This window comes from Cornus florida, unplaced genomic scaffold, assembly GCF_030987335.1.
Source record: "Cornus florida cultivar Cherokee Brave unplaced genomic scaffold, ASM3098733v1 CherokeeBrave_3.0.0_Hap2_Chr06, whole genome shotgun sequence".
NCBI lineage: Eukaryota > Viridiplantae > Streptophyta > Magnoliopsida > Cornales > Cornaceae > Cornus > Cornus florida.
In genome coordinates, this window is record NW_026775576.1 from 85,834,792 (window position 1) to 85,895,739 (window position 60,948).

At 34.3% G+C, this 60,948-nt stretch overlaps 6 protein-coding genes across 6 annotated transcripts; 2 read left to right on the forward strand and 4 right to left on the reverse strand.

Annotated features, from left to right (window-relative positions):
* Positions 1–5,110: 5,110 nt before the first annotated feature.
* LOC132314985 (oleosin Cor a 13-like) lies at positions 5,111–5,730 on the reverse strand. The gene has a single exon (XM_059813745.1). It carries the CDS (start codon positions 5,728–5,730, stop codon positions 5,335–5,337), a length of 396 nt encoding a protein of 131 aa, XP_059669728.1. The 3' UTR covers positions 5,111–5,334.
* Positions 5,731–14,780: 9,050 nt separating this feature from the next.
* Positions 14,781–15,773, reverse strand: LOC132312530 (ethylene-responsive transcription factor 2-like). Its single transcript, XM_059810921.1, has one exon. It carries the CDS (start codon positions 15,662–15,664, stop codon positions 14,921–14,923), a length of 744 nt encoding a protein of 247 aa, XP_059666904.1. The 5' UTR covers positions 15,665–15,773; the 3' UTR covers positions 14,781–14,920.
* A 13,305-nt stretch (positions 15,774–29,078) lies between these two features.
* LOC132312531 (ethylene-responsive transcription factor 5-like) lies at positions 29,079–30,574 on the forward strand. The gene has a single exon (XM_059810922.1). It carries the CDS (start codon positions 29,311–29,313, stop codon positions 30,223–30,225), a length of 915 nt encoding a protein of 304 aa, XP_059666905.1. The 5' UTR covers positions 29,079–29,310; the 3' UTR covers positions 30,226–30,574.
* Positions 30,575–35,152: 4,578 nt separating this feature from the next.
* LOC132312536 (ethylene-responsive transcription factor 5-like) lies at positions 35,153–36,604 on the forward strand. Its single transcript, XM_059810925.1, has one exon. The coding sequence runs from the start codon at positions 35,507–35,509 to the stop codon at positions 36,401–36,403; it is 897 nt and encodes a 298-aa protein (XP_059666908.1). The 5' UTR covers positions 35,153–35,506; the 3' UTR covers positions 36,404–36,604.
* Positions 36,605–38,539: 1,935 nt separating this feature from the next.
* On the reverse strand, positions 38,540–48,690 carry LOC132312532 (ATP-dependent 6-phosphofructokinase 4, chloroplastic). Its single transcript, XM_059810923.1, has 14 exons — positions 48,247–48,690; positions 47,285–47,331; positions 47,105–47,144; positions 46,955–47,017; positions 46,746–46,883; positions 45,973–46,131; positions 45,837–45,890; positions 45,672–45,740; positions 44,295–44,424; positions 44,152–44,192; positions 40,773–40,997; positions 40,119–40,167; positions 39,277–39,431; positions 38,540–38,966 (listed from the first exon to the last, which is right to left on the reverse strand). Exons 1-14 carry the CDS (start codon positions 48,496–48,498, stop codon positions 38,799–38,801), a joined length of 1,590 nt encoding a protein of 529 aa, XP_059666906.1. The 5' UTR covers positions 48,499–48,690; the 3' UTR covers positions 38,540–38,798.
* Positions 48,691–49,297: 607 nt separating this feature from the next.
* On the reverse strand, positions 49,298–60,013 carry LOC132312533 (lipid droplet phospholipase 1-like). The gene is made up of 10 exons (XM_059810924.1): positions 59,662–60,013; positions 58,739–58,806; positions 57,291–57,361; positions 56,928–57,170; positions 52,841–53,004; positions 52,673–52,728; positions 52,400–52,452; positions 52,191–52,311; positions 50,685–50,782; positions 49,298–49,658 (listed from the first exon to the last, which is right to left on the reverse strand). Exons 1-10 carry the CDS (start codon positions 59,820–59,822, stop codon positions 49,587–49,589), a joined length of 1,107 nt encoding a protein of 368 aa, XP_059666907.1. The 5' UTR covers positions 59,823–60,013; the 3' UTR covers positions 49,298–49,586.
* Between the last annotated feature and the right edge of the window lie 935 nt (positions 60,014–60,948).

Below are 60,948 nucleotides of genomic sequence, written 5' to 3' on the forward strand. Positions count from 1 at the left end.
AGTGATATGATTAATTGTAATTGTTTATTTATTTTATTATTTACTTTTAATTGTAATTATTTTAAAATTAATTGTTTAATTGTAATGGTTTTAATTTAATTATTGGTTAATTTATATATTTGATTATTGTTGATTTAATTGACGTGTATTTTTTTTGGTAGCTTATAATTTGTATATGTCGTAGGGTTTTATGTTTATATAATTTATGGTCGTCGACTTATAGGAAGTTGGAATTAAGGTTAGGGTTTATAGAAGCCTATATATATATAAGCTTTGGGTCTGCAAAGGTTTTAGAACCTTTTTTCCGTAACTGGAAGTAGAGAGAAATAGAGAGGGTTTGAGGGAAACTGAGAGAACCAATTAGGCTTTCAGCTATGGACTAAAGGTGTACCAAGGATGAAGGAATGGATGGCTTGTGGGATTAAGACTGAGCAGTAGGAGGTTTACCGATAATTGGCTGTCGTCGGAGAATTTGGAGACGACGTTGAAAGGTTTCAAACTGAAACCTAAAAGCAAGTTTCATTTTATCTTCTTCCTATAAAATTGTGTTCTCTACATTCTATATGGTCTCCAGGAAGTTAATTAAACTTTAAAACAGATGTTTATGCATAATGAATCAAGCTGCAAACTGTTTTTACGTTTTATGTAACTGTAATTGTTTTCTTGCATAAACTGTTGCTATTCTGTTTTAATTTTTGTCAATCAATTTATAATGGAATTTTAGAAGTTTCTACGACTGTTAAGACTTGAATTGAACCTTAGAATCTTTTTAAAAAAATTAGAACAGACAACTGGAACTTCGCCGGAAACGAAGAAGAAGACCAGAGGCGGAGAAGCTGAGTTCTTAGGGAGAGAGCCGGCTCCCTAAGTGAGGGAGCCGGCTCCCTAGATGAGAGATCCGGCTCTCCATGAGGAAGAGCCGGCTCTGGGAGCTTAAGAGTCGGCTCCCATGGTAGGGGAGCCGGCTCCCTTGTTGAAACACCCCTACGGGGTGTTTTCTGCTATTTTTGTGATTTCAGGGGTTGAAATGAACTTCTGAAATTAAACTGGGGGGGTTTTAAAAGATGTTTTGAACCTATTTAAGACCCAGGGATGTTGGTTTAGGCAGTGGTAAAAGACATCATGAATATAAAATATTAATGTGCATGTTGTCCAGAAGAAAGGAAGACTGAATTACTAGTTGTTTTAGCAAATTAAATGAACTAATATAAAAGGTATTTTTAGGACTTTATATCAATGATATATATCACATATTTAAGTCCCAGGAGTGTTGGTTGGGTTGCGGTTATGGACGTCATGTAATTTTAGATGTTTATTTACATGCTGTTAGAAGTTGAGGAGGTTTTACTTACTGGTTTTGTTTTAACCAGTTTAAATGGATTAGTATAAAATATCGTTAGTGTTTTATATAATGTGCAGTTTAGACTTCTGAGTATCATTATATTATGCACTGGTTTTAAGATTTGGGAATTAAATGGACGTCATGGGATTTAAATATTAATTTACATGCCGTCGAGGATTGAGGAGAATTTAATTACTAATCTTTGTTTTACTAATTTAAATGAACTGGTATAAAATACTATGTGGGAATTCTAGTATAATGTGCTAAGTTTATAATTCTGATAATCATTATATCATGCTATGGATGTAAATTGATGAACTGTTATAATTTCTGTTTTGTCAATTTGATGAAAATGGATGGTTTAAATTGTTTATAACTACTTTAGCAATTTAAACGGAAGTTCTATGATTTTAATCATATACTAGATGCATGATAGAATCTTATCTATATCTGATTTCTATTATATTGGTTTCTGGATGTACTTGATGTTCATTTCAGCGTGCATCATGGATCATATGCATTATATGCACCGGTATGGGACGGTGGCATATCAGGGATGGATTAGATCAAAACGCTAAATCCTACCTGTTCATACATACGGAATTGATTAACTAAAATAGTTAAATCTTAAATCCTACATGGATGCATGTCCTGTCAATTAAAACAGTTGAACGACATAGTGGATATTTGCTTTACTTTTCTATATTAGGAAATATTTATATATATCATTATGGTACCGTGATATGAGCTTGAGTCTCCTGATCACGGTTAGGGTGCGTATATTGTCTTGGATGGATAACTGGACCTAATGACATTCCTTGGTAGGTCTAGGTGTGTATGACTATGCTACATGCATTTTGCGTGTTACATTCTACTCAGGTGTGATGACTATAGGTTAGTGAGCATCCTATAGTGTGTATCTATATCTATATGGACTATTTTAGATATTGCTGAGTTATCTAGGATGTATCTGCGTATTGGGTTTATGTATGGAATGTAGTAGGATGGAACTTGCATGTGGGCCTGACCCACTCTTATTTTTCAGTTGTTCGTTAGTACCAGGCTTAGTGCTTGATCATGATGATGCAGATACAGACACTCACTCTTCCGACTACGTAGGACTTCCTTTCGTATTTAGTTTTGGATTTTGGTTATGTAATTTATTTTCATTTGGGATTATTAGGGGTTCACTGGATGGATTCCCAAGTTGTACGGATTGATAAGATTAAATTATATTAATTTATTTTCTATTTGGAGACTTTTTTATATTTAGAATTCATTTCAGCGTATTATTTTATATTTATTCTTTTGTACTCTTGCCTGTTTATATATTAATTGTCTGGTATCCCTCGTATCTGTACTCGGACTTAATCACCCGTGGCTCTAGAATTGAGGGGTATCACACCCCTGCTAAAAAAAATATTGTAAATAAATAATTAAAAAATGAGGGGTGGGGCATTTTAACACTGACAAAATAATTTTTTTTTTTCAAACAGGCTGAAAGTATAATAGTGTAACAACAATGCATTAGAATAAGTGAATAAAAAATGAATAAGAAGAGAAAAAAGAAAAGAAAAAGAAGGTTATTGCACATAAATTATGCATGAGTGCAAGAAAAAAGTAATTTTTTAAGAAGAAAATAAAATAAAAAGAAAAAAAAAATATGAGAGAATTTTGAAGGAAAAAATAGGTTTTAATTGTAGAAAGAGAATGCAAAAGTTTTTGAAGATGACAAAAAGAAATTTGAAGAATAAGAAGGAAAATGAATAAAGAATTAAAGAAGTTTTTAGAAATAGATAATTTTATGAGTGATAAATCATAATTTTTATGGGGGTGTTTTATAAATATTTATAAATTATACGCATAAAATAAAATAAAATTTAGTGAATTTAGGGGCAGATGTGCTATTTTATTAAAAAAAAAATTGGGGGGGGGGGGGGGGGGGGGGAAAGGAGGGATTTTATCAATATTTACAAATTTATGTATTAAAAAAAAATCTAGTCGGGCAGCATGGGCAGGGGGCAGCCCCATGCTGTCTCCGCCCCTGAGTGTAAGAGTAACTTGGTCATTTTTTTTACAAGTTTTGATGGAAAGAAGGAGTTGTTGAACATACATCCAAACCTCAAGGGAAGTCAAAGTAATAAATTCGAAATATGAGATTTGCCAAAACCTCAAGGGAGGTCAGTGTAATTTACCTTTATATATTTTTACCAATATACAAGGATATTAATTTTTATGTTTGGTTGGCTAACAGGAGAGAAAAGAAAAGATAAAGAGAGATTTCTTATCTGTCCAAATCTCTCATTTCCTATCCTTTCAAAAGAGAAAATATTTGGAGAGAAAATATTATGCTTAATGGTTTGTTTGGTAGAATGGAAGAAAAATGAATACAAGGGAGAAAGAAGGGATGAATGACACCCCTAGACAAAGGTTAATATCATTCCTTCTTTTTGTTTAATTGGATGAAAGAAAAGGGAATGGTGTAACTCCCTAATTTGTATGTTAAGAGAGAAAAGGGAAGATATAGATTACTAATATTGGGTTTATCTAATAATTACAAAGAATAACATTATAATTTAAAATATTTATAATAGTCTCGTTTCTTTTTCTTTCTCAAATTGTGAAGCGAGAAGGATAATTCATCCTCTTTTCTATCCCTCATTATCTCTTCTCTACCAAATAAATACCAAATAAATGAAGTTTAATTCTTCCTTCCTTATGTTCCCTCTACCACAGACCACTTTTCCTTCCTCCCTACCAAGGAAACCATTAGTGTCACTGTCATAATGCTTAAAAAAACATTTATATTTTAAAGAATAAAATAAAGAATAAAAATTTTAAAACATTTAGATCACACCTTAGAATTAAGGTACCATGATAAAAGAGTAGTGGGCAAGAATTTCATGTAACAAGTATATTGGTTGGATTATATCCAAATGCCATATTACAGTTTACAAATCCACTTTTCTTGTTTTTTTAATCCAAGAAAATCACTATTTTTACCTATTTAAAGTTTCCTTAACCACTTTCTCCTTATTTAAAATTTCCTACACCAACATTAGAAAGAAATATATATATATATACATTCAAAAACCCCATCATCATCGATCTTTTTGCTTGGGGCTTTCACGACATGCATCTTAAATTAAAAACATTCCACAAGCTTGAATCAAACAAGCATATGGTAAGGTCTTAACGGAAGTGAGAGTTTAGAAGCCAACATGAAATTAAACGACACTTTAGACTGATAAACTGAAAGTAAAAAAAAGTGTAGATTACGAGACCTTACCATCTGTTGAAAGTTATGGACAAGTGGAAGACCTACAGAAATATTAAATTGTTTTTTTTAAAAAAAAAAGTACAGAAAATTCACACTAAAATATTAGATGATTCTCATAACTTCTCTCTAACCTATCCATATTGTGGAAAATGAGATAGGGTTCCTTTGTTCGAAATGGGATCTAACAATTTTCAGGCCAAGCGCGCCTAGCTTTTCGAGTAGGTGTGCCAGTCCTTTCCAAAAAAAAAATAATAATAGTGATAATAATCCAAGTTGAATTATGTCCGGCCATTATAATGAAAAATATATATCTATTAATCACCCTCATTTCTGTAATAATAAATTGGCTAAAATAATTTTCTTTTTTGCCCTTTATGATTTATCCTACTATATTTTTTTCCCATTCCATTTGTTTATCAAAGGAAGCCTAAATTCAGAAGATAAAGAAAACTGAAAATTTAAATTATAAAGATTACAACTGAAAAAAAAAAAAAAAAAAAAAAAAAAAAAAAAAAAGAAGAAAAAAAAGCCAAGAAGTCCCAACAACTAAAATAAGAACACGCGTACAGAAAACTACAAGAAACCGAAATTAACAAACGCACACACACCGCCGATGATGAACCCTCAAGCACACTTCATAATCATAAGAGAACCGTCTGATCTCCACCCCATCATGAACCAACATGCATGAGGCAGAGAAGAACAGCACAAATCAGGTCTGTTGACCGAACTGCTCAGCCTTGTCCTTCATTTCACGAGCCTTGCTAGCCAGCTTCATGCGAGCCTGGTCCAGCTGGTCCGCACCAGGCGGTTGCCTACCGGTCAGGTACTTGTACATCCATGACAGCACGGTCACCGCCGCTACACCGAATCCACCCGAAGCCAGAAACCCAGCAACCAAAAGACACACCGTAATCATAGCGGGAACAAGAACCGGACTGAATATCACCAGCAGTGGCGTCGCTACGGTGATTCCGATCACCGTTCCGGCTAGTGTCAGCCCGGAGAGGAGCAGGAGGGACCCACCAGCGGTGGCTGCGGTGGCTGCCTTGACCACCTTGTGGGATGTGGGCGTTGGCTGAGGCTGGTGGCGTTGAAGCTCGGCCATTGATGGAGGATCAGACGGTGGAGAGTGAGAGTGCTATGGCGATAATATGGTGGGAGTGGTGGGTATTGAGTGGAGTAGAGCTTCGTTTATATAGATGGGTGTGAGGTGTCACGTGTTGAGTAGGGGTTGTCACGTGTTGATTTGCTCTTCATGCAGCGGTTGCATGTAACACAGTTCGTTTGTTCTCGGACACGTTATTTCTGTCCGGTTCTAAAGCTGTTGATGAGAGAAATGTTAAAAGTCTGACAATGATTCGCGCTCGTGGCAGTGATCAAGTGTGGCAGCGCACATATCCTTCTCAAACAACTCTTCCTACTGGGTGTTGCTTTTTGGCTATACAACTCTTCCCAAAGGTGTCACTTTCGACCTCTTAGTCTGACTGATTTAGATTTTATCACTTTCTCGCTCTTGCTCTTTAAAAAAAACAATTACTGCAATTAGAGTTAAGGAGTTAACAACTAAAGACCAGGTAATTCGTTCAGTAAACAAGCTTATTCATGCAATACTATTAAAAATCAACATGGGCCTTGAAATAATCGAGACGACGCATTTGTTTATTTGTTTCGTTTCGAGGCCCAGCCTCACTGGTAATGCTTGGCCCAACTTAGAAGGTTACTAGCCAGTTAACCTTTCGGCCCACCAAAGTTCTCGGATGATTTATGTTTGGCCCAATTAGAGGGACTCAAACACTAGAGAAGATTGCTTCTTCCAGACAATTTATTTATTATTATTTTTAATTTTTAGAAAATGCTTTATGGTGAGATATATGACTGAAAATGTTACATTCATGAGTAACAATTTTTAATTAATTAATTTTTTTTTTGTCTGTTCTTTAATTTTTTTGGCAACGATAGCCTGTTTCAATAAGATTTTAATTATTTAAACTCGTACCTACAATATAAAATTGAGATATCCACAATCACTTCAAAATTACAGACATCATTTAAACTAAGATTACAACTTGAGAGTTCAAGATAATAACCTTGAAACTCTGTCATTTGAACAACATAGACCGATTAATTTTCTTCAACTTTGGTCACTACAGAGTAAATTTTTGCACTAACAGATACCATATTAATAATTTGATTTAAATTTGGTCAACAACATAATGACAAATTGATCAAGTTTTCAGAATTTGTAACAATCTTCACCCTATTCAGAAACAATATTGTTCATTTTTTTTTTCTCGGATCAGAGACTTTCAGACACAATATTGTTCGTTTTGTTCTCTCGGATCAGAGACTTTCGAAGGAGTCACCCATCATGATACTACTCCAGATTAAACACGCTTAACTCCGGAGTTTTGACAGGTTCACAACCATCACGGCTATAAAACATGTTGGGTCATAGAAGAGTGTTGAAATCTCACTTGTCTCATTCACACCCAGGCAATGTGGAATTGTGCACTTGTAACTCGCCCAGTGTAATAGCATACTGGTGCCACCTGCACACGCTCGCACACATTCGCCCACAAGGTCGCAACAATCACCCCTTTGGGACCCAATATCCTTGTTGGTCACATTTTTAACTGGGTCAAGCTCTAATATCATTTATAACGACCCTCACCCTAATCAGACACGATATTATCCGCTTTTAACTGCCCAAATCAAAGACTGAATGAAAAATAAAATCCTTACGTGTCGCAATTTTATCATTATTTTTTAACGACTATAACGTCCTACCAACCAAACTGATTAATTAGTTGAACAAAAAGGGGAAAATTGGATTGAAAAGTAAGGGGTGAAGTGCGCACATTTTTCACGTTTTCATTTTTCTTCCATGAAATAGGTTAGATGTCATCTTCTGCAAATAGTTAAAAAGTTGACTATTATTAGAATTTAAAAGAGACACACTAGTGAAAATTTCTTCAATATTCAGGTGTGAACTGTGATTTTGAAGTTTATTATTCCTTTCCTACAACAACAAAAAGTGTAAGATATAAGACTTAGACCAAAACATACCAACTCTCATTGTTTACTCATGCATTTATGTGGAAAACCTTTTAATTATTAAATTTAAAATAAATAAATAAATCAATTCAAATTATATGATGTCAAAATTTCAGGTCATTAATTAAAAAAGTCAGTTGTTAAATTTGGGAGCACACATACAAGTTGAAAATTTTAAAGCCGTGCAGATATGTAAAAAATAAATTCATTAAAACATACTAAGTCGCATTGTTTACTAATTCGTTTATGAGGAAAACCTTATAAGTTATTGAGTTTAAAATGGAAATATATATATATATATATATATATAAAATAATCCAAATGACATGCTTGTCAACGATTTTATGTCATTAAGCCAAAAAGTTATTCTTAAATTCGGGAGCATACAACATGTAAAAAAATAAATTCATGACTAAGGCTCTGTGTTGCGGCATAAAATATTTTTTTTGATTTTTTTTTATTTTTTTTTTGAGGTAAATATTTTTATTTTTTTGTTATTTGGTAAAGGTCTAGGTCGAGCCCATCGGGTAGGCGTGTAAAATAGGATGAATAAGTTATTTTATTGTGTTTTAATATTTTTTTTGTTCGTATATATTTTACGACAAGCAAACACCAGAATACATAGAAAATATTTTTCGAAAAACATTTTACACTCAAATAGATGGAACCTAAAAGAGTCGTTCTCAAATGTCAAAAAGTAAATAGGTTAATTTCACTGGCAACCCTCAGGTTTGGCCAAATATTACACTAAAACAACTTTCAAAAATTACTATCACCCATATTACAAATGTTTGTTCCGTTTTTCACTTACACCCCAACCATCACATGCAAAGCTCTAACACCATGTAAATTAACGAAAATATCATTTGACTTTGTCAAAAGAATTCGTTAACCTACATGTAATGTTCCTGAATTTTGTCATTTTCTAATTTCTGGAATTTTCTGATTTTTAGGGGTATTTTCTCTTTTTCTCATTTTGCGTGCCGAACATGTGATACTCCTCTGATCCGGACACGGGTTGATCAGGCCCAGACCCAGGCCCAAACCCGAGGGAATATCAAACAATTAAAGTATTTTAAAGTGAACACAGATGATAAAATGAAATAATAAAGATGAAATAAAACTGAAAGAAACATTAATTATAACCCTCCATGCATAACTGAAATAATAAAACTCCAATCCTCCCAAAACTTCAAGGTTACAACTTGGGAATCCACTGGTGGACCCCTAACCAAAAATTCAACTGAAACTGAAAATTTAAAATAGAAAATACTAGAAACATCGAGAAAATCCTACGTAATCAGATGAATGTGAGACTGTCATTGACAAGCACGATCAAGCTCTAAGACTGGAACCGTCCTGTACCTGAGAAGAATAATAAAGGAGTGGGTCAGACCTACGAGCAAGTTCTAATCTAACTGCAATCCATACAATGACCCGATACGCAGATACACCGTAAACACCTCACCATATCTGTCTAGTCCATACGTATAATTATATCCACACTAAGGGACATTCACTAGTCTATAATAGGGGTCTCAACCTGAATAGAAGGCAACATACGAATACGCACCCAAAGGTGGGCATGAGTACCTAGACCTAACAGGGTACACCTCAACCTATTATTACCAGCTACGCATCCACCTCATATCTGAGACTCAAGCTCAGCTCGTGGTATCAAAAATATATATATAAAATCCATCCAAATCCAGGGTATGTAGTTCAAATGTTTAATAAACTGACATACAACAAACCAACTGGTTAGTCATTCAACTTATTCAGTTGATGTGACTTAACCTCCGTCCATTAATCCAGAAAGCCACTCAACTTAGTTGCAGTTGACATGTCTTAACCAAAATTAGGATTCAATGTTTATAAATCCATTCCTTAAATCCATTAGGTTAGGTTTAGGTTTTTGGAGCTAAACTGTCACTAATATATCACCGTCCCATACCGGTGCATACAATCCTCCATATCCAGGTAAATTACAATGTATACATAATGAACAAGTAATTTACAGTTCAACCATCATCCAAACAATTGCAGAAAAATATTTAAGATTTCAGCAATTTAAAACCCAGAATTAAACCATGTAATTGCAGGAAACAGTTTAATAGTTTACACAACCGGCATCCAAAGCATGCATAGACCCATTCCAATATATCAATGACTCTATCATGCATTTAGAACAAATTCTATAATCCTATTATAGTCCAACAAATTGCTAAATTAACCTAAACAATTTATTTCGTTCCATCCGATAACAGTGAACTAAGTCATACGCTTTTATACTGTTTTATCTTTTATCTTAGAGACTTAAACCATGCATCAACTAGTTTGATCACACTTAGAATCAAGTAATTAGATCCTCTGGAAAGTCCCCACAATCCATTAAAAACATCCCAAGGCTCAAACAGTGTCCAAATTACCAAACAGTGCCTTAAAACTAAAAAAAAAAACAAAATTAATCGTATATTGCAAAAGGGAGCCTGCTCCAAATTTTGGGAGCAGGCTCTTTCAGCCTAGAGCCGGCTCTAGGAGTCCTTAGAGCCGGCTCTACTTGTTGTGGGAGCCGGCTCCCACATCCATGGAGCCGGCTCTCACCTCATTTGAGAGCCTCTGTCCCCGTTGCTTCGTTTCAGTCCATCTGCTCCCTCTCTGATCAACTCCTACCACTCTGTTGGTTTCTAAAGTAGATCTTAAGCATCTTATTAACACCCAGGGGCATCCCAAAGGTTTCATAACAACCATTAGAAACAATTATAGAGGTTAAATTTGCTACCGAACTAACACGCGTTAGGAACAAATCTGAAACTTTGCAATAACAGTTCTAGTCCAACCCCTCTGTTCCTCTTCACTATGAATCTTAAGAGTCCTATAACACCCCATAATCATCCCCGTGATTTATTTACAAAGGTTAAAAACAATTACAGAAACTAAAATTGCTAACAACAAAACATGCTTAAAACAGAGAACTGAAACAAGACTTGCAAGCATTAAACAGAATTAATTTTTACACGCAAAGATCATCAATATATTATATGGTAAGCATTTAAGTTCTGATTTAATAATTAATTAAACCCTAGATATTATCTAGGTGTACAGAACACAAGCCAGATGGAATGAGGAAGAGAAGAACTTGCCTGTAGTTTTAGACTCAAAACTTGTCGCCGTCGTCCTAACTTCCAGCAACCACAGACTACCTTCTAGCCTCCTTTGGTTCTAGTCTAATCCACCAAAATCCTCCCTTGGTACTCATTGTTCTTCTCCTTGACAATTCTTACAGTGCCTCCGTTCACAACCCTCTGTGCTAAGAACTTACTTCACGTTTATGTAATCTGATTTATGATTGTAAACCCTAGGCTAAAGCATAATGGTTGTATTTATGGGTTTAACTCTAAAACCCTAATCCTTGTAATTTTAGAGGCAGAGCCCTAATCTTAATCCTAGTCGGCCCATAAACAAAACCTATGATTAAATTCTATGTTGATGCCCAAAAGAAAACTATGAGTCAATTAATGTATTTAAAAATTCACGTAACTTAATTTTAACATTACAAGAATTATAGTAAGTTAATTACCTAAGTTTAAAACAATGAATTGCAAATAATACAATTAATAATTTACAAAAAAAGACACAACAATTAAGAATTTAAATAAACCAAATAATGCACATAAAACCAATTTAATTCAAAATTCAAATAACCAATTAAACAAATGAAAAACAATAAAATAAATAAAAATGCAATAAAGACAATAAAATAAATAAAAATGCAATACAATAAATATTAAAAAAAATGGCAAGACTATCCTTTTAAAATTAAGGGTATTACAGGACATCATAGGATGTGCCGGCTGTGTCGGAGAGTTGGGTAAGACATTTCCTTGAGTTCAAGACTTTTGGAAATGCACCGGTTGTCATTTCGACTTTTCTTCATTTTTCGGGTCGGATAGTCCCGGGATCGTTGTGTACGAGGATTTTATTTTGGGTTCATTGCATACCATACGTGATTATTTTGTGCATAATTAATGTGGTTGTGTGCCATTTTGTATAGTTGTATGCATATATGTGTGTGTGATGGAAAATAGAAGGAAAAAGAAAAGTCAAAAAAAGAAAATTGTGTGGTGGGACCCACCACTATTAATCTATGTGACCAATAAGCCACATTTTGGCCTCCACTTTCTCTCTCCCCGTAAAACTCTCTTCCCCTCATTTTCTTTTTCTTTTTCTTTTCCTATTTTGTTTCAAGTTACAAACCTTGATTTCTCCCTCATCCCTTGGAAATTTTGGGTGCCGTTTGCGGCAAATCGAAGAGCTCGGCGAGATCTTCAAATTGATGTAAGCAATTGCAACTTTGGTGTATCATAGGAATTTCGAAAATTAAGGCTTTGATTTGGAGTTTTGGGAGTTTTCATCTCCATTGAGATATGGGTGTTCTAATACATTATTTTTTGTACTTTTGTGAGTTTTATAACTTGAATTGATGTCTAGCATGTTCAATTAGTATAAATTCTTGTAAAAATTGCTTAAATGATAGGTATGGAATATATGTGACTAATTGTTAGTTGTTTTATAGTATTTAAATATGCTTACATGAAGTTGAATCCATGTCTTATATGCTTGTTATGCAAAGTTTATGTTAAATGAGAACTTTAGTTATGTAGTTTAGAAAATGGCTTTATATAGCATGTGTGAGAGTCTTATGGTGGAATTGATGAATTGAAGTATGAAACATTCCATGCATTCATTGGGATAGAAAAAGGGGAAAAATGTCTTTAAAATAAGTGAAAATTGTTTTGGGAAAAGTTTTCTAAAAATGTTTGCGAAAACTCGGACGCCTAGGAGGCGCCTAGTGGTCCGTGGTGTTAATGTAGTCTAGAAGGGAGTATGGTTGAGCTAACCAGGCCGGATGCGACGCCTTGGATATGCCTTGTGGTCTTGGATGGTTAGCCAATCCTCCTTTCATGACGCCTTAGAGGTGCCTTGGGTCGGGTTACACTAACGATTTGAAAATTGAAACGGAAATGTTTCAGATATGGGGAGTGACATTTGCATGACATTGCACTTCATTAGAATATGGTGTGTATATGTTTGGGTGACAATTGTTATATACTTGTCGCTGTAGTTGTTGCCATGTACCCCTATGATATGATCCCGTTTTCTTTTACATATTCCTTACGTGGATTCACGGGATCATAAAAAGTGTCTTAGACACTTCCTACTAAGCGTTTAGCTCAACCCATTATTTTAACATTTTCAGGTTCGGGAAAAGAAGTGGCGGGCGACAATCCACCACAGTCGTAGTTTGGATTAGAAAAATGTATCTTTTTGCTACCTTTTGTATTAGGCCTTATTTTGTAAAGTGTTGACCCAAATGTATCATTTTGTAGCATGTGAAATATTTAGATTCATTTTGTATATGGCCATTGGGGAAATGTAATTATGTTTAATTACACTAAATCATTTAGTATACTTTATGTAACGTGTTGTAAATTATGTTAACATTGTTGTTGTTGTTATTGTATTAGATATTGAAATGTATTTAAATATGTACATGAGTATGATGTGTTGGGTGATTGGTTACCAATGTTGGTGTATCTTGGACAGTGAAAATTTCAAGTGTGGATAACCCTGAACCAGTCGACATGAAATTCCCACACGTCGACCGGTATCTTGGTAGTGAGTTTTTCACTGTACACATCTCAAACCAGTTGACGTGTAACTCCCCATATGTCGACCGGTTCCTGTATAATAAATGTCTGTGACTTATTTTGCCCTTGACCACTCACTCAAGTGTATTGTCACACATTATAAGGTCCAGTAAAATACAATAATTATATTTTAATCATAGAAAAAACTATATTGCCCCGAACTTTATCTTATTTTTTAATGTGATACGAGTAAATGACTATTGTGCCCCTTTGAGTTTCAAACCATTTGAATTGAGGCAAAGTACCATCTTGTCCTTTTTGGAATTAAATTTGCAAATTTAACGTGAAAGGACCATAATACCCTTAGATGATTTTGGGTCGTGTAAGGACCCGTTTAATGATCCGGATCCAGTAGATTTGTGTCGTTACACTACAAAACTAAATTAAAAGACTAAATTATCCCTAAATGCTTAGTAATTTACAATTATATTGGAAAGCTATTGTACAAAAGTACCCTCACTAAAATCTAGCACCTCATAAAATTTATGTGTTTTGTAATTTTAAAAACTAAACTACTCAACTTCTCTCACGCTGCAAACCCTCTAAACCATGGCGGTACAGGTAACGAGAATCGTTGTTTGGAACCGAACGGCAAAGCACAGGGTCCTAATCAATCAAATAAGGATTGCCTTTTTACGAATTCAAGGGGTCGCAGTGCTTTTCTAACTAAATAGTATGATTACCCCAAATGCCAACTATTTCCATATTCTGGTTGGAAGACATCCACCGTTCAGATGAAACCAATTGTGAACAAAAAAATAAAAACCTAATTGAGAAATTCTCTTGAACACAAACCAATCAATCATAAACTAATTCAAGAAAAGAAGAAATTGAGACTATTCATGAACAAAATTGAAACTATAGCAAACCTTAATGGTCCATAGCCTATCGCTTGGCCGGTAGTGTCCCAAATCTGGGCCTTAACCTCCTTGTCGTCGATGCTTCTGAAATTGCACTCCGTTGTCGCCGTCGTTGTTAGAAGGCCACCGAGCCTATTTGTGTGTGTGTGTGTGTATATATGCACACATATATTTTAGAGAGAAATTATTAGGGGCAATGTTGTCTTTTTTAATTTGTTAATATTTTAGCTTAAAATAAATTTTAAAAATAAGGGTAGATTTGTCTTTTCATAAGTTTTTAACGGTGTTAGTGATAAAAAAATAAAATTAGACTTAAATGATAGTAATTTTTAAAAGTTATTTCAAGGTGATACTTGACCAAATCTAAAAAAATGTCAATGAAATTAACCCAGAATAAATTTATACAAATATTTAGAAAGAAACGTTGAAAAATAAAATGAAGGAGGTCAAGAAAATACCACATAACACAATCTTTTATTTGTTTTTTTAGGTAAAGTTATAATTGTCAAATATAGGTATGGAAGTGTCAATAACCATTTCAAACGATAATTTCAAAATTGTCATGGATGAGAAAAGCCACCTCTAGTAACAAACAAACAGCATTTTTTTATCCACACAACCAAACAAACCCTATTTTCCTCCTAATACACAGCTTATTTCCAGCTGAAAATTAACCAACCAATAATTGCTCTCCAACTGGTAATTGTCTTATTTCATACCCAACTTGACACCCATTTGATCGGGCCTCCATTTCCAACCCGGCTCGCTCAGCCGCTTGCCCATTCTTCCTCCGCTTGGGCGACCCACTCTCCGAAGCTGAAGACGATGGCGACACACTCGGCTCCGGTGACCTCCGTTTAGCCGTCACCCTAACCGGCTCGGGCTCATTCGACCCGACCCGGTGCGGGAAATTCAGCAAAGCCCTCGAACCACGCATCCTATAAGCCGCTTTGTCATAAGCCATGGCGGCCTCCTCCGCCGTCTCGTACGTTCCTAGCCAAACCCTCGCCCCGTTCTTCGCCGGATCTCTTATCTCCGCCGCAAACTTCCCCCACGGACGCCGCCTAACACCCCGGTAATGCCTCCCCTTCAGGGGCACCACCGCAGGCGGCGCCACCAGCTCAGGCGTAGCCGGACTAGAAACCGTAGCCGGCTCAGGCTCGGGCTCATCTCTCGGCTCGGTCTTAACGTCAGCCGCCGTTAAATTAAACGGCGTCCACCCAGCACTAACGGCGTCGTGTAACAAACCGTATATAACCATATCTTCCGAGTCATCTTCTTTCAACGGTAAGTCACCCCAGGTCTCCGTCAAGCATGGCATAAGACTACTGAAGCTTGAGCTCCGGTAATATATGGGGAATTCGCCGGAATGGGTCGCCGGAAAACTCGCCGGCCTAGAGTCATGTGCATACATGTTAGTACAAAATTGGATTTTTTTTGAGCTTGAGATTTTTTTTTGTTGAGAGAGAGAGGTGAGATGAGAGAGAAGGTGTGTAGAGGATAGAGTCGAATTTGGGAAAGAATGGGTTGGTGTTAGCTTTATAGTGGATTGAGTGGAAATAAGATTCATGAACCTGTCACATGTGGGTCAGAGTTGTAATTATTTTTTTCTATTTTTATAAATTATTTGGAGATTTCTCAGAAATTTCATTTATTAGCAAGTGGGCAAGTAGGGAGGAAAGCTTAGTGGATTTAATCACGTGGTTGAAATGTTGCCAAATGCGCTGGTGATGTCATTTGCTGATCTTAACAATTCGTGCACACAGCGAGTGACATACACGCAATATAAAAAAATTAATAATAATCTTCATTTTAAAAAACAATAAACACACACACACATATATATATATATAATTGACAATAAATAACTATGTGTATCTCATGTCTTTTTTTCGATCTCTAGTTCGTTCACGGTGCCAATGATTTTTTGTTGAAAAATTTATTATAAAATGAAATGAAATCATTTGTGGCTTTAATCAAATTAAATTAAATTAATTTAATTATGTGTTGCATGAATCTCAAATCTTTCAAAATGTTATTGCTGCACTCACGTTATGAATAATTCAAAGATTGAGAGATCTCATGGATGTACGATCATGTTATAAAATATTTTAAAATAAAAACACATCACCCTGATTTAACGAAAAATAAGAAAAGGAGATGCAGCTTTAATATTATTATTATTTCCATCCTTACAACCATAGGATATAGAGAAAAGAAATAAGATATCCAAATGAAATACTTCCATTTTTCTTTTCTTTTCTTTTTCTTTTCCTTCATAAAATTTGTGAATCAAGTTGACCTTTAGACAAATTTGTACCACCTTTGTGATTATTCAAATGCAACCTAAATGCTCTTTGAATATCTTGCATATATAGACTTTTCTAATAAAAATTTGGTTTTTGATCAATGGTAAGAGGTGTGGTGCATGTATCTATATATATGTATTATATATATATATGGATAATTCATGGCTTCTCTTACATCTTCAACCTTTTGAGATTGAATCAATTAAGCAACTTAAAAATTGTGGTAATATTTACCACAAATATAATTATAGAGTTACTTTTAAGTACGTATCGATAACATCCGTAACAAATAATGAGTGAAATAATATAATTATCACGACGAGCAGGGATGGATCTAAAAATTTATATGAGGGGGGGGTATCGAGAGTTTTTTTTTTCATAATTTTAGTGAGGATAATTTCAAAATTTTATGAGTATAAATACAAAAAGGTACAAATTTAAGAATATAAAATGCAATAACAAAAAATTTCAATAAGAGTGGATGTCCCCAATTAGCCCACAGTAGACCTGTCCCTAATGACTAGATAACTTAAAATTGTTAAGTATGTTGTAATATTCATAACAAATGAGTGAGACAAAATAACTATCCCGGTCACATAATTTAATACAGTTCTAGCATATAACTCTGAAGTTATTTTTAAATATGGGTGATACTCGCAACAAATGATGAGTGAGATAAAATAACTAAGAAAATGATATATTTGAGAACATATTTTATTCGACTATACAACCGACATGATGTGATAATGAATAATTAACATGAATATCTTAAAAAGAGTTGTTATTCTTTTTAGCAATTAATAAAAATTCGTATTGAACTTTATTTATTGGCGTAAAAGAGATCAATTTTTGTAACAATTCTCAAATAACTATCCCAGTCGTGACACGATTTGGTTTTAGAAAGTTATCATGTGGCACGTTAAAAAGCCACTTAATGTGAACCGCATGAAACTGCATACAAAGGCTAAAGAAGATTTTGAAGGGGTTGAATGGAATCTGCTAAAGTCCGGGTGGTATAGCAAGGACAATATTAATAATGCAACATTAATGTCTTTTTGATAAAGACGAGGACATGAATGGTACGGAAACATAAAACCTTAGCCATTTTTTTTTCACATTTCTTAGGGTTCGCATTGGGAGGACAATGATTATTACATTTCAAAAAAAAAAGGACAATAATTATTGTGGTCCAACTCCCACCCTTTCACGGCATTGAAACCAAAAATCAATCCAGGTCCGGGTATGTAATTAATTGTATTTGTACCCAAAAAAGAAAAAAAAAGTACAACCATGTACTTCAATTTGACAATTTTCTTTTGAAGGAGAGTTAGGTTACGAAAAAAAAAGGTTTAGATAGGCCGGGATCTATGTAACCCCAATCAATCATAAATTGTCACATAATTAATTTTATTTTCATGTATTATATGTCAGTCTGTGATTGACCGGACCATTTAATTACTCCACTAGAGATACAAACCAATCATTTAACATTAGTTATTGTTGCAAATTGAAAGGATTGTATACAAAAGTGGAACAAATTTTCATTACTATATCAATTTAATCTTTTGCCATTGCATCAATTTATTAGATATTTTGTTTAGTATTTAATCGTGTCTATGTTATAATGTTTCTTAAATTCATCACAGTACTTTGTTTGAGGTGAAAAAATCTTCAGTTGAGGAGGAGCTACGAATAGCTTGAGGTGGAGGTATGAAGAAATCCTTATTTGAGATGGAACTATATAAAAGCACGTGAAGATAGAATTTTAATTCAAGGTGGAGATTATTGGGGTTTGTGAATCAAAAAATTGTGTGTAGAAAATTAGTTTTCTTTTTCGTTTTGGAATGTTGAAACTTATAAAAGAAATTGTATCCTATTATATTTCTATTTTAGAGTTTTGATCATTATGGTAACTCCTTATAGGCAAGTTGAGGAATACTTGTTCAACAAAAAATTGGGTTAGAAGACTCTATAAATAGAGATGGGTGTGAGAGCTTTAGAGAGAGAGAGAGAAGAGAGAAAAGATGTAAGGGGTTTACGGGTGAGTGTTGTGAGAAGAGAAGATAGTATATATAATTCTCGAGTGTATACATGTAGTCTAAAAAAAAAATGATGAGTGAGTGAGTAAGGTTTTGACATGTGGTTGTATATTCTCTTTCTTGATTCATCTCTCTCTCCCATAGACGTAACCTTAGAGTTAAGTAAACCATGTAAAATATGGTGTTTATGTGTGGATATGTTATCTCCATAACTTGTGTTAATGTGATGTTATGATGCTTCCACTCTATGTGATGAAGGAGGGATTTAACTCTCAACAACAGCAGATCATTGAGTGGGTTGAAGATAGTTAATTATCCCTAACAATCTATACATAATAAAAATTGTTAGAAAAGGAAGATTAACGAGACCTTTTTTTTTTTTCTTGGATATTACTTGCACAAAATTGTTTCTCATATTCGGACTTATTGAAATTTCTGAATAAATTATCTCACTACATTGCTATTTTAGGGTTGGAGATTGATATGGTATATTCTTGTATGGTGTATGCAAGTTGAGAAACTCTTGTCTAACGAAGAATTAAGTTTGAAGATTAAATAAATATGGATGTAAGCATTGTGAGGAGAAGAAAGGAGTTCGAGTGTTCTTAAAAAGAAAAGATTAAAAGAGTACGAGGGTATATTCTCTTCTTCATATATAATATAGTGAGATGGGATGTAGCCTTACGTTTGGATTGAGAGATTTGGAGGGATAGTGAGAGAAAAGAAAAGAAACAAAATGGTAGTGTAGATTGCGTTTGGGTTGGTTAAAATGAGAGAAAATATAGGACAGAGAGATCTCCAAAAAAAAATGAGAAGATAGAGAAAGAAAGGATAGCGTTTAAGTAGTATTTTCATAATTTTGAAACAACTCTCAACAATTAAAAGAAGTAAATTATTATTTCACTCATATTCCATCTATTTTAATTTTTAAAGGACATGATAGTAATTTGGTTGTTATCATTTATCTTCTTTTATTCCTTCTATCATATCTAAACAAGAACTAAGCGAATCATATAAAATATTATTTTATACGTGAATGTGTATAGTTGTTATATATATATATTTGTTGGTATGATGTGATGATAAAGGCGGAATTTAACTCTTACCACCAAACAATGAATTTGTCTATTTGTCTATTTAGATCATAGTGTGAAAGGAATAAAGAGTTGTATAGATGTCAAATTATGAATTAAAAAAATACTATAAACAGTAAGAATTTAGGCCAGAAGTCTTCCAAAAATTGTTTAATTAACTAAATTAAATAATTAAAGAATCACTGTACCAAAGTTGGAAATTTCACCAAACGGTTGGAGATGAAGTTTCAGACAAAACATGATTTAGTATTAACATGTATGATGTATATACATGCAAGTGGTAGTAACAAACAGCTTGTCAACATTCAAATTCAACGTTTGATTTTTTTGCAGATTCAAGTCTTCGTCATTCGTTTGATTAATTGTGTCAGACTCATAGCGGGCGGTCTCAGCTATGTTTTCCAACCACTCCTCCACCTCTCTAACATTGAGTCCGCTATTAAACGACAACAAAAAATAATAAATAAATAAATTAAATTATCGCCTTTAAATCAGTGAAATTCAATTAAAAATTATTTTAAAGTCAACGCCTAATAAATCTGTACGAAAAGCTGCGTAGTACATTGAAATCCACAATTCAACAATTTTTTCTTTAACTAAAAAAGAAAAAAGACAATTCAACAATTTTAAATAAACACTATAATAATTAGATAAATATGTTAAATTTTAAAATTTTAATTTAATAATGTAATGTTATAACAAGGAATCATATGTTACATGAATGTTATAAAAAAATAAGATATAATTTTGACTTTTTAACTTATTTTTAATCAGGTTTAGAATGTAATTTTGAAATCGAATTGGATTGAAGTCCAATTTGGTTTTAAAAAAAAAAGGTCTATTTGGATTCTTAACTAGGGATCTGAATGGAACGAGTATAGTGTGAAATGCCTTTATCTCATACACGTTTCACAAGATGTCAAAATGCTTAATTTAAATAATAAAAAAGAAAAAAGAAAAAAGAAAAAAGAAAAAAGAAAGTATCATTTTCAAACTTGCTCGTAACTCAATTAATCTGATCACCAAATTATTTACTTACATTAGAGCGGGAAAGTCCGAGTCAAATTGACATCCATATTTTTAATAATCATATAATTTTAATTAAAATTTTAAAATTATCCTTAAAAAATTACATCTTTCTTTTCCTTAATTCAGAACTGCTTAGCCAATTGAATTCTCTTCTATCATTTCCAAATATATGAAATAATAAAAACTTAAATTGACTAATTATTAAAAGTTATAGTCCAGTGATATTTTTTCTACCTCTTAAAAAAAATGATAAAAATTTAAATTTCAATAAAAACAAATGAGTACGTAAATTTCTTGGCAAGGAAAAATTATATATATTTGATAATACCTAACCCATGTGATATTTTGTTCTACCTGAATGACGAGAACTCAAGTCATACCTGCAAAATATATATGATATGGGACGATAATATGTGTTTGCGACTTACTTTAAAAAAAAAGGAGAAAAAAATAAAGTTTTGTAAGATGTTTAAGAATATTCAAAATTATTTGTTTTCCTTAAATATAGTTTAAGGAGACTTACCTCTAGTGCAGTTTCCACTCTCTATTTATGCATGTGTACTTCCACTAATTATTAAAGTTGACCAACGTTGATGTGATAAGTTTTTTTTAACTTGCTACGGCAATCATACCTTTCAAATGATTGTGAGAATAAACCATTCCTATACCCCAAACTAATAAAAAAATAGATGATGGAAAGTGTGAATGGGATATAATTGTTTTTTTCTTATAATAATAATAAATATTTGACAAAAATGACTTCACAACAATTTGAGAGGCATATATGTCACATGAAGCTAAAAAACATACCACATTAACGTTGATTGTCAATAAAACTAACGATAAAGATCGATTTATTATACACATGTAACTAGAAGGGAGGTAAATAGGGACGGACTTAGACAATCATTCCATAGCTTGAATATATTTTCACCATGTCACATCCTGGAACACATTGATGGTAACCAACAAACCATAAACATGTACAGATTCGAGTTTCACTTAAAGTAGCTCCAAATGTCACATAACTCCGATCCCTTTGTTATATATTTTTGTATATTATGGCCAATATTTTAGCTGGACAGAGTCACAGAGTCATACAGAGCTACAAATATTTTCAAACATATATTGATGATAAGTTTAGTTCAGTTTGGTACTGAATGAAATAATCAGTGTGTGCATGTTTTCAATATAGAAACAAACTAGTTTTGACAATCAATATCTCCTCTTTAAGTCCTCATGTTTTTCAAAATGTTGCATAATTGCTGATGAATAAAGTGCACATAAAACATTATTGTGATCCGTACAAGGAACGACTTATTGATCAAAGTGCTTAATTATCACAACGACGATGAAAAACACCGATACTTAAGTTAGGAATGAGGTACAAGTGAAGAGTAACTCCTACTAATGATTAAATTAGAGAAAGTGGATGCGAAAGATGCCGATCAGATCAGAAGAGGAGGGGTTGTTTGTCTAGAAAATGGTCAAAACTTAAATGGAATGAAATAATTAAAAATATTTTTTTAAAAAATAAAACATCCTAAGAGACATTTATGATGTGGGGCTAATAGAGTAATTTACACAGGATACGACTTCGTTATTACAGTAGAAGTACAACAAGATTTGGGGGAAGTACAGGGACGATGACAAAATCACCATAGTTCAGTTTGTCAACTTTGATATTTTGATTTTTGTGTGCTGAGTTGATATTTATTATATATACAGCCATTATTGAGAGTGACTTATTTTAGAATCAAAATATATGAAATGTGTACATAAAGAATTCAATGTGTAACAACATTAAAAAAAGAGGTACGCCATAAGCAAGAAGGCGTCACTCAATTGACTTCCTTGAACAGTGAGACAAGCCATGTCTTCATTTGTCAAGTCGACGTTTCAAAATGGGATATGAACCAGAAGTGATGCTCTCAATAATCACTCCTCCATAATTGAGGAGGTGTGGACTTTCTTATAATAATAATGAAATTGAAAAAAAAAAAAAAAGAGTTATAGAGTCTATTCATCGATAATGCAACACCGACGTTGAAAGAGAATTGAGATACAAATATATTTTGAATAAATTTGATGTGCTTGATTTGAGTAAGTGTCATTTTAAAATCGATTTATTTTGAAAACAAGTGTACTTTAAAAAAAACATGGTATAGGGTTTCACGTTAAAATATATATATATATATATATATATATATATATATATATACACTGAATTATGCAAGGAGTAAATTGAAGTAATAACTCTCAATTATCAAAGTCTTTGAAGATTAGGAAGTTGTGGACTCGCGAAACAAAGGACAAAAAGGACTTAAAAGTTTAAAAGTCACATTGTGCGGTTGAGCTAATAATTGAAAAGGAAAAAGATGATGAAGAAAAAGAGGAAGAAATATTTGCAAAGGTTTCTTCTGCACGCACTCATTTTATGCACAATAAGTTGAGTAACCACATTTTAACTTCTAATCACCATCTTTCACATATTTTTTCATTGATAAAGATTGGAAATCTTAATTGTATTGAAATTAGCTTAAATTAAGTATGAGTAAAATTGGAAATAGGAAATATATCTTTTAGCTATATTCACCAAATGCATCCTAATTGTATCGAACACCAATTGGATCTACTCGTAGACTAAACCAATATTGAATGATAAGTTTGTCCTATAATATGTGAACTCACCATTTACAAATCCGCCTCTTCATATTATCAGTTATCTCATTATTTCAGGAGCGATAATTCTAGTATATGTGTCTACCATTGTGAGTGATCAGGCCTTAAATTCAAGCTTAAATTGAAGTTTACTTGAAGATGACCTCCAAATGAGATGGAGGAATACTTAGTGCGCCAAAGTCCGCCATAATTCTATAATCATATGTCACATTGTAACTTGGTGATATTATTTTCTCAATTAACAATATCTAATATATATATACAGGGCCAGAGGGAGCATGTGCCTAGAGGGGGCACATGCCGCCCCTGAAATTCTGATTTTTATACTATTATATGTATATATTTTTGAAAGTTCAAATATGCCCCCTCTCAAAAAAAAAATTAGCCAAAGGATGGAGTGATTTTGTCATTCACCTACCAAAGCCCAAGGAATCACTTTTTTCTCGAAGTGTCGTATAATATAAAATATATTTTATTTGAAACTCCTCACTCCTTGTCCTCTTTGGTACAATCTCTTCAATCAAAAATTATTTATGTGAGATTGATATGCGTTTGCTGTGATTTTTTTTTTTTTGTCTTTTTATTTTTATTTTTTATTATGTGAACAATGTATATTTATTGTGTTAAGTTGATTTTTTTTTTCCTCTCATCAATTACACTACGCCCCTTGAAAGACAATCCTGACTACGTCCCTGTACATACATACATACATATATATATACATATATTTGTGTTGCCCTAGGAATCGCATCAACCAGCAGCCCTCACCCATTGGTGGGATGATCTCCATAGTCCAGGTCAATATATTGGAGGCCAAAGAACCTTTAAAAAAACAAAAATAGGGTTGTTTCAATTATGTAAACATCAATTTTCTTAGTACTTTTTGCCCTTTTGAAAAACTTTAAAAAACTGAATGTGAACGACCCTTAATTTAATTTTTTTTCTAAAAAAATTGGGTGTGCATGTGGGTGATACCTCACACACACACACACCAAGCCATGTGTGTGTTGGGTCCAAGTTTCCCAATAGAGAATTGTAGGGGATCTAACCCACCAAGCCATGTGGCAAGTCCCACTTCACTTGGTTTGGGCGTGAGTCTTGCATCACCAATGACGTTACACACCTAGAGTACAACACTAACCATCATATTAATAAATTCAGTTACAGCCCTCTTAGAAAAGATATGCATTTAATGTAATAGTACTTATTCTCGAAGTCAAAGGACCAGATCGCCCCTATTGAGACCCATAGGATCATGATGGCTATCGTCTCGAGAGCGGAAGGATTTAGGTAATGGCTTGAGACTTTAAATAGAAACCGTAAGGCATGAAAGAAAGGAGAACTTTTAGTTGATTCTATATTGTATCTTGTATTTAAATATCACCCTCTGTTATTTACAATATTTACGCACAATCAACAACTCCCACAAGGATTATGACAAGTTAATTAATTAGGAGTGAGTATAATTGGAACTATCTACATGAAAATACATCTGAGGTACTCTTTTCATGATATAAATGTGAAGCAATCATGCATGCAACGGTCTAATACCGAAATTAGTAAATATACTGACTTTTTAAAATAGTAAATTATTATTTTTTAGAATAATGATACTTATACCGATTTGTTGCAACGAATTACCTAACCTAATGTTGATAATTGATTATTTATGTACCATACATGCAAGCGGAGACCCACTTTTTTATTTATGCATAAATGGATCAATTAAAAGAAATAAGTCTGGGAGTGAGCCTTCTACTTACATGTATTGTATATAAATAACTAATCAGAAACATTCGGTTAGATAATTCATTACAACAAATCAATATAAATATCATTACTTTATTTTTTATTATCGGTATCAGGATACACAATAATGTTTTCAGCTTAACAATAAGATCGAGGGCATAGCTGTGACAGGCATTTAATTAAACAAGACATGCAAGCAGTATTCTACATGAGTTGGTAAATAAATAAATAAACTATTTCGTTGATGGTCGATATTATATCCCTCACCCATTAAAGAAACAATCAATTATGTACATAACAATTAAAAATTTGCAACAAGACATATATTGAGAAAGTGTAAGATTATTTAAGAATTCTAATTATTATAATTAATTTTTGATTCCTATAAAATAGTGCTCTTTAATTTCTGAGCCATAGATTCCTTCAGTTGGCCGCCAGGTCATATTTTAGAGAGCAATATCCAAAGTAGATCTTTGAAATAAGTATTTTATTATACAGAAATTAAAAACATTGGTTTTGATATATATTCGATGTGGTAACAAATATTATATATATGCACAGAAACATTGATGCACATGCATGCACCTAAATTTTTTTGTAAGATTCCTTCAAGAGACTTGCACAATAAATATATAGGTAGCAAGTATAACTATTTATAAGATCAATCAATGCAAGTTGTCCCTTATCTTTGTGTCACAACCATATAGAAAAAGGTTATATAATATAGGGAAATAATTAATTTGCGACACCAGGTCTGAGGTCTCCAAAATGACAACTTAAAAAAGACAAAAAAAGTTATTTCACAATTTTTTTTTCTTTAATAGAGTACAACCCTAATATCAGTAACGGACCAAAAAAATTTTGTGAAGGGACGGCTTTTTTTGTAAGGGCAAACTTATATAATTGGTCAATTTTTGTAATTTTCATGGAGTTTTTTTCATAAAATTTCTAAAATTCAAAGTATAAAATGCAAAAAAATAAAATTTAGTGGGATGAATTGTAATTTTAGTAAAGTATCTTCATAAATTCTCAAAAGTTTGGAGTATAAAATGTAAAAAAAAAGGAATTCAGTGGGGACGAATTATAGTTTTAGTAGGAACATCTTCATAAATTCTAAAAAAAATTAAGAAATAAAATAAAAATATAAAAAAATTCAGTGGGGGAATCTCTCCCCACTGGTCCTATGTTGGGTCTGTAGATGCCTAATATAAAGACTTGAATCTACAATATTATACTTTAAAATGTAAATTCGAACAAATGCCACAATATATAATTGTGCCTACATGTATTTGTACAGAAAGGTTTTAGAAACAGAAAGTAATTAAGCATTTTCTTTATTTAATTTCATTTCCGGAAAATTTTATTTTCTAATTTTAAGTTGCTCATAAACATATTACATTAACTACCTATTTTTTTTTTTTTAAAAAGTACTCCATGTTGAAAGTGAATTTGATTGAAATCTATGACGCTTTTAGATGTTGAGAATTATACAAATTTCAAAATTGCCACTGAGCTAGCTCTTGAAAGAATCTCTACTCTTAAGACGTCGGCTCCTTCATTCACATAAAATCATACTTAATTAAAAATCTTGGGAATTAATTTGTCGATCAGCTGTCTACTAAATATCTGCAGAGACTATATAATATATATATACATATAGTCCAAACATATTACAGCTGTTGACGCAGATTTGAAGCCAAGTACAAGACGCAATAAGGTGTTTTAGCTCATTCATCCCCTACTTTGAAGTTGGCAAATGCATAAAATATGTAGCTAGATATTATAGAAATATATAAATTAAATTTTAGTCCAACGGATCGCAGCTATTGAAACAATATTGAAGCCAAGTACAAGACGCAAAAAGGTGTTCTCACTCGTCATCTCTAATGAAAGTTTGCAAATGCTTAACATTTTAGCTTTAGTTTAGCAAAGTGACAATAGGTGGTTGGTAGATACATTATACAGGGGCATGAAAGTCAAGATTTTACCTTTATAAAAGTACTGAATTATTGAAAAGTAGTTTTCCATGTGGTGCAAAAGTCAAGCTGTATGTCTCATGGTCGTCGCACGTGTCTTCAATATATTTTTATTGAAATTCGAAATATATGTTTAGTCAAGAAATAGTCCCATTAATTGACCATGAACAAAATAATATTAATTCAAGTTTGCTATATCAACATTCAATTTTCTTATTAAGTTATCTTTACTTATAATTTAGTGATATCTTCTTTACTTTTAAAAATAAGATGTTGTAAAATGAATAATATAAAAAGAATAGTGAAATGACAGACTAATGGATGTCTGAGTATGATCCATCAAAAATATATATTCTTTTCGTTCCAATTTAAATGTTGTTTTTGGAAAGTAGTAATTTTTAAAGGGACACGTGGGACATACATTGTAAGTTACTAACTTGTCTTTTTACGTTTTGAATATTTAATTTTGAAATTTTAAACTCCAAGAATGTATATTGAAAGATGTGATTATTTTACTACCAAAAAAAAAAAAAAAAAAAAAAACATGATACTTTTTTTGAAATGGAGGGAATACATTTTTGCCTTTCAATAAAAAATATTATATATATATATATATATGATTTTTTGAAAAGTCTTGATTCGTTTAGTTGGAAGGATAGAAAAATGGATGGAAGAGAAATGGGGAGGGATGAATGGAGCTTTCCTGCGAAGGTAATGTGTCTCTCCTATTTTTTTTTTGGTTAAATAGAATGCATAGTGAAAATGATGAATGGTGTAAAAATAATATAAAAAATTGAAACAAGACACTTTTTTTTTTTTTTTTTGAAAGAAAGAGAGAGAGAGTTTTTATATTATTTTTACTAATACACCCTCATTATATAAAACTATAAAAGGTAGATAATTATTTCAATTTTTTTAAAAATGTTAAAATTGAAATTTATATTTGTAAGTAATTATTCCTTCTTTCTCTCTTCTCTTCCCCAAAAAGTTAAGAGGATAGAAAGCATAAATAAATGAGGGACACTTCTTCATCCCTCTTTGCTTCCTTCCCCTCTTGCATTCCTTCAAACCAAATATAAAAAATGTTCATCCATCCCTCCACAATCACTACCTGCAACTAAACATAGCAAAGACTCTTAGTAGTCCATTTTTTTGATTTAGGGTATCCCATATTAATTGTGTCATTTAAAAAGTCCAAACAAAACCATGCTATCATTCTTAATTACTTTTTTTTTTTTTTTTAAATCTCAAAACCTAGTAATATATTAGGTACATATCTAAATTTTAAAACATAATTTTGTAATTTTAAAAATAATAATACATTAATTACATGTCTTTTTCAAAAGTCATAATATAAAAAGTAAACATCAAAGGATGTATATAGAAGAAAAATGTTAAAAATTATGAGTCGCGGTGGACTATGGGTCCACCACGCTGTGTACCACACACAATCCACTCCCACTCCCGCCTACGCAATAAATTTCATTTGAACTGGCGTTCAATTATTGACAATGCAAACACTTTGTACATTATTTTTCTTCGCATTGACCAAAAATTTATACGCTCGTGTTATATAAATACTAAATTTTTATTCCGAACAAATTAGAAGTACTACCGACGTGTAACTAAAATAGCAATATCACTAGCTGCAACCCCTAAGTATTAATTGTTTTTTTTTTTTTGAAAAGGAGCCTAAAGTATTAATTGCGTACATAGATTGAGTTGGTTTCCAAAATGGAACGGAAGTGGAAGGAATGGAAGTAGCCTGGAAGGGGAAGTTTTGGTGGAGTGTTTGGACCATAGACTTACATATATAAATCCATCAAAGAAAGGAAAAGAAAGGACAAAAAAGAGCACGTCATCGTCAGTTAGAGAGTGTGCGCCCTAGTAGCTTCACTTCCCAATACGATAACACAAACACCTCCTTCCTCCCACCACCCTCGAAACCTCGTGTGAAACCTCCTCTGCCTCTTTTTTAAAGCAACAATATATATATATATATAACCTCAATTTGTACTATATATATCAACCCCAATTCACTCCCTATTTTCCACTCATCAAATTTCCACTTCACTTTTGTATCTCCCCCTCTCTATATATATTCCAGCTTAGAATCTGAACATATATATATATCTATCTCTCTCTCTCTCTCTCTCTAAAAATCATCTCAAACTAGAATTCAATGGCCTCACCAGTCGAAGCGTCAGCTTTGCAGGTGATTAGCCAAGACCTTCTCAATGACGATGACTTTGCCTTCATGGACAACTTCGTAACTAATCTCAATTTTTCTGCCTCTGAATCATCTGAAATTTCGAATTCCAAAACTTCTAGTTCTGACTCTCACTCTGCCCTTCACATCACCAACACTTTTGAATTTGATTTCTTCAATACCTCCCCCAATTCTACCCTAACTGATTTTAATCACTTCGAATTCGAAGCAAAACCGCAAATTGCCGTCGATACGAAGATGCATAAGCCGGCGAGCTTGAGTGATCGCCGGCCGTCCTTGAGCATCTCGGTTCCGTCGCCGGTGAAGAAGGTTGAGTTGTCGGGATTTGGGGGGATCAATAGGCCGCCGGTGGTGCCGGCGGCGGTGAATGAAAGGAAGGTGTCAGATTATGGAGAGAAGAGGCATTACAGGGGAGTACGGCAGCGGCCGTGGGGGAAATTCGCGGCGGAGATTCGGGACCCGAACCGGAGAGGTTCTAGGGTTTGGCTGGGGACGTTTGACACCGCGATTGAGGCGGCGAAGGCTTACGACAGAGCGGCTTTCAAGATGCGTGGAAGCAAGGCGATACTGAATTTTCCTCATGAAATTGGGAATCCGCCGGAGTCTGAGCCGCCGGCGCAGACTGGCCGAAAGAGGCGCAGAGAGAGTGAGACGGAGGAGAAACCGAGCGTGACGGTGAAGAGGGAGAAGTCGCCGGAATCTGACAACAAGACGGAGAGTGTTTCTGCATCAGTTGTTCCTTTGACGCCGTCGAGTTGGGCACCCGTTTGGGATTATGGTGACATGAAGGGTATATTTGAAATACCTCCGTTATCGCCGTTATCACCCCATCACAGTCTCGGCCATTCTCCGCTTATAGTCATCTGAGAACTATTATCAGAGAAAAAATAAATAAAAGATAATAAAAAAAAAAATTAAAAAAAAAAAAAAAAAGGTGATAAGAAAAATCGGGATCAGCTTACGTATGTCCTCTTCTTTCAATCTAAAACGAAGAGATTTGGAGTTTTTAAATACTATTGTGAGAGTTCTTTATTACGAGTATTAGAAAAAAAAAAAAAAAAAAAAAAAAAAAATCAGATAAAATTAGGGTTTTTTTTTTTTTTTTTCCTAGATAAAATTAGGTTTGATCGACCCGTCTCAGAGATCGTGGTAATGATTGATGTAAATATGTAAAAGCATCGTATAATTTGTTCAATTTGTTTATTTATTTGTAGTATTAGCAGATGAATTATGGCAGTTGTTCAATTTGTTTATTTATTTGTTGTATCAGCATATGAATGCAGGCAATTTTATATAATATATGTATGATTATGATACATTTTTTTGTATTCAATTTGTCACTATATTTTTTTACTGGTTGAGAAATAGAAAATTTGGTATTAAATTGATAAAAGGGCACAATCAAAATACCATTCTACTATGGATATTATCAATTGGCATGCAAGTATTCAAATCTGTGTAATCGTAAAAGAGCAATATTGAAAGGATGTATACCATTCTTATTAGTAACGTGAATTAATAATAAATATACATATCATTTTTAATTATTAAATTTAATATGGTGGGTAAATACTTACTTATCAAATCACAAAAATAGTGATTTATTATTGGTCCACATCACTAATGAGAATAGTGTAGATCCTCTAGCGAAGAGTTAAGTATTATTCATCATAAAAAGCAGTATGTGTTGGCAATAAATCTTTAGCTTTTTTTTTTTTGAAACTAAAAGTGGAGTTTTTGTTTTTGTTACATGATAGTGATTTTGGAGTTACAGCAGAAATATTTTATTTTTCTCCATTCCATTGAAAAGTAAGATAGTAGTTAACAAGTTGACATGCTTCTATAAAGATGAGAAAGAAAAGGGAAGTAGAAATTTGGACTTGGAATAAAAATAGTAGAATATTCAACATGTCCTATATTTAGGAGCATCGAATCAGAATTTTAGATTTTGTATTTATAAAATTTTAATAAGAAACAGACTTAGATGTTCATTTTATCTTCCCTGTAGAGTTAAGGCTCCTACAAGTGGTCGTATATTGATTTTAAATTCTCTAATTTTAAATTCAAATTGTCATTCAATACTCTCAAATAGCAATTTAATTTTTAATGACAACATAATGAAAAAGGTGTCGTGTAAAATTTTTAATAGTTATGTGTGCTAAAAAAAATTAGTAAAATGGAATTACATTAAAAATCTTTATTGTTCAAGAACGTTTTATTTGCAATATGTATAGCATGAACACGGACACGGAATATAAATACGACACGAATATATAGACACGTCAAATTTTTATAATATAGGATACCAGTATGACTTGGACACGATTATATATAAATATAAATTTTTATTTATATACATATATTAAATAATAGCATTATATTGTAATGACTTTTATATCATATATATATATATATAGTTATTCCACTCCTTTGTTATAATAATAATTTTATTTTAAATGAATAAATACTATTTAATATTTCACTTGTGATCATATGTGTATGGAGTGATGTTATTTTATTTTGCCCAACTATAAAAAACCAACGACTCCTTACGTGGTTGAATACATGTTAAATGATGGCTGAATATGTCAAATGACAATAAAACTTTTATCTGCGCCTTTTATTTATTTATTTATTTATTTTTTAGCGTTCTTCTCCCTAATTGAACTTCCTTAAAAACAAATAGGATCGCCTCCAACAACATAATAACTGAAAAAATCATTGAATTACAACCGACAAAAACAGCCTCTCGATTTGATTTGAATTTAAGTTTACATAAAATATTTTATGATTTTTCTGAATGTATATATATGTACATGTATATATATATTTTGTTCTGTTTTGTGAAACTGCTCTTATTTCCCTTACTTTTAGATCGAATTTTTTAAGCCTTATTATTTTAGATCTTGAATTTTTAGTCCTAAATTTCACCGATACGAGAGAATGAGGTGAGAGATTAAAGTTAGGTTACAAATTTATGCGGAAAAAAAAAAAAAAAAAAAAAATTAGGGATGGAGTGTGGGAGTGAACCAAAGTAAACACTGCAAAGACGGAAGAGTTGGGAGTCCAAATTTGTGCTAAAAAGTTGAGGAACATACGACGAGAGAGAGTTTGAGAGAGAAATTTGGGATAGGGTGAGAGATTGAACATGTCCCGCCACGTCAGTCAGTCGGTAAAAAGTTGTCGACAAAAATATCATTTTTCATGTTATAAATGTTTGAAAGTGTCAATTTAAGTGTCGGTAAAATATCCGAAAGTATGGTGAAAGTGTATGCAAAGTGTCTGAAAATATTGAAAAAGTGTTCAAAATAATAAAAATATATATATATTTTTTTATTTAAAGACACGTATATAAATTATCGAACGCAAGAGTATCCAACATGAACACGACATTGGTATAAACTCCTTCGTGCTTCATAGTTTACAATTAAACCATACAAAAATATTTGTGTATTAAAAACACATAAAATAAAAGCCAAATTCCTAAAACAATAATGAATAGGATTAATTACAGCCGACATCGAGTGAGAAAATATGAATGTTTTGCATGCTATTGAGATAATGATATAATTGTCTTGTGGGCCATGTTTACAGGTCAAACAAAGGAACATGGTCAGTTTCTTCGGCATGAGTCAGCTACATGCTTTGAATTTAATCAGTATACAAGGGGCGTCAGTGTTACTCAAAACAACAACTTGCCTTCTGTGTCCCCACAAACTACCAAAAGTGTCTCCCACTCTCCATTCTCAAGTTCGTTTGCTAAGCAAATGAGCAGTTTTTGAAATTAATTTTTAACTAGAATCGTGTTATTATCAAATCAATCAATTAAGCTGGCGAAGGCTTGTTGAGTAATCAAACCAATCAGTATAAGCTCATAAACATAAATTCACAAACTTGTATAAGCTCATACAAATTTATGAAAGAACTACAACTATCTTGAATAGGAGTTCGAACAACTTTTGGTATTGAATGACTCGTACCAAAACTTTTTAAAATTGTAATGAACCAAGCTGAACTGAACTCACAAATAAATGAGCTTAACCCTAACAACAGGTGACATGGTATTAATGATACCACAAAGTAACGAGTAAGCCATATAGGTTGTAGGTTTTTTTTTTTTTTTTTTTTTTTTTGGGACAAATTAAGGGAAATAGGGACTCAAACTCGAGAGTTTGTAAACTCTACTAACAAGACCACTGTGAAGGCTATGTTATGTGACAAAAAGGTGAAGAAATAGACAGTAGGTGACATGGTATTTCTTCTCTAAGTCACACAATTCTTCTTAACGAGTGTCGCTCTTACGCTCCTCGCACACTCTCGCTCAAATTCTCATTACTTATAACTTAATTCTGCTGCTCCTACGCTTCCACTCTCATTTTTCGCTCCCGCTTTATGTGAGTTAGTTTCTGATACCACTTAGCATGTGGCACAATAACACCCTTACACTAAAAACCTTCTCCAGTGGGTGCCACACTGCCACTTTTGTTATTTGAATTGCAGAAGTCTGAAAAGGACAGGAAGGGAAGTGTGGAACATAATTAGAGGACAGGAAGTCTGGCACGAGGTACTACTTAGAAAAACATACCTATGAAAGGAGAAACTATTTCACATGCAACTTGGACAGGACAATAATTAAATCGTAGCTCACCTTAAGTCACAAAGAGCGGGAGTTCGAAAGCAACATAATCTAAATTACACAAAACGGGAACATGCACTGAACCTAAAAGCAACATCTATTTAAAAGAATTGCGTGACTTAGAACTCACCCCCAAAGTCCGGTTTGAACTCAAGTAGAAGTTATTTTTATAAACTCAAGTTGGTTGAGGCTAAACTTGTATTAATTGAATTATGCTGTGATTGTCATGGCCCTAATCTTCTATGGACAAAAGTTGGATTGAAAGTGTTCGTCCAAAAATTGGATTGGGCTTGAGTTGCATTCCATTCGGCCCATCCAAATTGCATCCTTAGAATAGAGGTAGCTGATATCAAAATCAAACTTGGAAGCTTCTTGTAAACTTGCAAAGAGATTTTGATAAAACCCAATACAAAATTTTAGGAAACTACAAAAAAAAAAAAAAAAAAAAAAAGAAAAAAAAAAAAAGGAAAAGAAAGGGTGTGATGTACATAAGGGCAACTTTAGAACTGACTAATTCCTGATATAAATATAACACTGATGAACAAGAGAAAACAAGGTTCTTACATGTAACAATATGATTCACTGTCGTGAAAGTAAAATTCTGAATCTGGGATTTCGAGTATGGTGTGATAGAGAAATGGCAACAAAAGGCTAACATCTTGCAAGAAATATATGCAACGGTAGAGGGAACCCTATCCTCCGATACCTGAAACCTAACTAGGGTGAGAGCATTAGCTCTAGTTTTGAAATATGTCTTCAAAAACACTCTTAGATGACAGATTCTCTCGTCCTTTATTTACTACAACCCTAAAGAAGTTACTTAAGGGTTTTGTACATAAATCCCAAAAAATATAAGAAATTTTTTAAATACCCTATGCACAGAACTTCTATTGCAAAAGCACCCCGATACTACCCCAGAGGGCCAGAACATCTACTAAACATATTTGCTAATACTAGTAATTATTTTTTTGATTGGGCTAATATTGGATATAGTAATAAATTTTTATTTTTTTTTTGAAATGGGCTCTGGATCGTCTTCAATTCAACCCCGATTAGCCACGTCGAAAATCAAAGATGATATGTCTGGGCCTTTTGGGAAGTTCCACCTCACATCATTTTCACCCAACTTATTGAAATTTTGTATAGATCAATATAAGCCCCTAAGAAAACCTTTCTTATAAGGAAGAAAAGAAAAAATAAATAAATAAATAAAAAATTATATACATCTCCATCAATAAATAAATAAATAAAACATCATCATCAGTTAGCTGGCACGCAGCTTCAGTTGCCAATGGGATAATAAAAAGAGCTCCTTCCTCCCTCCACCGTAGAAGCCTCACGTGAAACCTCCTTTTTATGTGTGTAAATGTGTGTATATATCCTACCTATATATTTCAACCCCAACTCACTACCTATTTTTCACTCATCCAATACCCACTTCACTTTGCATCTCTCTCCCACTATATTCCAACTTAGAATCTGAATCTCTCTCTCTCACTAAAAGTCATCTCCATGGCCTCACAATACCAGACCTCGACTTTACAACTCATCAGTCAACACCTTATTCACGACTTCGCGTTCGTTGCTGATCTCAATTTCTCTGCCTCTCAATCATCTGAAATTTTGAATTCCCAAACTTCTAGTTCTGGGTCTAACTCTGCTCTTCGCATCTCCAACAATTTTGAATTTGATTTCTTCACGAGCTTGTCCAATCCCAACCCAACTCATTTTGATCACTTGGAATTTGAACCCAAACCGCAAATTTCGAATACGAAGACGTATAAACAACCGACTAGCTTTAGTGATCGCCGGCCGTTGTTGAGCATATCGGTTCCGTCGCCGGGGAAGAAGGTTGAGTTATCGGGATTTGGGGGGAATAATCGGCCGCCGGTGGTGCCTGCGGCGGTGAATGACAGAAAGGTGACGGATTCCGGGGAGAAGAGGCATTACAGGGGAGTACGTCAGCGGCCGTGGGGGAAATTCGCGGCGGAGATTCGGGACCCGAACCGGAGAGGTTCTAGGGTGTGGTTGGGGACGTTCGATACCGCAATTGAGGCGGCTAAGGCTTACGACAGAGCGGCGTTCAAGCTGCGTGGAAGCAAGGCGATTGTGAATTTTCCTCATGAAGTTGGGAGTCCGCCGCAGGAGTCTGACCCACCGGCCAACACTCGCCCGAAGAGGCGCAGAGAGAGTGATACGGAAGAGACAGCGAGCGTGACGGTGAAGAGGGAGAAGTCGCCGGAATCTGACAACAGGACGGAGAGTGTTTCAACGGTAGTTCCTTTGACGCCGTCGAGTTGGACAGCCGTTTGGGACTATGCTGACGTGAAGGGTATATTTGAAGTACCTCCGTTATCGCCGTTATCACCCCATCCTAGTCTGGGATATTCCACGCTTACAGTTATCTGAGAGGTTATTATCAGAGAACCAAACTAAAAGAAAAGAATAAATAAATAAATTCTTTTTGGTCAAACGCTCTTTAAACAGAAATGGTGGTAATGATCAAGAGTTAAAAATTATTTTGATGTAAATACAGTAATAGCCAAATGTAATTTGCTCAATTTGTTTATTTATTTATATAATATAAGTGTGCGTGTGTGTGTTATTATATATATATATTTTGTATTCAATTTGTCACTATATTCTTTTTTTTTTTATTAGTTGAGAATTGAGAAATAGAAAATATGGTATTAAATTGGTAAAAAAAAAAAAAATTCATTTACCACGAATATTACTACCACTTAGCATGCAACATGCAAAGTAATTATTGCTAAAAATGTGAAAAAGTAAGAGCTCGAGAACCTGTGATGCTCACAAATGAAGATGAAAAATGAACATAAATGCAAGTTAATGGCAGAAATGTCATGATTAGGTCAAACCTTAGTAGAAAGAGAAGTGGTAAATGTTTGAAATTTATCCCTTTAATGTGGCAAAATTAGTTGGAGTCACCGCCATATTTAAAAAAAAAAAATGTGTTTAACAATGAAGAATGCGCAGAGTTGTAACTCTTTACCAACGAAACAGTAATCTAATGATATCAGTACTCATATTAAGAAAATTAAATAATAATAAAATATAAAGGTATTTTTATTTTTATTTTTTAACAGCAAAATAACATCAAATGGTTAAGATTTCAATTTTATTATTATTATTATTTTTTTACTTAGAATGGATTAAGGTAAAAACTATAGCATGGTGTTTTTGTGCATTAAAGATGAAACCTAATAGGCAAATTGTTGAAGTATTTTATTTTTTAGTGGAAAGTAAATATATAACATTTGCATCGTATTAGAAAGTAATGATCCGGCGGGCCGTGTTGAGACTTTGTCAAAGGCACATGGTCACCTTCGTCAACAGTCAGCTGCATGCTTCAAAGTTAGTAGACAACGGTCGTGTGTCCACTCGAACAACAACTTGCCCTTTGTGTCCCTACACATGCCCTTCCAGAGATGGTGTACTAGAGTCTCGTATCCACAACAACTTGCCCTTTTTCTACACCATTCCCTTTCAGAGATGGTATACTAGAGTCTCATATCCACGACAACTTGCCCTTGGTGTCCCTACACCATTCCCTTTCAAAGATGGTCTACTCTCTTCTCAGATCCACAACTAACTACCCATGATCCACACTTACCTCCCTAAGGTTTCTGCCGAGTGCCCTAACAGTATGGGGAGAATTTGTTACATAAATCACAACCTCAGAAGAAATAAGTGAAATTATGAAACGTAGAGGGATCTACGTGAAATATTAACAAATCTTAGGAAAGGAAAGCTCTCAAACCACTTCAAACCCAACAGTTCCAATTTGAACTTATTTTTTATAAACTTAACTTGGTCTGGTTAGGCTCAGACCAACTTAATTTTTTATAAACTTAACTTGGTCTGGTTAGGCTCAGACCAAACTTAATCTAAACTAGAATTAATTGAATGAATTATGCTTGGATTGCCCTTGGCCCATATCCACTATGAGTTGAAGTCGGATTGAGAGTTTTCCAACTCAAATTTAACCTAAACAATTACAAAACAGAGCTACTCAAAGTCCGTTCAAAATTTGGATTGGGCCTGAGTTGCATTCCATTCGGCCCATCCAAATTGCATCCTCAGAGGTTGTAGGCTTGTAGCTTGTATCAAATCAATTTGGAAAATAGAACTTGCAAAGAGATTTTGATAAAAACCAATACAAATGTCAAGAAAACTATAAAATTTTAGAGAAAAATATAAGGATGCTAGGAATAATTAGAAAATTTTTTAGAAAAGAATGATTTTAGAGGTGAATTTTGTCTCTAGAAGGCCATGAAGCTGCTATATTTTTCAACTTGGGGAGAGAAAAAAAAAAAAAAAAATCTTTTCAGTTAGCAGATCGGATCAATACCATTATACTAGTTCAATTCTCAATTTTTTACCAGCCTGCCAAAAGAAATTATTTTGAAGCATTACAGTGAAAAAAAAAACAAAAAGGTTCTTAGAGAAGAACGATTCGTCGCAGTAAAGTTGGTCATAACAATAACATTTGGTTATACAAATTTCTGTGGCTGAGACCCCATATGAGATAAAAGGTAAGAATGGTGGTGGTGATTGATTATATAAGAATTTCTTCTATAAACAGCGATTTAATTGAAGTTTTGCGAATACAAACGTACATATTCATAAACCTAGAATAAATGATTACCAGACAATTATCTGCTTGATGTGAGCCATATGAAAGTTTCTTAATTGAACTGCGAAAGATGGAGATTGAAAGCATAGTGGCAAGTAAAACTAGTAAAGTTGTACTTACATTGTTCGTTGCTTAGATCCATAACATCTAGATAGAAGTAATCTTCATGTTGTTGATCTCATCAATGGTCTCTCTGTCAATTCTTTCTTGCATAAGCTTATTTCGTAGTAGGAAACTGGGTTGGTTTGTGGATGCAAGAAGTCTAGCCCACATCCTGTCCGTCAACTTGACAGTGTTCTGAGTATCGGTCACACACTGCAGCATGCCGCTCAAAATTAGATTTTCACATGGCTATTAATCAGTGAAGCACAAGAACATGGTGCATTTGCTAAACTCGAATTAGTTTCAATTGTTTTTTCATTTATGATGTATGAATTAGTAGCGCAGGCGCACAGCCACTTGCTGATCTACAAATAATAGGAGCGAGAGTCCTTAAAGTCATCAAAGGTGGTTTTCTGTATATGCTCAACAAAAATACCATCTCCTGGACCTGATTGGGACTTCCATATTCCAAAAACTTTGTAATCTCAAACATATGCAGAAACTAAATTAAAGAAACACCTACCGCAATTGGAATATAGGCATGTCTGCTGTTTACGGGTCCAACTGTGAAGCCAGTATACCCTGCCATGGCCCCGTGAACCGCACTATGAGCAAGAAGTGAACAATAGATATTGTCGGATGCATTACTGGGAATAGCTCGGATCATGTATGTTGGATCTGTAAATATAGCATACAATTAGAAATTCCACTAAAAAAATTGAACAATAGTACCTTAGCAATTGGTCCAGTCTTGATTGTATACTGAAATGTCACACCTTGGCTAGTATGCAGAAAGTGTTGGCCACTTGTCCGAGATTAAGAAATTTATTTTAAATTATACACACATTCAAAATGTATTGGACACATATGTGGAAGTGTCTAATATGCATCCACGTTTTACAGTTGGACACATTTCTACCTCATATATAACTCCCGAGGAGTGTGTACTTAGATCATCATCAAAGTTTCTTTCTTTTTAATTAATTAATTAATTTATTTTTTTAGTAAGTCACTCACACATGCACCCCCTTATTGTCCCATTGGGAACTTAAACCTTTTACCTTCCATTCAGAAGAAAGAAGAGATACCCCTTGGTGATAAATCATCATTAAAGTTGGGTAACACATTGTTCTGACCACTCTGAATAATAATTTATATATACTGAAATATAATTTCTTTTTACGATGAGTAAGAAGACCAATTGTGTTGATGAAACAAAAAGTGAGACCCCCTGTACACAAGGAAGAATACACAACCAAAAAAGACTTAAAAAAGAAAGAAATTGAGCAAAATGTTAGTCAAACCCATTTAAATTCCAGTGAACTACAGCAACCAGAAATAATCACACAAAAAATTGGGAAGTACCTATGTATTTTAGATTTATTGCCATCTTCTGGACACTTGTGAAATGATCCTGTGACATGGAGCATAAATACATTAGATAATTGTATTTGAAACGTTAGGAAAGAGACTAGTAAATAAATATCATTACTTAAAACAAATGAAAAAGAAAAAGCATCCAACCAAAAAGAAAGGTTGATTCAATGACAAACACTACATCAATTTAGTCATCAAACAATGCACAAGATGCGAATTCAGATGAAGTAGGTAGAAGTGATTGAGGATGGCAGTCAAACATCATAGAAGATGGATAACAGCCTTACACTTACTAAACTACTTATTAATGTTTTTTTGACCAAAACTTTAGCAGAAAAACTTCATGTTAAAGGAAAACAGTGAAAAAAATTAAATAAATAAAATTTAAGAAAAGGGGGATACATTCAAACTCTCACATCAACTCCAAAGAATTGGACATTTCAACAGGTTCTTAAATACAAGACCTAATATCCTAAAATGCACAAACCACTGACAGAAGCAAATTTAAAAAGCCAAAATCTTATGCGAAAGCACATGAAGGAGGGACTGGGAACATTGTCTATTAGGACCTCATAACAGAACATATCCAATTTAGTGAAGGTAAGTTCAATAAACAACCAAGGAAATTATCTTGAACCGGACCTTAATCTCTTGAGTTAACCATAGACCAACATCTAAAAGAAGCCTGTTTCCTGATGCGTCTTTCTCATCGACTGCACGCATGCCTTGGGCAATATATTCCTGTCCTGCTCCCTCTGCCAACACGATCACCACATGCCTGTTTTCTTTAAGCCGCTCTTCAACAAACTCAAAAAGTCCACCTTCACCTTCTAGATAGAATGGAGACTCTGGAATCAAGCAACAATCCTGTTACAATCCAAAAGCTATTAACAGATCTTGTGTTAAATTATATATATATATATATTTTTCCTAGTTGGGTACTCACACACACATGCCTCCACTGAGACTCGAACCCTTGACCTCTCTTTGAAAAGTAGGGGTTTGGTACCGCTAGGCCACTGGCCTGTTGGTGTGTTAAATTATATTATTAGTAAGGTTACAAACACAATCACTCTGGGACCATTTTTCTGACCACCATTTTGTTTATTTAATTCTTTAATATCAGCTCTCTAATAACTAATAACCATGGGAGACCGCATACAACTACACTTTCTCGAAGTACTTACTGTACACTCTAAACAAAACTCTCTTCTGTAATTTTTTTTCTTTTGCTCCAAAAAAGCACGTAACTATTTTAAGGACCACAGCCAAACAATCCCGACTAATAGAAGTATATTGAATTTTTACAAAATTTAACAAATCTTTTTGCAAGCATACTACTCTATACGCAAAAAATGACCTTGTAATTTTTTTTACTTCCACCAGAAGATACATTTAAAGTTTTCTTGACTCATGAAAAGCTCCATATTTAGATCAAGGGTTTATTAGCTCTTGAGATGAAATAACCCAAAACTTTGCTTTATGTATGACCTTGGTTGGAATTAAGAATGAATTTATGTAGGTTTTTAGACTTATTTCCCATAACCAACACTGTAATAAGTTCATACAGTTTCTGAAAAGAAAAAAAAAAATTGTGATTATTATGTACTAGAATTATTGCTCTTTCTTCCCCAGTATGGTTACCAACTTACCATAGAACTAAGTAGTAGGTCTCAAAAAATTATTAATTATTAGAAGCATTAATTCGTTCCTCTTATTTACTCTTATTTTTGGGTCAATGTAACTATTAAAATTGTTTATTTAAAAGAGATGGAAAATGGGAAGAAACCCGTAAAATCACTGTATAGACAATGGAATTATGTGTTCCACGAATGGAAGGGGACTTGAAAACTAGCTAAATGAGCTGCAATTTAATTTGAAGGCGCAATAAATAAACATCTTATGGATGCTACAAGCTACTACTATAAATTTTTGCTAACACGAGCCACTGTTTCCTAATAGTAAGAAAGGTAAAAACTAGAAGTGAAAAAAAAGGCATGTAAACACAATGAACAGACAAGCTTTATAAAATTTTGAAAAAATAAATTTACCCATAAAATTTTGAGGGAAAACAAATTAAAAAAGAAAGAAAGAAACTAGAAAGTTTAACAATTATCTCCCTAGGCTGCAATGGCATGAAAATTTGCATCCTCAAAGGTCCATTAACTATTCCAAATGGGCGGAACCAACCATGCCAGCCTGCAAATTGAATGCCCATGACCCGTATGAGGACATCCTAGCCCAGTCTCCGGGCCTTAAGAATGCAGTATTGGACCTCTAATCAAGCCAGGCATAATCGGGCCTCAAGTAGCTCAATTTCATGCTCCAATTGGGCCAATCACAGGCCTAATTGAGCCAGGCCTTGATTAGGTTGAAACCCATTCTCTAAGGGCCCATTTACTAACGCTTTCACTTTCTTTTTTTTTATTTTCTTCAAAAGTAAAATTATGATTTTCATTTCTTGAATCTAAAATAGAAAGTAAAATACGTTCATTAAATCCATACTATTTTCAAATTTTTGAAAGTAAAATAACAAAAGTAAGTTTAATAATTTTGTTTTTGTTTTTATTTTCATATATAGAAGTAAGAACCAAGAAAACCACAAAAGTCGAATACCACAAGAAAAAAAAATTAATTGTTCCTCTTTCCAGATCCATACCAAGCCTTCACCCATCTAAGCCTCAACGGCCTTAACCAGATGTTTCTCTCTTAAAGCCCTCTGCAAAAATTGTTCCTTCTCTGCTTCTGACCTACCAATCATTCCTTCATTCATCCCCAAATTGTCGTCGTCCTCCAAAATTCTCGGCCGTGAAGAATTTTTAGGGTTGTTGTGAGCTCTTATCTTCTCCGGAAACGACGACGCTGGAATCAAGAAGTAGATTCTGCCGGCCTTCATCTTCAATTCCGGCGATAGAATCAGAAAATAGTTTGATTCTAATATTGTTATTTTTTAATGGTTTTGCTTTTAGTTCTTGAATTGGGCATTTATATGGTTTATCTAGGACTTTCCTGAGTCTTTATCAGAGAGTGAGTTAGAATTGCATCATCCAATCCCAAGAGAACAATGAAAGCAACTGAAAACTCAGGCATAACTCCATTGATTTGAGACCTTTATTGGAGATAGAGTTAGATGCCGCCTCTCATTGCTTTGGTGGTTACCGGTATTATCGCCGATCAACCGGTTGCCGGTATTGTCGCCGATCAACTGGTTGCCGGTGGAGTCGCCGATCCACTGGTCGCCAATTTACGGAAGGTGTGTCGTCGAGAGAGGGAAGGGTATGTGTTATAAACGATATATTTTTAACATCAAATTTTAAAGGGTTCCGCATGTAGCAGTAAGTAATTCCTTGCTACAGTTGAGAAAATAGAGAAAGTGAGGATTTCTCACTTTCTCTTTTCTTCACAAAAGTAGAAAGTATTTTCTTAAACTAAAAAGGTAAAAGTATTTTATTAAACATGATTTTTACTTTTGATTCTCGATTTTAGGAATTGATAGTAGAAATCAGGAATTATTCCTGTTACTAAACAGGCCCTAAGTCAACTAATTTGAAGCTTAATACTTTCAAATATATTGCATGTATAATTCGATACTTAATTACTAATTAAACGAAATAAATACACACTACTAATTTCTAATTTACACTTATATAATACTCCAATATAACGATGTAAGTATATAGTTATAAATTTAAAGCTTAGAAGTATTAGCATATGATTATATAGTAAATTTAGTAATATACTAATAACTTTAGTATAATTATATATGCTTACAACTAATATACTTATAACATATACACATTTGTATAGTTTATTAATTATTATAGACACGACAATGAAACTGGATGACTAAGATTAGTAAATTATGTGTTGATAATCAAAGATAAGAAATAGGATTGAAACCAGAATTTAGAATCAAGTATATTTATTATTTTTACATTCAAACTACATGGAGATTCAATCCAGAAATTCTACCAAATATTTAAAAAAGGCAGCCGTGTACTTATCACGATACAGGTCTTACCACATCTCGGCTTGCCAAAGTTGCATACATAGCGATGAACCCTGCAAAAGAGAAGGAAAAAACATGGCAGAAATAAGAATTTAAAATTCAAAGATCCAAAAATAAAGGAAAATCATCCGCTATATACAGCTGAAGTCACTCACCACTGTATCGACCCATAAGTTTCACTATCCCAACTCCATTTTCCACACTCTCAACCTCCACATGCGCAGCATTAATTGCCCTCTGAGCTTCTTCAACGGCAGTGTCAAAACCAAAAGATTTGTCTATCACCTGAGGAAAACACAAGATCAAACACCAGCAATTTCTTTGGAATTTATCATTCTTTGAATTATTCAAAGAACACTAGTTGTACCCTGACAAAGAAAAAAAAAATCACCAAATAAATTTCTCCTTTACGTAAAAATGCTTTCTTTTTTCTTTCACATCTTTTCTGCTAGCCGGAGAACTTGAGTAGAAATTTCAGGGCGTATAAACTAGAAGAATTCCTATACTTTTCCCAGGGAAAAAAAAAGGAGAGAAAGAAGAAGAAAAAGAAGATTTCCTTTAATGTCTGTGTAAAAGAGGTACAATGTGTAATAGATCAATATTACACACAATAGATCAATATTAACAACCATACACACATCAACTGAACATAAAGAACGATGCGCAATTCACGTGCGTGTATGGGAAGAACCCAGCAGTGAAAAACTCAATAACAATCATCGAATTGATGGCTGAATTTCAAAGATCTCTTTCCCTCTATTATTCTGCAATAAGTTAGGTGGCAAAAGTGTGGTGGTATTGACGTCCTTCCAAGGTTGCCATTCTGCAATAAATTAGGTGGCAAAAGTGTGGTGGTATTGACGTCCTTCCAAGGTTGCCATCATTTAGGAGAGTGCTAAAAAGAAGTGACTATGAGGCATTTCTAAAGCCACTGGTCTACCTTGGTCTTGGTGGCGTTGGATCTTAACTCTCAAGTCCCTTGTCAAGGGTTCAAGACTGGTAGGAAGCAGGAAAAGGCATTTCTAAAGACTGGAGAGGCATTTTCAAAGACCATCTGAATTCAAGTGCCCAGAAATGCCTTTCAGAATCACGTACTTAATAAATGCACTTGAACTAGAATCACCATTATTTTTACTCAAATACAAGGTCAGTGTATGGTAGAGTCCAAGTAAACTAATCCAGGACTAAGATAATAGTTATAATTACACATAACATTAACTTGGGTATGTCCATAAAAGTGTTGGTAAACTTAAATAGTTGACCAAACAACACAACTATTTAGCAAAAGCCAACTATTAATTTAAGCATGATACTTATTTTTTTATTTTCGTTTTGTTTTATGACTTTTCCAGTGACTAACTTACATGACTAAAAAAGGTTATGCAACTGCACATATTTTCAGTAAGACGAATAAGGGTCAGAACTCAGGAGACCATGGCTTGGTCTTTAACATGCCTTTTACCACATTGTGTAAGTAGGAATCTTTTATCCCTGATAAAATCATAATGTATGGTGTAGTTTGTAGAACTTACTGCAATATCATTGTCAATTGTCTTCGGGATTCCAGCTACTGCTACTTGGAGACCACGTCTCTCAACTTCCTTGACAAGAATATGTATTGTAACATCTTGCCATGAAACAGCTTGATTGATAAGCAACTAACGTGGAAAAATACTGTTGTTTATATAATCACTTACTTTATAAATGGCAGCTGCTCCTTTTTGAGTACCATCACCTCCAATTATGTACACCTGGAATTAAGAAAGAACATAGTATTCTCAGAAACTATTAAAAGCCTTGGTTAATGGTAGGCGAAAGAGAAAAGATATTCACCTGGTTTATCCCTCGGTCTTGAATATTATCAACTATCTTATGGGTATCATGACCGCCTCGTGAAGTCTGAAGAAAGGTGCCACCACGTTTATGGATATCATTGACAACTTTAGGAGTCAATTGCATGGTATTTTTAGAGTAAAAGCCTCTATATCCACCCTGGAATCATGATGTGGTGTGCAAACAACTTTTACATGTTAATTACAATTGAAGAATATCATCAAGAAATTAGGCTCATAACAAAGTCAATCAGAGATTCTTACATAAAAAAACTTACCGTAGCCACCATGAAATCTGAAAATAATTTTTTAATTTTACGCTCTTTTCCATCTATAATGGCCTACAACCAAGTGGCAGAAGACAAGTACCTCTGATTTGTATTATGCATGGAAGAACAACGCAAAGAACGGGTTTTGCATGATTAAACAAATATAAGCAGGCTGTTCCTAATACAAGCCAGGTTGTTACTGCTAGACAAGTCGCTCATTGTACATCTCCAAACATACTCCAATGTGTACTGAAAATAACTATTAGAATTATGTATGACAAACTACTTTTAGCTAATGTGTCTCCCAAAGGCAAAAATTGAGAAATCATTCATTTGCAAAAATCAAGCACAAAGTGATAAAAATTCAAGAAAAAGAGTTATTATAACCAATATATGAGGGCAATTTAACTAAAACAGCTAATGTATTTTAGAATAACAATTAATAACAAACAAACTGAATTTATTTTTTTCCAAATAAAGAATATAAAATCCACAATGAACTCACCACAATTCCAAGTATGTCATTAGCACCATACATATAATTCAAGCCACAGACTATCTCCCTAATCACTGTATTGATCCCTGGGCATAAACCACCGCATGTCACAATACAAGCACGCACTTCCTCTGACTTGAAATATACCTAACATCAAAGAGTTGACTAGATTTAATACCTCTTATGTCACAAACACATTAATAGGACAAAAAGTATACCATTTCTCGAGGCCCTGCACGACGAAAGTGCACTCCTCGAGGACTGTCCTTCTGAACAACAATCTGAAGGTAAAACATAACTGATAAAAGTTAAATATTGAAGACAAAAGTTTAGTTAAAACAAAAGATTACAGGTAAAAGTTCACATACTTGCTGTGCTACCACATCTTCTGGGCTGACAAAAGTTTGCCTGGCAAAATAGAAGATATTTACATCGAACAAGGCGGTGAAGTACCCGAGGAGGTTAGTCCATTAAGGCATGATGTAAACAAAACTTTAGAAGTATATGCATATCAGCGTGCGTGTGTGTGAAAAACATTGTGAACTTACTTGACTATGGCGTAGGCAGGGCTCTTTTGCAATGGGTTTGGGTACAACTGTAGGAAAAAAAATAAAAAATTATAAGCCACAAAAACCTATATCTTTGGGAAAAATGACGTGGGATTTGTTTAATATGATCAGAGTGAGGCAGTACACCCAATGAATTTTCACATCCAAGGCTATCCTTTCAGCTCTGTCAAATCTCTTCAAAATATCCTAGCCAATTCCTAACTCAAAAAATCAATAACAGAATTATGTAACTCATAATATCTCTTATTTACCATATCAATTGAATGATTAAAGTTGACGCGAATCAATTTCAAAGTCATGTTGTCAAATAGTTTATTAATCATATCCTGTACAGGTGCATGATCAAGTGATTTATATTTTGTTTACTGCACTGACGCCATATGGAAGAGCTATAACATAACTCTTTATACTTTTGTTGGGGTCCTAACTATTTAGGGTCATTTACATCATTTTCACGACTCATGTTCCTAGCTACCATGTGAAATGTATTCACATTTTTATTTCATCTGGATATAAACATGAATCATTACAGTACTTAGTTGCTTGCCAATTTGACTCAACTCTAAGGCATTGCAAGTTGGACAGTATATTTATCCTCAATCTGCTAAATTACACACGGAAGTAAATAAATTTCAAAGCTTTATGAGTCTAATAGTCTATTATCCCAGCCCATGCTAGTGCAAGATCCCTTCTCCTTAACAATCAACTAAAATATTCAAATTTATCTACAGTACTGATTCCACTGTGCCTGTGTGTAATACAGATCATACATCAGTCTATGAGCGTATTCACATGATCAACGAAATATATTGTATGCACACACAAATTTTCATAAATTGTTAATCATTTTTTTATCACACAAACACACACACTGCCCATACACTACTCTATGAAGAAAGTAAGAAAATTGAAAAGAAGCAGCGAATTCAAGCAAAAATTACCGGTAAATCAGGGAGGAAATTTGTCAAGTGAGGGACGTCTTCCAGGACAAAACCATCAACATCGCTCTGAATCGTGTTTTGAGCTCTGATTGGGTGATTTTGGCGCCAAACCAAAGGTTTTTTGAAAAACACTCTGGATTTAAAACTAGGATTGGGGAAATTGAAAAATGGTCTTAAACGACGTGATTTGAGCAGAAGGGGATCTTTAGAGAGAGAAAGTGAATGCGAATTTGCAGGGAGAGAAAGATCCATTGAAGAAGTAAAAGAGTTCGATTGCTCGAGAAGAGAGAGAGAGTAAAACAAGGAAGTTTAAAAATAACGAGTACGAGAGGGCTCGGCTCTGGCGATATCACCGATGATCACAGATGAGCTTCGCTCTTGTTAGTGAGGGCTCTTTTTAATGACCATACTCAAATCAGTTTGTCTGGTAACATTTTAAGAGTCCCGGAAGAAGAAAAATAAAAAATATATATTTAGAGAACATAATGATGTTTTATTAATAAATAAATAAATTTAAAAAATAAAATAAAATAAAATGAAGAAGAAGAAAGAAAGATGTTTTATTAATTTTCTTCCACAACTTTCTTGCGTGACATACATGGAAACCATACTTTTCATGCATTAAATACATGAAAGCGAAGTTTCTTATAAATTTTCAATTATTTCCATTCAATTTATTTTATTTTACTTTTGCTTTCCAATAACAATTTTCTTTTCTAACCAAGCGGGGCATTGACTTTTTTTTTTTTTCTTTCTTTTTTATAAATTTAATTAACTTGCATGAATATTCACGTCCCACTTGATTTCTTTTTAAAATATAAATAATTTCTTAATACTCCGAGTCTACGCTGCTGATCTTGACCAGCAAGTGATGTGAATCCAACGCTAGGATCAAATGGTCAAAATCCTATTATCACACAGCTCTAATAATTATGTATTATTATGTCTTAATAAGAAAACCAATCCTATTATTATACACCTCTAATTATTAGCAAATCTTCCACCTTCAGAATGGATCAACCAGACAAGAATCACAATGACTTCCACTTCATAAGATGGGGAAAAAATGAATAAATAAATAAAAGAGCACTGTTCTCATCTATTGATACAGTATGTCCATGTACATTAGGACATAAAATGAATAAAACAAAATTTCTTATACTTGCTTCTTTAATTTTTAGTGTTACATAAAATTAAAACCATCATTGAGAGACTCGACCCACGCCTCTTCAGCCTGCATCCAAGTCGCTTGTACAACTCTTTGTTCCAACAAAATGAGGATCAAGGAGCCAGACATGTTGCATCTTTTACCTAAATAACCTTCCAAAGCTGATACGCTTCTAAGGAAGGAAATGATCGATCATATGCTGTATAACATCTGCCCCATCTGAATGCATGTAGTGATTTTTGACCTGCAAGATATTCAGCTGAAGTTGAAATCTCCTCTATACCATTGGGGGAAGGAAAAAAATTTTGTTACATGAAAGTTTATATATTATAGGCCTTCAAACTCCAGGAGGTATACAGTTCTGAACTAAATATAAAAGGGGTAGCCCAGTGCACGAGGCTCCCGCGATTGCTGAGTCTGGGAAGGGTCAGATGTAAACATGTTTACCTTCATGCAAAGAGGCTATTTTCAATTTTGAAACCGTAACCTCCAAGTCACAATGAAGCAACCGAGGTCCACCCTCAAAATATGGAAGATCAAATTTGAGTATTAAGTGTGCTCATTTGCGGGATCAGAAGCTTTCATAGAAGATGTTTAGAAAATAATAAACAAACAAATAACACATTTAAAACCAGTAGATATTGAGGACAATGGGATCTGTATAGCTGTTCTGGGAACTCACAGTAACAATGTATCTGCATAAAAACATTAACGCTTCGCTGATAATAGAAGATGAACTCTCAATTCTGCTAAATTGAGGAAAAAGAAACTAGGTCTTTTAATTTTCTTTTTCATTTTTAAAGTTCTGGTAGGCTGCTCATCCAGGTAATATTCACATATATGCAATAATGCAACAATTCAATACTATTGCCAACCAACACTGATCCATGTTACATGATAAAATAGAGTCCATCTTCACCTAAAACAGTATCGTTGTATGAGGCTTTATACTCCAAAAAGAAAAGAAAAAAGGAAAAAAACAGTCCAAATGTCTGCAATATAATGTAATCTGTTGTCTATCTCCTTCTTCCACAGTATGATCCCTTCACGACGTCAAAAGGTTACCAACGAAGTACGAAAAAATCCATCAAAGCAGTGAAAACAATACATTCATTGAGACAATGACCAACTAGAAGAATCCTAGTTACATCTGTTCAGTTAAGATGTATATATAAATTACATCTAGCCATCCAGGTATAGCAACCATAAAGATATCAACACAAGTGTTTGCAGCCAGATATACATGTGTTTGCCTGAGATAGAGAGCTACCTGAATAACACTATGAGCAGAAAACCTCAGTCTGCTGCTGTGAAAGCTCACGTCTACTTTTTCCCATGAAACACGAGATAGGCCAGTCACCAGCTCCTCTGCATGGTACAGTGAAACAATGAATCCGCAACATTAAGAAACCCATATATAGAAAAGAAAATACAATTAAAAAAAGAAAGTACTGGAAAAAGATAAATCAGGTATTAAAATTATTTGACCATAAATGCAAATTTGTACATAATTATCCTAGTAGATCTCATCACTAACAGCCGATAAGATTGCATTAAGAGAGGGAGCAGAGTCCTGAGCTAGAAATCCAGCTCTGCAAGTAACTTGGTCTTGACCATTCTCAGACAAGTTATTGATGCAAGGGAATGATAATTATCTTTATCCCTTGTTTTATACAGTACTAGTTTAGTATGTAAGATGGAAGCTATTTTTAATATAAATCCCATCAGCTTCCTACATAAATCAAGTACTTGGAAATAGAACATGTAATAATAAGCATGCATACGCTACATGACAAATTAAGTGTCAAGTTTCATTTCTTCATATAATAAAGAAAAGAAGGAGCTATTATGGCACTCGAGTGTATTAAATTGAAAAATAGCATGCAGAGAATAACCTGTAATTCATTAAAGAGAGATAATTTCGAAATGTTGAGAGTACCACATGAGAAATATATTCTCTGATTCGTAAACAAGGAAACTATGACGATGCTGGCAAAATTATGTTCTCCGATTAATAAAAAAGAAATTATACTAGACGGGTGATAGATCAAGACACATGGAACCACAAAATACAAATACATGGGTAATACCAAGTCCCTATCATTCAATCATCATAACGGTGAAGTTAACCCCTCCTTTATTTTGAGAGGGGAAAAGAAAAGTCAACCTCAAACATAATCTCAAAATTTTAATGGAGCTCAATCTCAAACATAATCTCAGAAGTTTAACCCTCTTTCTTCTACTATTTTAAGCTATATCGAATATTTCACATTTTAAAATACAGAAACTCTCATCACTCTTTGCGGAATGGTACAAGGGGTTTGAACAGGACACCCTTTTCCCGACCCTCCCAGGAACAAATAACACAAAATGCAAATCCAAAACAAAGTATCACAGGTTGAACAAATCTTCAATCAAGGCGGCACTCTGCCGTGGGAGGCAGGGAGTGTCACCTGTTGGACATGTATGATTATGAATTAAAATCCTCAACTAAAGTGATGGCACTCTAATATATATATTATTGAAACATGATGACTGGGAAAGAAAAAGTGACAAGAAAGTATGTCCAACATAGATCAATAGATTGAAGTCTGAACTCTGGTAAAGAGTACGTGTCAAGGGTTGCTGAAACCAACCAAATATTGAAGAATCAAATTGTGTGCCCACCAAGGACATGAACTTGGAATAGTAGCAGCAACTACCATAAAGAAAATAATAAACAAATAAAACTTAACCAGAATTTCCGTGCTTTATAAGAAAATTTTAAGTTACAAACCTTCTAGGGCGTCTGAACCATGATCTTCCATTAAAATGGACTCACACTGCTCAGGATCAGAAGCCTTGCAGTGTTCTTGATATACGACATGCGGATATTTTTCATTTAGAGAATCCTCCCACTATAAAAAACAATTAGATGTCTCAGTCATTGAATTGAAATGCAAGCAAAACTAGAGCACAATCAAATTAGGCAAGTTGAAGACAGACCTTTGGCAGTTCACTATTGCGTCTGATTGATGATGTCCTCCAGCCAACAATATCTAAATTAGCAATTTATAAAGGCAAACAAGGAAAGCATAATTTAGCAAGTGTAGATAAAATATGAGGTGCAACGGCGTCCTTGTGCCTGGTTTTCCTGGATCTGTGTTGCCAAAGCTTGGATCAGGGGTTCAATGACTGGTACAGAGAGAGAGAGAGAGAGAGATGAAAGAAAAGTGGAAAGATAATGTAAGAGCTCCATCAATAATGTACAAAGGATACGGTCATAGCCAACATTTGAATATGCCACTCGTCGATTAAATAAACGTAATGCAGACCTGCATCAATGAGTTAAGCGTCATATAGCAACCATGTTTTTAAATTTATTGATAAAGATAAGCCAAGAAACCAAGGATCTGCCAAAAAAATTTATGGGCTCAAGTCACATACATGAAATAACATTCATCATAATCCTCCACCATGCGTTTGAGCAATGGAGGCTTTCCTTCATCATCATCAGTAAGAAAAAGGTGTTGACCCGTTCGCCTAAATATCCAGTGAATAATAACACCAGCAAATTTTTCAATGGCAGTTATACCAAAAAGAAATGGTACCTGCAAATTACCCAAAGACCAAATGTAATGCATGTATACAACTCAATCCAATCAATAATATAAAACCAAAAATATGCCAATTAAATTCAAGGAGTTCCTTTGGCTTGCTCAGTGCCAGAGAAATCACTACTAGGATGAGAGATTGCTAGGTCAAGAACATGTATTCAGCTGACAGAACCAGTTTCATGTCAGGTATCATGTGGGTGCAATGGAACCAGCTCAGATTTTGATCTATTTAACTGCTGTCAGATAAATATAGATCAATGAGTTGGAGCCGATTTCTCGAACAATTGAGTATAACATTGATGATTATCTGAGTATGTGTAATGTTACAACAAACACCGCAAATCAAGAACATGGTCAAGAATCACGCAAGAAAAGTAAACCAGCCACACACAAAGAACACAAAGATTTAGGTGCTTCAGCAAAGTCTACATCCACGGTGAAGATTAAGCAGAAGATTTCATTATGCGAAAATCAAGAGATTACAAGTTTCAGCCCTCAAGCCCTAGCTCTCACTCTCTCTCTTTGTGCGATTTTCAGTGTTCTCTTGTTCCCCACTCCAAACCCTAAACACCCTTATATACTAACTAGGTTACAAGAGAGTTCTAATCAGGGTCCACGACCCACAAAAGAAAACGGGCCTTTCGGGTCAAAACCAGGTCACGACACAATCCGTCTGAAACAAAATTCGAACCACAACATCAGATGTGCATACAGCCAGCTAACAGCCCATCCCCCTCCCACCTCACCTGCCACCCAAAAATAAGGAAAAATAAGAAGAAGGGATTTGGTGGGGGGAATGATCCTGCTTCCCCTTATGTTCAAACATTTGTCACCATTGAGAAAGAAACTAATATACTGCTTTAATAAGCCAAACAAATAAATAATGACATTGGGTTGCTTTTGGAGGGGCTGAGAAGAGTATGAACCCTAAGGCAGGGGTCATCCCTTTAAGCGACCCCTGCCTTCTGTTGAGGGAGCTCTCTTCTTAAGGAAGATGATTTCACTTATTTAACAGCTCTATATGAGACACATCATCTTCAAGCCACCAGTCGGACATACCTCAACATTTCCTCACTTAACCAACTGACCCATGGCATGGCTTTACTTGGCTATGAACCATCCATAGAACGGCGACCGTTGACTGCTTCTTTTCAAGCGGAATCTGGAGTCAAGTCTGAGACGTATGCAGAGGACGATCCAACATCTAGGAGTGGGTCCTATCTTGAAGAGTGACATTCAAAGAGCGATTTTCCGTGTGAAATGACCTCTTCAAAGCGCCTGTCGTCCAAGTGGGATAAATTAGGCAACTCCGCCTCTTGTCTAGCTGCTCTGCTCGTGTCAATCCTTTCTTCAATCCTAAGATTCACACCGTGCAAAAGTGAAACCAATCACGAGATTCTAGCAACTCAAACTAATACGAACGAACACAGTCAGTGAAGATGGGGAAGAAAGATCAGGTACAGGCTCAAAGAGGAATTGAATATGTTGACTACGACCAGGGAGATTCCATAGTTCTTGAACTCTTGTTTGCCCTTGCATTCACGATATCCATGTTTGACTTGTTATACGGAGCTTGTAGGTTTCTTGATCAGGTAAGGCTTCTTTCTGGTGTTGATGGCTTAGGCTGACTTCTTCATGAATGTGCGCGGGTTGGACGCATTCTCGGGAGATTAGGAAGATGTTGAACGAGTAAGGAGTTCAGTCAAATGTAGAGAACCGAAGTCGGAACCCAGCTGCATATGTTTCCCGGCCTATCTAAGAACGATAGCATGCTTAGAAAGAAGCGTACAATACTAATGGCGTTAGGAGAAAACTTTTCCTTTTTGAGCAGGTCCTACATTTTAGCGGCGAAGGCAGGTTTCACGATTTCTAAAGGGCTCCTATCTATTATCTATTACGCGTTCTTCTGTTCTGTTTGTTAATCGATCGATACCAGGCACCTGGGACGGTTTAGAATGAAAAGCCGATTCTATGTATGTTTTTCAGATGTAAAAACCTGGCCCCCTGCGAATCCGTAAATCTGAGGAGCATGCTGCAACAAAAGGATGGTCCCCTATGCATTTCATTCTTTCCGGAACCCGTGTTTTCGGCTTAAAGTGCGTTTTTGCCTTACGACCATCAAAAAAACAAAACACTTTTAGTCTGATATAGCTGGCAAATGAGCCCGAGGTCCTCATTCCCTGTTTTTTCAAGGTTTGGATCTTCGCTTGAGCTGTTGTAAGCTAACTCCCGGCGAAAACCCTGTGCCAACTAGCCTAGGAGGAGTATCCAGTCTTATAGGCTTAGGTCTCACCGAGGCTCTTTGCCTCGAGTGTCTATTGCTCTAAGCCTCAATGGGTCAACCCCTGTGAGAGGACTAGAACGCTAGCATGTTTGCCTTTTCGATGGGGAATCACTTTTTTTCTGAATGAAGCACGAGCCATTTTCTTTTAGTTTGTGATCGGACCGTACCAGTCATAATGAATATTAGGATGTTGAACATCTTGTAATCATCGACAATCTAGATGTTAGACTGGTGAAAGGAAAAGATTCCACAAATTGACTACCAAAATTAATTTGGAAAAGTGATATCTAGGGAATTAAATCACAGTGGTTAAGAACTGTAAAATAGAAAAGTATCGAGCACTGTCCCTGTTGTCTTTTGTATAAACTATTGGTTTCAACTTTCAAATGTTCTTTTTTGTTTTCCCTTTCTTCAAATGCTCGAGCCACCCATGTTTTTCTGGTCAACATTCCCAAATTCGGCACCACTTCGTTTAAGGCCCTTCTTTTTGCAATAGCCAATCGAAAGTGCTATGATTTTCATAACCACCCTTTGCTCATAACAAACCCTCATGAATTTGTACTCTTTTTGGAGATGTACGCGAATGAACACCCAACTTTGAATCCTGACATTCCTCTCGTCTACCCATATTCCTTATACTTCACTTCATGTTTCCACAAACGCAGTGAACCCAAGAAACACGCCACACATAAAGATTTAGCGTGGTTCGACAAAGCCTATGCCCATGGTGAAGATCCAGTGAGAGAATTCACTATGCGAAAATCTGGAGATTACAAGTTTCAGCCCTCCAAACCCTAGCTCTAGCTCTCATTCTCTTTTCAGCGATTTTCAGTGTCTCTTCGTCATCCCACTCCAAACCCTAAGCGCCCTCATATATCGAGCTACAAGACTACTAAACTGGGTCCATGACCCGTACGCAAAAAACTGGGTCAAAATTCACAAAGCTGAATCAACGGGTTGTTGGGTTGCAATGCGAACCGAAACCAAATTTGGGCCACAACATCACACTTCCCAAATTGATATTAGATCACTCTGGTTGTCGTAGACCCAAAAACTGCCAATCCGATCCATAGAAGAGTCATTTGAGCAATTCTATAGAGGGGTCTCACCATATGGACCATTTTGGGATCATGTTTTAGGGTATTGGAGAGCAAGTGTGGAATGCCCTGATAGAGTATTGTTCTTAAAATATAAGGACATGAAGAGTGAACCCTTTGTTCTTGCAAAGAGATTGGCAGAGTTCTTAGGCCACCCTTTTTTCTCAGAGGAAGAGAATGAAGGTGTGGGTAAAATAGTAGAGTTGTGTAGCTTTGAGAATATGAGCAAATTGGAGGTGAATAAGATTTTTATTTTCACATTACTAAATCCTCCCCCTCCCCCACCCCACCCCACCCCACCCACACCCACACCCACACAAATTAATGTTTCTGGATCTGCCCCTGATCCCCCCTCTCTTTTTCCTGGACTAAATGCACCATCTTGCACTGAGAATAATACCTATTCCTTTCCCGAATCACATATAGTAATTACTTGTTCATCTCATCAACTTCAGCAATTCGTAAGATAAATGGAACATTTAGTCTTTGACATAAAAAAAACCCGGATGAATGTGAAAAAGAAGAAAAGACCATACCTGCTTATGACCCCTCGAACCAAGATGAGGCGTAGCAACAGTGATGAAGTTCATTGGTTCCAAACCACCTATTGTACCCTTTGGTTCCTTTTCACAGGCCTTGACTGGTAAATCCTCTGCATTTTCCCTTTTAGGAGGTCTATACAATCTCCCAATGGCAAATCTTGCCGCTAGTCCTCCTACAGAATGTGCAACAAAAGAAATCTTTCTTACACTTGGCCTCTGTTTAATGACTTCAAGAACCTGGAATTCATAAATTCTGTCAATATCAAACTGCATGTGGATGTATCTTGTTATGAAACGTTAAGCAGATTTATGATCATGTCAAAGCATAATGCACGAGTAGCACAAAGCAGAAAACACCTCTTCTGCCAACCGCTCGCCCATTACATCTACACCATCTAATGACAACTTCGACATATTCCGTTCACTACCTGCAAAGTAAGTCAACCAACATGAGCCAGATGATGCAAATAATCATCCATCACAACTAAGATATTGACAATCCTTTCAACTTCTACAACCAAAATTAAAAATTCTCATTTAACCACTTGTACTAAAAATGTCAGATTATAAAGGCTACAAAGGCTCATGAGAAGCAAATCCCTTAAGATTTGACCAAAGAGACAATCACTTCATCGGACCTACTTTCAGGCCAAAGCATCAACCAGTTTTAGATAAGCACAAATGTTAAGTTTTCACCCAAAAACAATTATGCTTCCAAGTCATTGCCCAGTATGCTAGAGCACAAGCAATGGGTTGAACAAACTAATGAATTTTGATCCATTACAACTCAATACCAAGCCCATATCTAGCCTGCTTGTTAGCCCATTATTAAGCCTATAAATGCAATACAAATCTTATTAGGAGTCCCTTTAACTAGTGCATGTTAAAAAATCCCTCCATAAAATTAAAAAGAAGCGCAAAAAACCAGCACAAAGACTTTCTTTTTCCTGTTTTGGTACGATAATAACCATTTAAAGCTGCTATCCCAAATGTTATGTTACTTTATGATTAGCAAAAACAATTATGCTTCCAAGTCATTGCCCAGTATGCTAGAGCACAAGCAATGGGTTGAACAAACTAATGAATCTTGATCCATTACAACTCAATACCAAGCCCATATCTAGCCTGCTTGTTAGCCCATTATTAAGCCTATAAATGCAATACAAATCTTATTAGGGGTCCCTTTAACTAGTGCATGTAAAGAAATCCCTCCATAAAATTAAAAAGAAGCGCAAAAAACCAGCACAAAGACTTTCTTTTTACTGCTTTGGTACGATAATAACCATTTAAAGTTGCTATCCCAAATGTTATGTTACTTTATGATTATATGATAGCGTAGACCCTATTACAACAAATGCAAGCTGTTGCGAATTGATTCCAGAAACAAGTTATAATTATCAGTTATATCACACCCATTACATGGCTGATTGTGCACATGATTCAGTGGGATTCTGATGCCTTCAGATGATTATATGGAAATAAATGCCCAAATCTCTTTTTCCTCATCCAGTCTTTTAGTTTATTCATCGGTAAAAATTCTCAAATGGCTCTGCCCATGCAAAGAAGACATTGTAAGATAATAACCATAAATAAAAACAAACCAAAAAAAAGTTCAAAACAAGTATCAGTATAATGCAGAGACTAAATTAAAGCAAACAAAAAAGCAGGACAAACAACAAATAGCCACCATGCAATCACAGAATTCAAGTAACCATCTGTATAATACAGAGGGAGTAAAGGAAAGATTATGATGTGGTATCCCAAATTGTAAAAAAAAACATCTTGCACAAGGAGATGCTACTTACAGTGAACAAACACTTTATCAGGGAGCATCCTAACAAACTGCTCAGCTGCAAATTTCCAATCTGTGGCACTGCAATAATAAGGGAGCAGCAACATAAAAATTATGAAGAAGACAGTTTTTAATTGAAATCAAGTAAATAAAATTCCATAAAGCCAAGTGTCATGGCCAGGAAAATACTCAAAAAAAATACTTCCTTTTTCCCTTTCAAATCCTCAAGAGGAAAAACACATGCCAACCTCTCTAATTAGCTTCAATCAAAAAGTTAGCTGATACTATTCTACTTTTAAGGTTGATTACATTTTACCACTTGTGGTTACGCTAATGTAGTTCAAAGTGTGACACCAGTAATCCAGCATCCTTGTAGTAGTGTATGAAGTGTGAAAAAAAAAAGGGGGGGTTTATACTGAAATGAAAATTATCTTCTTTCAGGGGATAAAACTATTACTTTCTGAAGTATTTAGGTAAATTTTCCATTCCTCGATATTTCCACACAATAATGTCAATAACTAAAATTTCATCTATAATCCCGAAAACGCAAATTCAAAACTCAAAGTAATTATTAAATCAGATGATCTCAACTTTCAAACATCAGAAACTCTCTCAGACATCAAATGCAATTTTAAAAATTTTAATAAAATGAAATTATCCACAGAACACAATTAAAGTTCAACGTCCCCAAATTACAAATTCCTCTATACACTACAAAAAAACACAAGTAATTAAAGGATACATTAGTGCCGAAATTTATCAATTTACACTTAAAAATTCAACGTGCCTGCCAAATTAAACAAGTTTAAAGCAAAATTCATCGAATACAAATTCCAATAAAAGAATTCAAAACAAAAAAATCAAATTTAAGAAAGTAGGTAGATATATATACACACAGAAACACCTATATAGAGACGTATATGTATTCTATCTGACCTTCCAAGAATTCCATGGATCATAACAACTAGATGATCAGCTGAAGAAGCATCGGCTTCGTTACAACTCCAAATATTTGGACCTCCATTAATCGACTCCGAGTAACACACACCGTTCTGTGTTTTACCATTTTCCATTTCTGTGGTATTACCGTTTTCCATTTCTGTGGTTCGTCCAATTTTAGGTCACTTTTCTCAGCATTGGCACACAACAATTGAGAATTGGAAAAGGAATTGCAGCGAAATAGAGCGAAGCAGAGCAAAGACTGATCGGCCTTCGTGCTTTCCGAATTTTAGAGAGAGAAACCTGAGAACGAAAGAAAGCTAAAATGACGTAACGAGAGGTGTACGAATTTAAAGAAGTGTCGTTGAATGTAAAGTAATACTTTAGTGAACGTCTGGTCCATCTCGGGTTAGGTTCGGTTACGAATGAAATTCCGTGCCTGAGGCTCGGGGTTATAAAACTTATGGGACCCATCTATTTTATTTATATTTCCCAAAATAAAATATCCATCTTATCCAAAATAAATGTTCTTTCTAATCTAATATTCTTATTCTAAAAATAATAATAATAATAAATATTTTTTAAAAAATTTAACTTTTTCAGAAGAAAAATTTTAAATTCTTTAATCATATTGATAGTGAATGAATTATCAAATTTATTTAAAAATGAGTCTAAATAATTTACTTTTTATAAGTTCAATGAAAATTATATTAATAATATTACAAAAAAATAATAATACTTTTTATATGATCCATTTTAAAATAGGAGGTAATTAATTATTTGTAAAATTGTACCTATCTTTCTAAATTTCATCTTAATTTAATATATTTGTTGTTGATTAAAGTTTCAATCATGTATATATCAAATTGTATATTTATTTTATTAAAATAAACGTATTTTATAGAAATAAATAAAAGTAAAAATAATGTTTATTTAAATTAAAATTTTAGAATAATTACATAATATTTTTATATATGTCGCTTTTAGATCCGGTATTAAAATGGTCAATAATAATGTTTTTCTAAGTACATTTATAAAGAAGAGAGAGAAAGAGAGAGTCGGCATTTACGGTAATTTAGTGGACACTTGGCAGAATTGGAGAGGATTTGGCTGTAACGAAGCGTAAACGCGTTGGATAAGTATTCGTTGAAAAGGGCGGCTTTAGAAAAATGAAAAGGAGATGACGAGATGTCAATTTTTGAGATACCGACCTCACTAATTTTTATTTTTTTTTAGGAAAATTACCGACCTCACTAATTTGACACTACGTACTTGATATGTCGT

Coding starts and splice junctions, on each gene's coding strand:
- LOC132312533 (XM_059810924.1), bottom strand. CDS start 59,822: ATGGAAAACGGTAATACCACAGAAATGGAAAATGGTAAAACACAGAAC. Junction 52,729..52,840: donor TATGATGAATGTTATTTCAT/GTATGTGACTTG, acceptor TCATTGATGCAG/GTCTGCATTACGTTTATTTA. Junction 50,783..52,190: donor TGGTTCAGACGCCCTAGAAG/GTTTGTAACTTA, acceptor TGTACCATGCAG/AGGAGCTGGTGACTGGCCTA.
- LOC132312532 (XM_059810923.1), bottom strand. CDS start 48,498: ATGGATCTTTCTCTCCCTGCAAATTCGCATTCACTTTCTCTCTCTAAA. Junction 44,193..44,294: donor ACTTATGGGTCGATACAGTG/GTGAGTGACTTC, acceptor TCTCTTTTGCAG/GGTTCATCGCTATGTATGCA. Junction 40,168..40,772: donor GGTTAACTCAAGAGATTAAG/GTCCGGTTCAAG, acceptor TCCATGTCACAG/GATCATTTCACAAGTGTCCA.
- LOC132314985 (XM_059813745.1), bottom strand. CDS start 5,730: ATGGCCGAGCTTCAACGCCACCAGCCTCAGCCAACGCCCACATCCCAC.
- LOC132312530 (XM_059810921.1), bottom strand. CDS start 15,664: ATGTATGCACATGACTCTAGGCCGGCGAGTTTTCCGGCGACCCATTCC.
- LOC132312536 (XM_059810925.1), top strand. CDS start 35,507: ATGGCCTCACAATACCAGACCTCGACTTTACAACTCATCAGTCAACAC.
- LOC132312531 (XM_059810922.1), top strand. CDS start 29,311: ATGGCCTCACCAGTCGAAGCGTCAGCTTTGCAGGTGATTAGCCAAGAC.